Source organism: Peromyscus californicus, unplaced genomic scaffold (genome assembly GCF_007827085.1).
Source record: "Peromyscus californicus insignis strain IS unplaced genomic scaffold, ASM782708v3 Scaffold_7__1_contigs__length_154581171, whole genome shotgun sequence".
Taxonomy (NCBI): Eukaryota; Metazoa; Chordata; class Mammalia; order Rodentia; family Cricetidae; genus Peromyscus; species Peromyscus californicus.
In genome coordinates, this window is record NW_026294595.1 from 16,166,640 (window position 1) to 16,238,728 (window position 72,089).

Below are 72,089 nucleotides of genomic sequence, written 5' to 3' on the forward strand. Positions count from 1 at the left end.
CAGTCTTCTACATGACTACCAATATTTAGACTCTCCCAGTCTTTCCATCCGCACATACTTGGCAGACTTGCCTAGATAATCAGGCATAACCTCCCTATTCTGGGAATCTTGTTCTCTAACAGTTACGCTAATCTTTCAATTCCTTGAACATGCCAAGTTCTTTATAGCCTCAAGACCTTTCCATGTATGATGCTCTTTCACATCCCCACACCTGGATGGTTGGTTTATACTGCGCTGTCTCCTTTGAGTCATCTTCTAACCACCATGCCCTAAGCTCTCTTCTTCCATCACTTGCATTTTCTCTCTCCAGTCTTTCTTTACACAGCTTGTCTGTATTTTTCTGCCTTTGTCTTCCCTTTCTTTCCCCATTACTTTATAAGGAACCTGGTCACTGGGATGTTTGCCAATTAACCACTGTGTTACCAGTCCCCAGTGTAGAGTCTGTTACATCCTTAATAAATATCTTTTGATATTTATTTAAATATTTAAATATCTTTGATATGCACTAGTCAGTTAAATGAATCAAAACCTCCAGAAGTGTGAGCTCAAGCAAAACTTTCCTCTTTGTAAGTTGATTGTCTCAGATACTCAATATGCTAGTGAAAAACTAATGTGACTAGCTGTACTCAAAGTAAAATCCACCATCTTGCTCCTAACCTTTGACATCACAGAACAACAGAATCTCTATCTGTGCACAACTCCTTTGTAATCACTGACCCTATTCCTGTTTCTCTCAAACATATATATTATGTGAAACACATTGCATGGCCAGGCTGCTGTCTACCTACTTCCCACTAAGAATCAGATGATACGAAGAAAGCCTCCACATTATACTGCTCCTTCATTGTTTCCACTGTTATGAGGGCCATCCTCACAAGGCAGGGCACATGGCACTGAGAAGCTGCCCACAAATGGGTGTGACTGCTAGCCCCATAGTCTTTGTAGAATGAACTCACATTCTTCATCATAAATTAGTCTATAAAAAACTAGCCTTGGTCTTAATTCCCAATTGGTGCTTAACTCGATGATGGGGTGAAGGATTCCTACCCCTTCCCAAGAGACTAAAAATTAATATAGCAAAAGTCTAATCCTTGGTCCACTCCACAATGCACTGGTATTAATGGATGCTTCTTACTCAAGATAGGCCTAATATTTGGGTTCAGCTTTAAATACCAACTAGTCATAAGCATCTTAACAGTACTGGTGAAGGAGAATGGAATATTGGTTGGGACAGCAAATGTGGTTTAATTATTCAGATAAAATATCATGATGCATACTTGAGTTGCCACCAGGGTCCAGTTGTGATGGGCTCAGGCCTAATTATCACACTGTCCTAACTGTATGGGTCTAAAATCATCAGAGACACCTCTGAAGTCCAACAAAGTCCAACTTTTTGACTTACTCCTGGAAGACAGTCATCAGAGAACTTGAAGAAGAGTGGTATTTAGGTGGCATTTAGGTGAAACAATGTTTAAATACCAAAGCAGAAAGTGTGCTGTGGACAGGGTTTGCATCATGGTTAGGAATGTGAAGTTGACCCAGGGACTGTGTCTTCTCAAAGTATAAAGTTAAGACAGTCATAGAGTGCCTTTATCTGGTACTGTGGACCCAGGATGGACATAGTGGCTGTGGCGGTTTGAAAGAAAATGCACCCCCCCTACTTCAAAGTGACACTATTAGGAGGTGTGGCCTTGTTGGAGGGAGTGTGTCACTAGGTGGGCAGGCTTTGAGGTCTCTTTGCTCAAGCTTCTTTCAGTGTGATGTTCAGTTGACTTGCTGTTGCCTCTGAGTCAAGATGTAGGACTCTCAGCTCCAGCCTCCCTCAATTAAATGTTTTCATTTATAAGAGTTGACATTGTCATGGTGTCTCTTCACAACAATAAAAACCATAACTATGACTGTGGCTGTTTCTCTGTGACCACTGATTATTATCTCCAGCAAATTTGGGAAGAGATGCTTCATTCTTGGGGCTCCTAAGAATCCAAGCAGTCCTAGTTCTGACTGCCCACAGTGGGAAGAAATAAAATCTCTGTATGAATAAGGAAGTAACAGTCATTCATTGTGCTATTTTTTTTTTTTTTTTGTTTTTCGATACAGGGTTTCTCTGTGTAGCTTTGTGCCTTTCCTGGAACTCGCTTTGTAGCCCAGGCTGGCCTCAAACTCACAGAGATCCGCCTGGCTCTGCCTCCTGAGTGCTGGGATTAAAGGCGTGCGCCACCACCGCCCGGCTTCATCGTGCTATTTTACATGAATAATTAAATCATGTGTTCAATTTTTTTTTTGTGTGTGCCATTCTCCTCTACCAGTAAATCCTTGGAGGAAGAAATATGGTTCCTGATACTTTGCATCTAGCTTTGTCTGTGCCTTGTCAATACAGCCTCATGAGTAGTGTGCTGATTTTTCCTTTGTTGCTAGATGACGCAGGATCTTCAATCTTCCTCAGCCTTAGCCTTGATATGAGGAACAATGACTACGGTCCCATCAACTCTCTGCTCAATGAGAAACAGTAGTTCCCTTGAAGTCAAAGAGCCTTATCCATGGCTAAAGTTTATTTAATGGTGGGATTTGTAAGAACAGGTACCAGCTGCCTCCTGATGAGCAGTGCTTAGGGACCCATACACAGGTATCCATGTATTTTGGTCTTGGTGGCTTCTCTGACAACAAGCATGCTGTGTTCTGACTGCTGAGGCAGGGCTTCTGGCCTTTGGCTAAAAGGGCATGTGCAGGTTCATGTCTTTAGAAACTTATTCCTGGTGAGGCTTTGGAAGGGGACATGACAGAGCAGGTTGCAGACCAGGTCAGAGAATATCAAAGGAAGAAGATGAGGGAAATCCCCAGAATAGGAAAACAGGGAGTGAAATGGCAGAACCATTTGGCAGATTATACCAAGCCAGGTGCCTGGAAGTTTTTCTTTCTGAATGTGGGAGCTCCCTGCAGTCAGAGAAGACATTTTTCTAGGGTTGTGAAGTCCTGGTAAAATGGCTCCTTCCAGCAAGCTTCACTTCCTTAGAGCCTAGGGCAGGTCACCAATGGCCAACTTAGTGTCTGTTGATACACTCAAATCCCTTTTTCGAGAGTCCAGAAAGTTCTTCAAACTCTGGTTCCTAACTCTTCCCAGTGCTCTTTCTTTAAATACCATTGACTGGAAAGGAGAGTATTTCACTGGGATGTAGTCGTGTTATTAGCATTGTGTGGAGTATGGAATTGACATGAAGCAGCTGTGAAACTTCAAATCATGATGCTGCCCCTACAAGATGGGAGAATTCAGCCATGCCTTTTCACTCACTTGAACTCTAGACTTATCTGATTTTTTTCTCTGATTTTTAAAAAGCACCACAAGCCGGGCGGTGGTGGCGCACGCCTTTAATCCCAGCACTCGGGAGGCAGAGGCAGGTGGATCTCTGTGAGTTCGAGGCCAGCCTGGTCTACCAAGTGAGTTCCAGGAAAGGCGCAAAGCTACACAGAGAAACCCTGTCTTGAAAAAAAAAGAAAAAAAAGAAAAAAAAAAAAAAGCACCACAAATGTTGTTTTCAATGGAGACTGATTGGTTTTGGTATAATTTGGATAAAAAGAGTCAACACAAAATCTTTGATTTATCTCTAATAAGAGTTACTGGAGTCGAAGTTACTCCTATGTAGACAAAAGACTACAGGGTTTCCAGGAACCTTTCATTACTTGGCATTTAACATCTGGAATTTGAGTTCATTAATTAGAGATTTTATGTTTGGTAGGTATGATGAGTTCCTGTACTATGGGACATCTAGCCACATGTATAAGACAGACAGTCATCAGGATCAGTGATATGAAATAGATGTAACTCTGACAGATTGTGATGTCTATAAGTTTGTTGTATTTTGACATTTTAAATATCAATAGCAACATAGAAATTAAATTGGTTGGACCAGTTAAATCCCCCTTTTTATAGGAAGTGTTATTATTTGTGGGTCTAGGAGTTTGGCTCTAAAATAGAGGTGGCTTTAAAATGGAAGGTTCTGGGGAAAGGCTTACAATAAGTCTCTGTTCACCTAAAACCTGGATGTTTTATACAGTCTATATTGAATGATAATCATTTCAGTAACAAAAAGGTGAATATTTTTAAATGTCAAGTCTTGGTTTAAATACAGTAGACTGTTGTGGAATATTAGTTTACACTGTGAAGGTGTGTCACTGTGATTGGTTTAATAAAGAGCTGAATGACCAATAGCTAGGCAGGAGAAGTAAGGTGGGACTTCTGGGCAGAGAGAGGAATTTGTGATGAATCTAGGCATGCAAGAGAGATGCCAACAAGACACGGAGGGGGTCAGACATACAGAATGGAGGAGAGGTAAAAAAGCCACATGGTAGAACACAGATTAATAGAAACAGGTTAATTTATGTTATCAGAGCTAGTTGGGAACAAGCCTAAGCTAAAGGCCAAGCTTTCATAATTCATAATAAGTCTCTGTGTCATTATTTGGGGGCTGGCAGTCCCAAAAGAAAGAAAGTCAGACAAGAAAGACCTGTTACAGTAGACAGTCAAGGTAGGCAAGCAGTCACAGAAAAATCTTGACGAAGAGATCATACTTGTTGGACTGGCTCAGATATTTGGCCCAAGAGGGAGTCACCTAAGACACAAGACGGGTGACCCGTGTGGGATCCAGCCCTTTCAGGGCAATGGAAATGGAACAATGTACACTTCTCAGAGGTCTGATGACCCCTTGTCTCAGCAGAGCAGCTTGACCACAGCCTCCAGATCCCCCCAGCTTCCATAAGATTTTGCTTATTGCAGTCTCCTTTGCCCTTAATACTCTCCTGCCTTTCTCCCACCCAACTAAAAACACCCTATAAATCCAAAACTCCTCTTTGGTGGTTCTGCATTCCCTTTTCTTGGGGACAGCCTGACAGTCATACCCCGAGTAAAGCTTTGCCTTTTGGCCTCAGCCCGGCTCTTGTGGTCTGGTTCTCTCGTTAAGTCACACAGTAATACCATTCTCAGTTGTAGTTTTATAAAACCAAGATCATTGTTATTTCTATTGTTTAGAAAATGAACCAAGGAAAAGATGTCAGATAACTTTTAAGAGACCTAACTAGAAAATGGTTTAAAAACATATAGAAGAGCTGTCTAGCAGAAATGTGCAAGGGGGGTTCTGAGTTCTGTTTCTTGTAGTACTCAGTTGTCACTGTGGCGGAAGATGAGTAACACCTAGTTCTTCTGAAGTCTACCTGGATATGTTCTCAGAAGGATTTGGCACAAATTTTAGGTAAAAAATATATGGCTCTAACAGTTTCTCTCTTGAAGTTTGGTAGCACTGGATGAGAGAACCTGATATGGCCCTTTTCACTGAAGGTAAAGGGGGCTCTGACTTACTGTCTTTTCCAGCAGGACTGAAGAGATTATTTTATCAACCACCACACTGCAAAGAACGAAACTTCGTGTGTGTGTGTGTGTGTGTGTGTGTGTGTGTGTGTGTGTGTGTGTGTACATAATAAAAAGAAAGGCATCTGCCTCCTGCTATGCAGCAAAAACTCAATGGGTTTAAAAATAAACAAACAAAAATGAGGACACAAAGTTGGGTGGGTAGGGAAAGAGGGGTGCATCTGGGAGGAGTTTGGGGATGGAGTGAATGTGATCAAAACATATTGTAGGAAATTCTCAAGGAATTACTAAAAATATTTTTAAAGAAACTTTAAAAGAATATAGGAAAGGATAAACCTTCAAAAACGAATATGCTCACCACACATGAAAACCAAGTCAGTTAATGGTTGATGAGTTCAAAGGAAAAACTCAGAAGATATTCACAGAAACACAGTCCAGGGTGGGGCAGGAGATTTTCATTCAACTGTGTGTCTGCATTGTGCACTGACATATCGAATACAATTTTTATTAATGGAGCCCTGTTTGTCCTAGCCATCCATATTTGGGCCTTGAGGAACCTGCTTCTGGAAGAGACCACCTTCCTTAGAAATCTCGCTAGTTCTAAAAACTAAGAGACTTGGGACGGAGGAGATGGAATGGAGGGTAAAGTAGTTGCTGCTCAAGTGTGAGAATTAGAGTTCAAATCCCCAGTACCCATGTAAGTGCTGGGCAGGCATGGTGGCTGTGGTAGTCAGCTTTCTACTGCTTTTATAAAGATTATGACCAAAAGTAATTTGGAGAGGAAACGATTTATGTGGCTTACACATTCTGGTCATGGCCTATCACCAAGGGAAACTGTTTTGGTTACTGTTCCATTACTGTGAAAAGACATCATGACCAAAGTGACACTTATAAAGAAAATTGTTTAATTGGGTGTTGGCTTACAGTTTCAGAGGTTTCATCCATTATTATCACGGTGGGAAACAGACAGAAATGACTCTAGAGCCATAGCTGAGAGCTTCATATTCTCTCAGATTCTCAGGCAGCAGGTAGAATGAGCCGACACTGGGCCTGGTGTGGGTATTTGAAATCTCAAAGCCCACCCCTAGCAACACACCTCCTCCAACAAGGCCACACCTCCTGATCCTTCCAAACAGTTCACCAGCTAGGGACTAAGCATGCAAATATATGGGTCTATGGGGCATTCTTATTCAAACCACCACAGAAGCCAAGGCAAGAACTCAAACAGGTCAGGAACCTGGAGGCAGAAACTGAAGCAGACACCAAGGAAGAATGCTCCTTATTGGCTTGCTCCTCATGACTTTCTTAGCCTGCTTTCTTATACAACACAGGATCACCAGCACAGAGGTGACACTTCCCAGAGTGGATTGGACCCTCCTACATGGTCATTAACCAAGAAAATGCTTTATAGACCTACCAATCTCTTGGGGGTATTTTCTCAACTGAAGTTCCCTCTTCTCAGATGACCCTTGCTGTGTCAAGTTGACAAAAAAAAAGCTTAACTAGCACAGTGTCCCATTTGTAATCCCAGTCCTCTGAAAGTAGAGACAGGAAGTTCTCATGAACAAGCTGGCTAGCTGCTCCCTAGCTGAATTGGTAAGCTCTGAGCCCAATGAAAGACCCTGCTTCAATATAAAAGGTGGGGGGTGATTAGGGAAGACACCCGGCATCATCAGCTTCTGGCTTTCACATGCACATACATGCACACACACACACACACACACACACACACACACACACACACACACGAGAAAGAGAGACAGAGACAGAAACAGAGTCAGAGAGAGACACACAGAGAGACCAAGAGGAACTTCATGTGAATCTGCTTTTCAAGCTGTAGCTCCTTATAAATGCAAAAATAATACAGCTATTTTATTCCACTAAAATCACTGTAGTCAATAAAGCAAGTGAGATAAACGATTTTATTCCACAAAGTTTACTCCTTATAAAAACTAGCAGTAAAGCTTTGGATGAAAATGTGGTAAGATGTTCTGCATCTGATCCAGCCGACACAGAGAGGGAAGCCAGCCACAGGAGGGTTCAGCTTTCCTTTCAGTCTTCTGCTTTGTTGGGGTGTATATGGTTGCTTCTTCTTGTCAGGATCTGAGAGATCTTGAGTGCCACAGAGCAATGTGTCTGAAAACCCCTAAGTGTGGACACAGATGGTTACATTTACATTTCTTAATTTATGTATTAACAGCTATATAATATATATTATACATAGTATATAGCTAGAGCTCTTTGTTAGTTTTGTGATGGTGTCATGATTTAACTATACAACTGTGCCAAAGATACCCGATATTTTACCACTATTTCCCCAACAGCCTACACCAGCATTTAGATCTTTGCATGAATATATTGGAAGACATCAATCATCTTTGAGTGAAAGACCCAACAACAGATTCTTTCTTCCTATTCTAGGCTCAGACTTTATTACCCTTTAACCTGCACTTGGATGTATGTGTTAGTTTCCTTCTTTATTGTTGTGATAAAACATTTATCAAAAACAACTTGGCAAAGAAAAGGTTTACTTCATTTTACACTTCCGGGTACCAGAAAAGTCAGAGCAAGAACTTAGGACAGGAACCCAGAGACTGGAACTGAAGCAGAGACCACAGAGGAATGCTGCTTTCTCTACACGGCTTGCTCAGCTTGCTTTCTTATACACCCTAGGACCCCCACCCCCACCTAGGTGTGGCACCAACCACAGTGGTCTGAGACCCTCCCACATCAATCACTAATCAAGAAATGCCCTGCAGACTTGCCTACAAACCAATATAATGGAGGCATTTTTCTCAATGGATTTTTTTTTTTTCTTCCCAGATGAGCCTGGCTTGTTGTAGGCTGACAAAAACTAACCAGCATAGCATGAGCAAACCTGCTTCCCAGTAAAGGATGGGCCAGGACAACAATGCTCATGTAAGAAGGAAGAGCCTTGAGGGCTAGGATGGTGGAGGCAAAGGCAAGGTTCTCTTGGCAGAAAACACCCATTTCAAGACTGACCTTAGTGCACCACAATCATCTCAAAGTCAGTGATGTGGGTTTTCCCCAGATCTTGGGTCAGAAAGAGCGGACAGCTTCCTTTGGAGCAGACAGCGATGAACCAACCAGGGAAGGCTGCGGACTCGAATGTTGAGGTGGTGCCACTCTTGTTTTGGTAGAAGAGGGAAGCTTTTACAGGTTCCCTTTGGTGGTACAGTTCCATTATGTCCCCATCCTGGTGGGTGAGAAGGAGATCTCAGGAAGAAACATCACCACCTCAGCTGTGTACTTGTCTGTAACCCAGTCCCCACCTATTAAAGCAGGCCTGGAGACTTGGGGTTCTTTCTAGAGTATTAAGAATCACACACCCCAAATACATGTTAAGAGTAGGGTAGCTACATTAGGACACGAGTTTCAAATTTGCTTGTCTGGAGTTTGATATTTCTAGTGTTTTAAGATGAAGTCTCTCTGTGTACCTCCAGTGCTAAGATGAGAGGCAGGTGCCACCATGTCCAGCTGTTTCAGTTATCCCTGCACCCCCCCCCCCCCCCCGCAGCCAGCCTAGCCTAGTTGGTGAGCTCCAGACTTAGTGAGAGATTCTGTCTTAAAAATAATGTAGGGAGGGTGGCAGCGGTGGCAGCGGCGGCGGCGGCAGCAGCGCACACCTTTAATCCCAGCACTTGGAAGGCAGAGGCAGGTGGATCTCTGTGTTTGGGGCCTGGTCTGAAAAGTGAGTTCCTGGACAGCCAGGACTGTTACACAGAGAAACCTTGTCTCAAAAAACCAATAATAATAATAATAATAATAATAATAATAATAATAATAATATGGGGAGAGATGAAGGAAGACACCCAGTGTCAACCTCTGACCTATACCCACATGTGCACACGCATGCACATAGACACATGATCATATGAACACACACACACACACACACACACACACACACACGAGTAACTCTAAAAACCTTCTTCCTTGACAAAACTTACTTTTGTAAAATAAAACAAAAACTTACTTTGGAAAGCTACTTTCAAATACCCTATAACTTTTTCTTGTTCTTTGGTGATGCATGTACCCTCAGGAGAACAATGAATTGGTGTGAGGATAGCCTGTGAATTGCCTTTTAAAAGATTTGGGAATCAGGGTTTCTGTCAAGTGGGAGCTTTATGGGACAGATGGGCTCCTCACCCCTGGCCAAACAAGAGCAGATCCTTCTTTTCTAAACTCACCTTGAGCCGCAGCACGGGCTGCTCCCCTTCCTTTGTGCAGAACAGGCAGCGTTCAGGCTTGCTCAGTCCCAGATACATGGGATCCCCCCTGCCTTTCTCAAGAGTCTCCAGATATTGGCATGGGAGTAAGGTGACTGTGACTGGGAATGCAAGAACAGAAATCGGGGTTCAGTCTATGCTTCCAAAGCACCGCTCTAAACTAGAGACAAAGAAACAGGGCCTTGCCAACCTTCATGTCCCCTGCCATTCACCACCTGGCTCACACAGGCATCCCATTTGGGTAACTCTTTCCATTAGAGAAAATCAGCATCTCATAGACTCAAAGATTAATCTCATAGATCTTTCTCTGCTATTTGGTTCTTTGAAATGTCACAGAAAACAAGACTTCCACCATTTCCTCAACCTTCCACTCCTGGGATTACCTCTCTCTCTCTTGACTCATCCTATAGCTGTCCAAGCCTGTGACTGCCCTCTATACTACACTGCCCTGCAGTGCTCCTCCAGGTAAGGATAGCCAACACATGTGCAGGAAAATGAAAGGCTGAGGACAGACCCACAACATTAGCCAGAGGGGCTGCCACAAAGGGCCTGGGCTACTCACCCGGAACCGTTTGTTCTTTCCTAGGGACTGCAGTGAGGATATCATTATGAAGAACCCACACACGACTACTAAGGTCCTGAATATGTCTTAGCCAAGGTATCTCTCTGCTTAGTTCTGTAAAGAAAGGGAAAATGCAGAGATGTAAGGACAAAGGCACAGAACAGCCCCTCTCCCCCCGCCCCGCCCCCATTTTCCAATCTTTCCCACTTTACGTTTTCCTTGATTTATGACCAACATTAAGGTGATGTTGTTTCAGAACTGCCAACCTAGCTCCAGTGATACGTATGTGCAGATTGACCCTAAGGGAGGAACAGAGTTAGAACTAAGTCCCAGTTTGACCCTGGATCAGAGGAGCTGGTGATCAGCCTAATAGCCAGTCAGACTCTCTAACCCAAGTCTCACCAAGATCCCTCTACATCCTTAGACTCAGCTTATTGCCCCAAAGAAACAGCTCCCCTATAACTCCCATGCAGGCAGTCCTGAGGTCCAGGAGGACAGAGAGTACCAAGCCAGAGCCAAACAGCAAGAGATCAGAGACCAGGGACTGAAAACCACAGGCTGCGTCTCCAACCTGGTTACAGAGAAACTGTGTCTGCACACTACAGAACAACGGCTGCCTGCTGCTGTACCTGTGCCCGGTAACTGCGGAACTAGAGCTCCTGCTGTGCTCAGCTTCTCTGACAGACTCTACTGGGGCCCTTGCCTTTTTATCCAGAACATGAAGGAAGGAAGTGCTGCCTCAGAGGATCTGGGACTGCCTGGCACCCTAGATAATTACTAGTTCCTTGTGCTAGAGGACTCGCTAAGTCTTTGTTGGAATGAACGTCAACGGTAGCATGGCTGTGACTTATCAGAGTGCCGTGGAATGGGAGGGCATGCTAAGCCTGTGAGAGCAGCAAGCAGGAAATACAGTTACAGACTCTGACTGACTGAGGAAAGAAACATTATGGGATTTCCCCAGGGTGGGTGCCTGGGCTAGGTGATGTAAGATGAGGTACTAGAATATTGCTCATTCGGAAGGAGCCTGTAGCCAGTGCTAGGGTCAATGTGGAGAAGACCCTGTCCTGAGTCCTATGAAGCTTTTAACCTGGTACTGGTCACCTTAGGCTGACTGGAGGGGATGCTCCTCTTTCTCCCAGCCCACGAGCCTGCTGCTTCTCCACCAACAAACTTGACCCAAAGCAGTGCCAATTCCTGGACTGCCTGCTCATACCTCAGCGGACTTAAGTCATTATCTTGTTATAGGATAAGGAAGCCTGAAGGAAACTGCACACCCCGGGGTGCTCCCTTCTGAACCCCATTTAGGCACAGAACACACCCAAACGCCGATTTCCAACACAAAGAGATTCTTTATTAAGCAAGATGAAGAGACAAGGTGGCTGAATTGGACAGAATCAGCAGCAAACGGCTCTGCAGGAGTGATGGGTAAAGGGAGGAAGGGGAGGTTGGTGTTAGGATGAGCCAGGGTGAGTTGGTAGGTTCTTAGTGAACATGTTACTCGGTGTTGTCAAATGGGAAATTTTGATAGCTGGACCTTGGTGGTTAGCCTCAGGAAGGAATCAGGCATAAGGAAGTGGCTAAATAAGGGAATGGACCTTGATAGCCAGCTTTAGGAATGTGGAAATGCCTAAGAATCTACTGGTTTAGCAAGAGAGAGGGAAGTGGGGAGGGGTGGGGAGGCAGGGCCTGACTATGCCATGTTTGTCTTGTTTGGGCCTGTTAGGGCTCTTCAAAGCCTAGTTGTCAGATGGTCTGAGACAAGAGTGCCTATCATTAGATAAATCCGAAAGGAAACCAAGGCAAAGATTTTGATGCTTTATCCCATATCTGAGTTCACAGTCTGCCTCCAATAGATCCCAGAACATGTCACCTTCATACCTTATTGGCTTCCATCTCAGGGACACATGCTACCAACGAATTAAGAGACTAGTGGATAAAGTCCCAGACTTCCTGTCCTCTGGTGGGACAATGTTCAGGCTTCTCAGAGGGCCCCTAGCTGCTCCCAGCCATAGTTACCTATAAAAGTGACTAGTATTCATGGTGTCATTCTTGAGTCATCTCCTAATCAAGTTCCCTGCTATAAGGACAACCCCAACTAAGACAGTAGTTCAGTGTTCAAAAGGAAGATACTTGTGTTCAAATGATAGGTATTCAAAATAAACCTTTCCATATTCCTAATTGCGCACACACTTGATTCTAAAGCATAGACTGTGAATGATGTTTTGGCATCATCTGGCACCTTGTCAGAAATACAGAAACTTGGGCTTTACTCCAACCTATAGAATCAAGATCTGAAAGAAAAGAACATTAAAATTGCTATATCATCAGGAGTGGTGGCACATGCCTTTAATTCCAGTACTCATGAGGCAGAGGCAGGTAGATCTCTGTGAGTTTGAGCTCAGCCTGGTCTACATGGTGAGTTCCAGGACAGCCAGGACTGTATAGAGAGACCGCCATGCCTTCTGTAGTTTATAGCACACATCCATGCTCAGAACATAATCAAATCAACACAAAATAAAGAAGTGTGGGCTCTGGGCATGCTTGGGGCTGGGAGGTCCAAAGCCCTGAACAGGTCCAAAGCCCTGAAGCCATTTTTTCCTTTAATCTCTGAAAATTATGCAAATGGGCTTTGTTGGTACCAGACAGAAGGAGAGAAAGATGAAAAGAAGCCATTTCTGGAGAGTCATGGGACCAGGTACAAGGATCTTGGATTATATAAAAGAAATGCACTCATAACTTCACCGGGATGAGATTTCATAAAATTAAAGACAAAAGTCAAATAGTAAAACTAACAAATAATAAAAATGCATTTCCTCCACGGAAACCAAAGATTGACAATAATGGGAGCGAGAAGACAGTAGAATAATATCCCAAATGCTGAATTCAGTTGGACTTTTGGGTAAGGAGGCTGAGAACAGGCTGACGGTTTGAGGCAGGAAGGAGTCACAATTTAAAATAATAGACTTTATCTTAGAAAAAGAAACAGAGGAAGAGCCTTGGGAATCCAAGAAGGAAGTGAAAGGATCCTGAAAAAGCCAAAAAGAGAGAGAGAGAGAGAGAGAGAGAGAGAGAGAGAGAGAGAGAGAGAGAGAGAGGAGAGGGAGAAAGAGAGAGAACATGGAGAAGTAACTTGAGTACAACCTCAGCCATAGAGTTCCATGGGTGGGAAGGGGAAATAGAAGCACCTTCCAAAAAGGTAAATGATCCTCTCCTGGGGACAAATCACAGCCCTCATAAGCTTCAAGTGCAGTTGCAGGTTTTAGTGAGAAGGGCAGACAGCAGTGGAGAGAAAGCCTAGGATGTCAAACTGTATTACTTAGGGGACTGCAGGCAGGCAATATCTTGAGAATCTGGTGGTCAAAGCTGAGCTACCCTAGCGTCCTAATTAAGGAGCACCCACAGGTCAGAGACTCAGTTAGGTCTGACCCAGCCCCTGAGTGAGGAAAGGCACATGTAGGCAGGTGTGCAAAGCAGGAGGACCAGGCACTGGAAAGACAAAGGATACAGACAGCAAAAGGCCTAGCTCAGGCTGGAAGTGCACAGGAAGAGACAGCCCACCTTGGATGGTCAGACACTGACCTCATCAACCAAAACTAACTCCAAGAGTTTGGTGGCTTTGAGCCCAAGGCCAGTATGTAGATCTAATTTGGGAGTCTCCTTTGTTCACTGCTACAGAGTCTGGGAACTCTGAAGTTCTAGGATTGTACAAGTGTCTTAGGGTTTCTATTACTGTGAAGAGACACCATGACCACAGCAACTCTTAATAAGGAAAACATTTAATTGGAGCTGGAATGTAGTTCAAAGGTTGAGTCCATTGGCATCACAGCAGGAAGCATGACAAGGCACAGGCAGACCTGGTGCTGGAGAAGGAGCTGAGGGTTCTACATTCAGATTGGCAGACAGCAAGAAGAGAGTGAGATACTGAGCCTGGCTTGAGCATCTGAGACCTCAAAGCCTACCCCCACTGACACACTTCCTCCAACATGACCACACCTACTCTGACAAGGCCACACCTCTTAATAGTGCCACTCCTCATGAGTCTATGGGTGGCATTTTCATTCAAACCAAAACAACAAGACACCCACAACTGTATTTCTCCATCAGGGCAATTAATACCCAGCATGTCTTGAAAGTATGAAGACTTCTGTGCTGCTTGCTTCTCATACTCTTAATGCACTTGGGAGACATGCTAGTTAAAATATTAGCCAGACCCTCCAATCTGGGGAGCCTCAGGAGAAGATAATATGGGGGACCGTACAATGTAAAGCTGAGCACTGCCAGCAAAGGCCCCTGTTATATGGAGAAAGAACGCTACCACTGTAATGACAGCTCTGGTGGACACCAAACACTTGTCCAGACTCAGTCCAGACTCAGCAACAGCATAAACCATTGAAAAAACATGCATTCATCAATGCAATGGACCCTTGGCCCACTCTTTGGATACAACGAGCAGTTTCAATTTTTGAGGACCCAGAAAGAAGCTAATCTGACACCCCATTTTCCTCCTTTTACTTTTTATAATTCTTCTCTCCACCCTCACTTTCATGTTGAGCAAGATTTTAACGTCGCTGTATTTCTCAGTTTTCTGGTTTGTTATTCTTCTGCATACATCCATCCAATTTTATTTATTAATTTTTTCCCATTTGGGCCAAATATTTTTCTTTTCCTTAATTTCTTTAAAAAATTTTTTTTTTTTTAGTTTTAACATTTTCCCTTTTTGCCCCATCTGTGTATTTGATAGTACTCTAACTTTATCTTATTAAGGGGATTAAGGATTAATTTTGGTATTCAGATTTTTATTTTTAGTAACTTATTTGTGTTTTTGAACTTGGTCATCATTGGTAAATTTTTTAATTTCTGTTTCTGAATTTGTTTCTTTTCTAGACCTTTCCTCCTTTTTCTATCCTTCCATATTCATTTATCCTAGCTTCTCTATTTCTTTTCCACCCATCCCTTTCTTTATGCCATTAATTTTCTATGCCGTTGTTACCCTAAATGATTCCTCACTTCACAGCACACTTTCCAGTAATTCTTCCTGTCTCATTTCTGTTATCACTGATGATGTACTCTGACGTGCTGGTGGAATACAGTGTGTTTTAAGTGTATTTCTATATCCTGTATAGTATGATGCTTCTGCTGCAGGAGTTTGCTTTCTCTTTACTGAGTGGTACTGGGGACTGAGACTTGCAGAGTAGGCTGCTCAATAAAAAGATAACCCCCACCCATCCATAGAATATGCAAACCAGCAGATGTACAAATTGCAACACAGAGTTGGCAAGAAACATGAAAAAGCAAAGCAACATGGCTTCTCCAAAAGGTCCTAACTATTGAACATAAAATAAGTAAAACTCTAGATGAAGATTTCCAAAGTTTACTGGTAAAAATGATCAAGGACTTGAGAGTGCACATAAACAAAGAGGTGAATTCAATCTGTGACTTTTATAGAGGAAAAAGTTTTTTTCATTTTTCATTCTGCAAAATGAAATTTAGAAACTCAGCAATGGGCTGGAGGGATAGCTCAGCTGGTAAAGGCTGGGCTCACAACCAAAAATATAGAAACTCAGCAATGTGTATGAAAAAGTTGACTACATTGAGGCAAAGTTCACCAAGAAAATTGACAATAATGAAATTAATTAAATGGAGACTAAAGAACAACGTATAATATCAATCAAAGAGATGGTTCTTCGAAAAGTTAGTAAGATTTACAAACCCTTAGCTAATCTGTCAAAAAGAGGGAGAACACTTAAATTAATAAAATTAGAGATAAAAAAATATGTCATGAGCAGATGAGATCTATAAGATCTATACTAAAGATAAATTTATGTATAACAAATATTTATATGCAATGTTTATAATACATAATTTAGAAAAAAGAGGGTGTCGTTATACTGGATCTGAAGAAATACAGAGTATCTTTAGAAGTTACTATGAAAATTTATATACTGAAAAGCTGGATAAGCCAGAAAAAACAGAAGAATTTCTATGTGCACATCATCTACCAAAACTAAGCCCTGAAGATATGAACAACTTAAACAGACTCATTACAAGCAATTAGATTGAAGCTGTTATTAAAAACCTCCTCCTTTTAAGGAAAATTCCAGAACCAGACAAGATTCAGGGGAAAAATAAAAATATTGAAAATGAAAAATTCAATGAACCACATAAAGGACATATTAGATAGCATCACCAATGGTCTATCTAAGCAGTGAAAAAAAATCAGGGATGGAGGGGAATAATGAAATGCTGCATCCTAACAACAAAGAAAAAAAATGAGCAAGCATGACAACAATGTCCAAGAAATCTGAGGTACCATCGAAAGACCACACCTAATATCCACAGGGTAGAAGAAGCTGACACAAATACCAACATCATGAAGACTATGTTGGATAAAATAACAGCAGAAAATTTCTCAAATCTAGCAATATAAGCAGACATTCAAACGTAAGAGAATTTATAAGTCCAAATAGACTTGATCAGGGAAAAATCTCCCAGTAACCTATTATGTTGAGATGTCAAAAATACAAAGCAAAGAAACAATATTAAAAGCTGTGAGGGCAAAATGCCTCCTCATCTATGAAAGACAGAAACATGAGAATAACACTATATTTCTTTTCTTTTTTTTAATTTGTATTTTTATTTTGCAATACAATTCAGTTCTACATATCAGCCACGGATTCCCTTGTTCTCCCCCCTATGCCCCTCCTCACCTTCCCCCCAGCCCACCCCCCTCCATTCCCATCTCCTCCAGGGCAAAGCCTCCCCCAAGGACTGAGATCAACCTGGTAGACTCAGTCCAGGTAGGTCCAGTCCCCTCCTCCAAGGCTGAGCCAAGCGATCCTGCATAGGCCCCAGGTTTCAAACAGCCAACTCATGCAATGAGCACAGGACCTGGTCCCACTGTCTGGATGCCTCCCAAACAGATCAAGCCAATCAACTGTCTCACCCATTGAGAGGGCCTGATCCAGTGGGGACCCCTCAGCCATTGGTTCATAGTTCATGTGTTTCCATTTGTTTGGCTATTTGTCCCTGTGTTTTATCCAACCTTGGTCTCAACAATTCTCGCTCATATAAACCCTCCTCATTCTCGCTAATTGGACTCCCAGAGATCCACCCGGGGCCTAGCCATGGATCTCTGCATCCAGATACCTCAGTAGTTGGATGGGGTTTCTAGCACGACAATTAGGGGAATAACACTATATTTCTTATCAGCAAGCTTCAAAGACAGAAAATCATGGAATGATACACTTCAAACTCTGAAAGTAAATAACTGCCAACCAACAGTGCCATATTCAACAAAGATTCTCCCTTTTGTTGAAAATAGATTCTGTTCTCATATAATGTATCCTGATTACAGTTTTCCCTTCCTCTACTCCCCCCAGTTCCCCGCTCCTTTCCTCTCCTCCTCTCCTCCCATACAGATCCACTCCCTTTCTTTTCCTCATTAGAAAAGAACAGGCTTCTAAGAGATAACAACAAAACATAACCAAATAAAACATAGTAAGATAAAACAAAAGCCATCACACAAAGTTGGATGGGGCAAACCAAAAGTCAGAAAAGATCCCCAAGAGAAGGAGCAAGAATGAGAGACCCTCTTGCTGCCATACTCAGGAGTCCCATAAATACACAAAACTGAAAGGTATAGTATCTGCTGAGGGGACCTGTGCAGACCTGAGTAGGCCTCATGCTTGCTGCTTCAGTCTCTGAGTTCATATGATCTTTGCTCAGTTGATTTAGAGGGCCTTGTTCTCCTGGTGTCCTCCGTCCCCTCTGGCTCTTCCATTTTTTGTCTCCTATTCTGCAGAGTTTGGATGTGCTCTGTATTCATTTTCATCCAATTCTTGAAATTGTTTAATTTCTGTCTTGACCCATTTTTCATTCAGTAGAGCTGTTCAATTTCCATGAATTTGTAGGCTTTTTGTTATTTCTGTTGTTGCTGATATCCAACTTTAATGCATGGTGGTCTGATAGGATGCAGAGTTATTTCAATTTTCTTGTGTCTGTTAAGACTTGCTTTGTGTCTGGGTATATGGTCAATTTTGGAGAAAGTTCCATGAAGCAAAGAGAGGAAGGTATACTCTTTAGTGTTTGGGTGAAATGTTTTGTAAGTATCTTTTAGGTTCATTTTGTTTACAACATTAGTTAGCTCCAATATTTCTCTACTTAGTTTTTGTCTGGGTGACCTGTCTATTGGTGAGAGTAAAGTGTTGAAGTCTCCCACTATCAGTATGTGAGGGTCAATATGTGATTTAAGCTGTAGTAGTGTTTCTTTTACAAACTTGGGTGCCCCTGTGTTTGGACACAGATATTAAGAATTGCAATGTCCTCTTGGTGAATTTTTTTTCCTTTGATAAATGTGTGGGGTCCTTCCCTGTCTTCTGAATAGTTTCAGGTTGAAGTCTATTTTGTTAGATATTAAAAAGGCTACAGCAGTTTTCTTCTTAGGTTTATTTGCTTTACCCTGAGGCCGTGTCTATCCTTGATGTTGAGGTGTGTGTTTTGGATGCAGCAGAAAGATGGATCCTGTTTTTGCATCCATCCTGTTAGTCTGTGTCTTCTCACTATAAAATCGAATCTATTGATAATGAGAGATATCAATGATGAATGACTATTGATTCTTGTTATTTTGTTGTTGTTGTTGTTGTGTGTGTGTGTTTCCCTTCTTTTGATTTTGCTGGTCTGAGATTATTTATTCCCTGTATTTTCATTGTTGTAGTTAGCTTCCTTAGGTTGGAGTTTTCTTTCTAGCACCTTCTGTAGGGCTGGATTTGTAAACAAATATTCTTAAATTTGGCTTTGTCATGGCATGTATTATTTTTTTCTGTCTATGATGATTGAAAGTTTTGCTGGCTATAGTAGTCTGGGCTAGCAGCTGTGGTCTCTGAGAGTCTGCAGCACATCTGTTCAGGTCCTTCTGGCTTTTAGAATCTCCATTGAGAAGTCTGATGTAATTCTGAGAGGTCTGCCTTGATGTGTTACTTGGTATTCTTCCCTTGCAGATTCTAATATTCTTTTTTTCTTCCGTACATTTAGTGTTTTAATTATTAAATGCCATATGTCTTTTTTTAATTAATGCATTTATTTATGCGTGAGAGTTCTGTCTGCATGTACACTTACATGCTGGAAGAGGGAATCAGATCTCAGTATAGATGGTTGTGAGCCACCATGCACCATATGTTTGCTGGAAATTGAACTCAAGGACCCCTGGAAAAGCAATCAATGCTCTTAAACACTGAGCCACCTCTCCAGCCCCAAGGGGACTTTCTTTTCTGGTTCAATTTATTTTGTGTTCTGTATGCTTCTTGTACATTTACAAGCACCTCTTTTTTAGGTTAGGAAAATTTTCTTTTATGATTTTGTTGAAAATACTTTCTGGGCCCTTGACCTGTTTTTCTTTTCCTTCCTCCATTCCTGTTATTCTTGATTTAGTCTTTCCATAGTCTTCCAGCTTTCCTGGATGTTTTGTGTCATGAGTCTTTTTGATTTAACATTTTCTTTGACCAATGTATCCATTTCTTCTATCATGTGTTCACTGCCTGAGAGTCTCTTTTCTGTCTTGCATTCTATTGGTGAAGCTTATCTCTGTAGTTCCTGTTCCAATACCTAATTTTTTATTACCAGAATTCCCTCAGTTTGGGTTTTCTTTATTGATTCTATTTCTATTTTCAGGTCTTGAACAATTTTATTCAGTTCCTTCTACTGTTTGTGATTTCCTGGATTTCTTTAAGGGATTTATTCATTTCCTCTTTAAGGACCTCTATCATCATCATATGCTTCAGCTATGTTGGAAGGGCCTGCTGTGTTAGGGTTGCTGGGCTCTATGGAGACATAGTGGTTTTTTTTTTTTTTTTTTTTTTTTTTTTTTTTTTTTTGGTTTTTCGAGACAGGGTTTCTCTGTGTAGTTTTGGAGCCTTTCCTGGAACTCACTCTGTAGCCCAGGCTGGCCTCGAACTCACAGAGATCCGCCTGGCTCTGCCTCCCGAGTGCTGGGATTAAAGGCGTGCGCCACCACCGCCCGGCTGACATAGTGGTTTTTACACCAGTGTCCAGACATTTGGGATTGGGAAGATTTCAGTTCTAGCCACTGGTATCTAGTTTTGTCTTTGTTGGGTGGTTGTTTTGTTCTTTGGTTTCTGTTTCTGTAAGTGTGACAGCACTGAAGGAAAACACATCCTGGTAGGCAGAAGCCAAAGAATACCTCTACGTGTTACAGCTCTAAAGGGAACGGTATTCCAACAGAAGTGTTACAGCTCTGTCCTGATGGGAGGGGGGGGGGAGACACGGCTTACCCAGTGAAGTGTTACAGTCCTTGCTCCAGAAATGTTTCTCTAATGCAAGTGTAACAACTCTGCTCCTTTCTGTTCTGGAGAAGTGTTTCAGCTCTGCTCAGCTTCCCTAGAATGTAACAACTCTGCTCCAGCAAGGGATAGTTTTCTCAGCCAAAGTGTTACAGTTCTGCTCTGCTCTGCTCCAGTTCCACTTCATTCCTTTCTGGCAAGAGCCATTACAGATTTGCTCTGCTTTGGAGAAAGTTGTTAGAGCTCTCCTCTGCTTTTCTCCAGGGAAAGAAAGACATTATAACAAACCTCACTCAAGAGATTTATTGGGAGGGAAGAATCCAAGAGAGTGGCTGCCTCTGTCAGGGTGGAAAAAAGTAGCCCCAAATTGAACAGGTACAGGACTTATTATATAGGATTTCTTAGGGGTGGAGCTTTCTAGGGTAAAGATTTTTAGGGTAAGGACTGGTAGGATCTCAAGTCCTGAGCTTGGGACAAGCTCATTGATTGGTTGGATTTCATGCTCAGGGACTGTTTGGTTTTTGTGCTCAGGGATTGGTTGGATTTAAGTGCTGAATTGGTTAGGGGCAGGGTGTGTTTCCTTGGCTCGGGTTTTGGGGCCAGGGTGTTCTTTCACTGGCTCTTTTTATTCTATGTTTCCTCTCTGGATTTTAGGAGAGTGTAGTGGCTATATTGTCTTATAGGAAATATTCTGTGGACTTGACAGGTGTGACTACTGGGGGTTCCAGGTAAAATGTGTTTCTGGATATTGGGAGCTGGTATTTAGTAATGGAGATAGGCCAAGGGTCTGAAGGGGTTAACAGAATGGAGGAAGCAGAGTGTCTCATCAGATTCTGCTTATTTAGTCTCTTTGAAATAGCAGAGAGTGAAGAGAGAAGTCACTTTAGAAATTCTTCTACAGGGCTGGGGACGAGACTGGGGGAGTGGATCTAGAGGAACAGAAGGAGAAGGGAAGAACTACAGTCAGCCTACCTACTTTCCAGACAGGAGTGGCCTACTGGTTAGCAAGGCATGCCTATCAGATTGGGGGCTGGGATAAAGCCCCAAGTGGAGGAGGAGGGTTTGAAGGGGAAGACCTGTGGGATCTAATAGAGATGGAGTTTGGGGAGGCTGCCACAGGTGTTCTGCTGTAGAGTTGGGAATTAGACTGGAGGATCTCAGGGATCAGAGGGAGAGGGTAAAGATCTGCCTAATGATAAGTTTTTAAATTGACATGCTGAAAATATTTCAAGGCAAGTACACATTAAGGCAGCTTGTGACCATCAAGTCAGCACTGCAGAAGATACCTGGGGATATTATATACAGAAGAAGAAGAAAAACAGCTTCAATTATGAGAACACAGAAAAGAATAAATTTCCTGAGAGGAATGCTAAACAAATGAAATCTAAAAATGAATCCATTTTGTCAGACATAGTAAATTAGTAAACCCTTGATATTACTATGGAATAAAATAAAGAACAAACAATAATCCAACTCCCAAACCAACTAAATTGCATAAAGTAATGAATAGATCTCGATAATAATATTAAATGCAAATAACCTCAACTTACCAATTAAAATTAATGTAACCATCCCACTTGGTTAAAAATCTACATTCAAATGTCTGTTATCAGTAATGGACACACCCCTAACTTAGAGTCAAAGATAGAAAACTAGAAAATGAACAAACTGGCAGAACCATTCTGATACCTGATAAAGTAGACTTCAAACAAAAATTAATTAAAGGATATAAATAAGGGTACTATATATTACTAAAAGAAACACTTAATCAAGAAAATATAATAACCATAAAAACATATGCATCAAACATTAGCATTTTCAATTTTATAAAAACAAATACTTAAAAGACATAAAACATCCTGATACAATACTGATACAATAATAGGGCTGATTTTAACACCCTGCTCTCATCTCTATGTATCCAAAACTAAAAACCAGTAAGGCAATCCCAGAGTTAAAGTGTACCATAGAGCAAATAGATTTCACAGGTATCTACAGAACATTCCATCCAACAGAAATAGAACTAAGGAATCTTTTTTAAAATAGATCACATTCTAAGCAACAAATTAGCTCTTACTAAATACAGAAGAATCATAATCGTCCCTTGTATCTTTTCTGATCATAGTTCAATAAAACCAGAAGTTAACAGTAAGAAAAACTACACAAGTATATGAAGGCTAATATTGTACTTTCGAATGTTGAGTGAATCATTGAAGAAATCAGAGAGCACCTCGAAAGAACAATACTCAACTTCATATGGAAAAACAAAAAACTCAGTAGCCAAAACAATCCTGTACAATAAAGAAGATCATCACCATCCAGAGGCATCATCATCCCTGACTTCAAGCTATACTATAGATCTCTAGTAATAAAAACATCTTGGTATTGGCATAAAAACAGACACTTGGATCAATGGAATTGAATTGAAGACCGTGACACTAATCCACACCCCTATAAACATCTGAGCTTTGACAAAGAAGCCAAAACTGTACAATGGAAAAAAGAAAGCATCTTCAACAAGTGGTGCTGGCATAACTGGATGTCAACATGTAGAAGATTGCAAATAGATCCATATCTACCGTCCTGCATAAAACTCAAGTCCAAGTGACTCAAAGACCACAACACAAATCTAGTTACACTGAATCTGATAGAAGAGAAAGTGGTAAGTAGCTTTGAATTCATTAGGCACAGGAGATCACTTCCTAAATATAACACCAGTAGCACAGACACTGAGAGCAACAATTAATAAATGGGACCTCCTGAAAATGAGAAGCTTTTATAGGGCAAAGGACACTGTCAAAAGAACAAACAGCAGCCTACAAAATGGGAAAAGATCTTCACCAACCCTACATCTGACAAGAGGGCCAATCTCCAAAATATATAAAGAACTCAAGAAACTAGACATCAAAATACCAAACAATCCAATTTAAAAAATGGGGTACAGATCTAAACAGAGAATTCTCAGCAGAAGAATCTCAAATGGCCAAAATACACTTAAAGAATTACTCAAAATTCTTAGCCATCAGAGAAATGCAAATCAAAACAGCTCTGAGATACTATCTTATACCTGTCAGAATGGCTAAGATTAAAAAAAAAACACTGATGACAGCCTATGCTGGAAAGGATGTGGAGTAAGGGAAACACTCCTCCATTGCTGATGAGAGTGCAAACTTGTACAGCCACTTTGGAAATCAGTATGGCAGTTTCTTAGAAAATTGGGAATCAGTCTACTTCATGATCCAACAATATCACTCTTAGGCATATACCTAAATGATGCACATTCATGCCACAAGGACATTTGTTCAGCTATGTTCATAGCAGCATCATTCATAATAGCCCGAACCTGGAAACAACCTAGATGCCCCTCAACCAAAGAATGGATAAAGAAAATGTGGTTCATTTACACAATGGAGTATTACTCAGCAGTAAAAAACAATGACATCATGAAATTTTCAGTCAAATGGATAGAACTAGAAAAAAAAAAAATCCTGAGTGAGGTAACCCAAACCCAGAAAGACAAACACAGTATGTAACCACTCATAAGCGGATATTAGACATAAAGCAAAGGATAACCAGGCTACAATCCACAACCCCAGAGAAGCTAGGTAACAAGGAGGATCCTAAGAGAGACATGCATGGATCCCCCTAGGAAGGGGAAATAGATATAAGATCTTCTGAGTAAATTGGGAGTGTAGGGGAGGAGGGGGGAGGGGATAAGGAGAGGTGGAAAGAGAACATGAGAGAACAGGATGGTTGAGTTGGGGGAGGGACATTGAGGGAGAGCAAGGAAAGAGATATCTTGATAGAGGGAGCCATTATGAGGTTAGGGAGAAACCTAATTTTAGGGAAATTCCTGGGAATCCACAAGCTAAGATTCCAAGCAATAGTGGAGAGGGTGCCTGAACCAGCCTTCCCCTGTAATCAGATTGATGACTACCCTAATTGTCATCATAGAACCTTCATCTGACAGAAGCAGATACAGAGATCCACAGCTAAGCACTGGGTGGAGCTCCTGGAGTCTAGTTGAAGAGAGGGAGGAGGGATTACATAATCAAAGGGGTCAAGGTCACAATGAGGAAGCCCACAGAGACAGCTGACTCTAGCTAGTGGGAGCTCACTGACTCTGGACTGACTCCTGGGGAACCTGACTGGGACCGAACTAAGCCCTCTGAATGTGGGTGACAGTTGTGTGGCTTGGGCAGTTTGTAGAGCCCCTGGCAGTGGGACCAAAATTTATCCCAAAATTTATGAACTGGCTTTTTTGAGCCCATTCCTTGTGGAGGTATACCTTGATATGGGTGGTGGGGAGAAGGGGCTTGGTCCTGCCTCAACTTGATATGCCTGACTTTATGATTCCCCATAGGAGGCCTTACCCTCTCTGAGGAGTGGATAGGGTGTGGGGTTGAGGGAAGGTGAGGGGTGAGCAGGAGGAGGGGAGAGAGGGGGAACTGTGGTTGGTACGTCAAATGAAAAAATAAAACTTTTAAATAAAAATAAATAAATAAGTGAAAGTTTCCAGAACATAATTAAGGGAGGATGGGATGTTGTCCTTCAGGGTATAAAATATGAAAGAGCAACCTCTCACTGCCTACTCTTGACTACTATGACCTACACTTTTCTGAAGTATTTCTCCTATCAAGTCTCTTGGCATCTTCTCTGCAAAACACCTTAATTCACATAAATGAACACTGAGAGTGTATGGCTGTAGATGAATGCATACTCTATGATCTCATCTCCATAAAAATTTAAAACATATAAAGCGAAACAGTACATATTTGAGGGATAGTCATATACGTAGTAATAGTATAATGATGTGCAAAGGAATGATGGCCACCAAAGGGTGACAGTTACAGATGCCAGAAGTGGGGAAAGGAGATGGGAAAGAAGATAGACAAGTGAGGCTTCCAAAGGTCTGTTTCTTCAGCTAGGCGATGAGACCTTGGACTTATTTGTTGTAAGTAAACCTTCACACTCACTCAATGCTTATTTTGAACCACAGGGGCAAAAAGTGTGTTCTGAAGAGATTTCCTGAATGTTCTAGAAAGAATAGAAACACCACAACAATAACAATCATTTATTGTTTGCCACAACCTTTTTCCTTCATTAAAATCTTACAACTTTGTTAAAACCATAAATAAATCAAAATAAAATAAAATGTTATTTAAAGGGTAGATCTGTATCAAATAGTGTAAATACAATAGACCTGTCTCATACAGTAATCTTACTAATCTTTTTCTTCTAGATAACTTTCTTGCTGGAATAAAGAATTGCCTTATCTTGTCTTTTTTTTTTTTTTCAACTTCTATTGATTCTTTGTGGATTTCACATCATGCATTCTGATCCCACTTATTTCCCTGTCCCCTCGAATCTGCCCTCTGCCCTTGCAACCTGCCCTCAAAATCAAAACCAAATTTAAAAGAAAAACCAAAACCCAAACCAAACAAACAACAAAACAGAACAGCAAAACATAAGTAGGAGAATCTTGTTGTGGAAGCTGTAGCGTGATGGGTGAGTCACACAGTTTACCCTTTACGCTTGCAAGTGTTCATTGCTGAGTCATTGGTCTGGCTCAAGGCCCCTAGTTTCTGCTACACCACTGATAACGGGCTCTCACTGGGCTCCTCTTGGATATCCTGTTGTCGTCCTGTGTGGTGGAGATCCTGCTGTTTTGGATCTATAGGTCTGTCCCCTTCACATGCTCCAACAGTTCATAGATGAGGTGGATGTTGGGGTGGGCCAACAGAGCCCTGGTTCTGGACCTGGATGGTAGCTGGATTGGTCAGCTCCATAGCTTTCCTCGTTTTCACTACCTAGGCGAGCTCTCCAGCACTGCCTTGCCTAGCTCACCCAATGCAGCCTGCAGCAAGGAATAGGACCAGTTCTGCTCTCAGGTCCTCAGATCTGGGTCACCCACACTCACATCACCAGGGCCAGCTTTACTCTTTGCCTAGGCAAGGTGCAAGGTCCTCTCTTCCGATTGCTGTAGGAAACACAGGAGAGGATGGGATGGGTCTGCTCTCCGGTCCTCACACCCTCAGGGCTGTTTCACCTGCTCTAGTGTGCTGCCCAGGTGCGGTTGCAGGCCCCCCCCCCCTGCTCTCCTGTGTGCTGCAGCTGGTGAGGGGCAGGGCTAGTACTCTTGCTCTTGTGACCCTGGTGCCAACTTTCTCACCTGACACAGGTAGCAAAGGGTGGAGGGGGGAGACCATCTTTCCCTCATCACTGCCACCGCATGGCAGACAGGAGGGAGGCAGGGTCACTTCATCCCTAACATCAGGGTCAGCTCTAGTGTGCTCCTCTGGCCTTCTTTAGCCTCCCTGTTTCTCTGCTTTGTCTCTCTCTGTCTGTCTGTCTTCCTCCTTTTTTTCGTCATATTTTCTTTTTTTTCACCCAGATCTGGCCTCATACTCAATATCCTCCTGCCTCAACTTTCTGAGTACTAAGGTTATAGGCATGCACTGCCATGCAAAATTTTTGCATAGAGTTCATTATTCCCCCACAAATTTTCCCCACCATCAAAATCTCTTAATTCATTTACACATACTGAGCTCTCTGTCTACACGGCTTGCTTATTGCTGCTGAGCCTGTAACAGCTCCACTCTGCCTGGTTATCTTCTTTCTTTACCATTATCAGGCAGACTCACCTCCCTGTTCTCTGGTGAAGATACCCTACATTAAGGAGGCCACATTTTCTCTTGTTTGGAGAGACACATTCTTTAGCAGTTTTTCAAGCAAAACATATGGAAACAAATTACTTTTAAGCATTTAAAATGTATTTATTGCACTGTGTGTGTGTATGTGTGTGTGTGCGCGCGCGCGCGCGCGCGTGCACCATGGCATATGTATGAAGGTCAGAGGACAACTTTTGTGGATCAGTCTTTACTTCCACTGTCCCACTGTGGGTTCCAGAGATGGAACTTGGGTCATCAGGTTTGGACAGCAACAATTTTACCCACTATGCTCTCTTGCCATTTTAAGATAACTTGATTTCTACAGAAGCACACATATAGTCCTAACTATAATTAATCTGACTATATCTACATGGAAAATTACACTGAGAAGATCCAGGAAAGCATTAGTCAATCAGTAAATCCTAGGGAACATATTGCAATGTCTAAGAAGAGATTTTAATTTACTGGGTGTGGGGTTTCTGAAGGTTTAGTACATGCCCCTGGTAATGCTGATGCTGTTTTGAGAAATGCTATGAAATAAATACATTCCAATCCTTCTGTCATTACATAATCATATTTGGGTGGCCAGAGGTATTGCATCAGGGTGAGTCATCTGCTGATACCTTGCAAGGTAAGGCCAGCCTTAAGGAGGGGAGTGAGGGGGACCTGAGTTTGCCATATATTATGCAACAGTTTCTGCCAACATTGAAACATTCTATCCTCCAGGCAAGCTCCTTAAGCAGGAAAGTAAACAACTCAAAATAGCTTCAGGAAGTCCTTGAAACTGACCAGATTCACTAGGCCCCTCCCTGCCAGAGTAAACAGAAAAGCTGAAGAGTTCTCTTTAGAGGAGCTGAGCTGCTAAGAAGCCCAAGACCAGACCACCTGTGTGAAAGAGCAGAAACCAGCGGAGCCGGCTGGAAGAGGTTTAAGATCAACTGAGGCACCTGGAAAGGACACTCTTCAACTTGCTGGGCCACCTGCAGGCTGTGCAGGGGGCTCCAGGCTTCCCAGCTTTTGTTCATTGTCCCTCATGCTGGGGTGGGTTTTGGTGATGCAGCTGTCTCTCAGTCATTTCTGCTCCTGTAAGTAACCCCTCACCCATAACTCCATAAGTAACCCCAATAAAACTCACTGATTTACCAAGTTGGACTTTGGTGGTATCTGTACTTTGGTCTGTCATGGGATCCCTCTCTGAGATGAGGAGATGTGTGTGTGTATGTGTGTGTGTGTGTGTGTCTCCCCAGAAAGTTCTGTTACATACATCATGCCATCATGAAATAACTAAGGTAACACCATCCTATCCCAACATTATTTTGTGCCTGCCTGGTCACTTCTCAGTCTTCCACTCCCAACAACCACATTCACCTTGGCAATACTTCTGGGACAGTCCATCTATGGCCTTGACCATGGTCCAAACATACTGTGTAGTGTTTGGAAGATACTGCTGAGCCTTGTAAAGAAAGCAGATGTCACTAGGCAACTCCCAATCCCTCACTAATGTAACACCTCCCCCCAGCACTGATGTAACTATGGTTTTATCTTTTAAAATGCTGTACCCTTGAGCTTGGGCAACAAGAGACTTTGCAGAGATGTGAGTCCACCCATTGTCTGGCCATTCATAAAGAACTCAAAACCTTTAATTGGCTTCATCAGCATGGTTGTCATTAACTATCTCATGTGGGTTATTCCAGTCAAATCAAGGGTGTTTCTCTTGATTTCTTGCACTGTGCTTCATAATGACTCAACTCCAGCAGACAGACATTTAAAGTCTCCAGACCAAGAATGTCATTTACAGTTATAGTAGTCAATGTCAGTGCCGTCCGCAGCATTTCTTGTCCACTCCACATGCCTTCCTGTCCTCATTCATAAAATAAAAAGGCAGGAGGAAATGATGCCATTTAAAAATTTATCCATGGACTGAAGAGCATGTACAGCTCTGGCAGAGGACCTGAGTTAGTTCCCCAGTACCAGTATCAGGCAGCTCACAACCTCCTGTAATGCCCAACTCCAGGGAGTTCAACAGCCTCATCTGGCCTCCACAAATACCTGTATTCACGCACACACACACACACACACACACACACACACACACACACACACACACACTTAAAAATAATCAAATAAATTATTCAAATCCTAAAAACAGGCAAAAAGATCATCCTAGGCCACTGTGTAGCAGGCTTTCCTAGTCTCACAGTTGGTAGCTACAATTCCGCGTGACTCAGTGCTTACTCCCATGTGTCCCTGGGTGCCTGGGAGCGAGCTGTAGGGGAAAAAAGAACTGAAAAAGAGGAGGTGCCTTACAGAGACAGGACTAGGGTGGGATACTAATGCTGTTAACCACAGATGTGCATTATAATGCAAAGAATATTAAAACATTTATGGAAGTCTAAAATAATAAAAGTTAGTGTTTTATTGACCTGTACTATTACTCATATACATTGTTCTCAGTATTCATCTCCATCAGGATGATTCAGGAAATGGTTGTTCAAGCCAAGTTAATTGATCTAGCTATTTATGAGTCACCAGGAAGCATTCTCACTCTTCAAGGAGCAACCACTGTACCCCAACATAGTTTGCATAGCTCTAGTCATTTTTAAAAATGTTCATTCACCCAGGAACCTAAACCCTTTCCTAGTGGGTCCAGCTCCACACAGAGGTCAGTTGCTAAAGGATCAAAGCAACTGGATGTTGCAGTGAATGTTATTGTGAAGTTTCTGCTATCCAAATGCAAGGATTTGATATTATAAGAGTGTGAAAATGGGGTATGAATTAGTCCAAAGGCTTGGAAACAAGGATATCACCACTCATAGGGCATTCCAGGTTTTATACACTGTGGCACGATTTCTCAGGCATGATGCCTTGTGGGTTGGACCACTTCAGCCTCAGAGGACAGCCTTTCACCGCTCCCATCCCACCTATTTTGGAGTACACATTCTGCTTTATCGCTCCTTCATCTATGAAATGAGGTAATGCTGGTCCTGCTCACCTCTCAGTATGAAAACACCACAGATCAAATAAAAAATTTAAGACAATGATTTCTAACCAACCCTCTACCTCTATGCTGAGTTTAAGGCCCTAAAACTAAATTGAAGTTAATGTTGTGATATTTCCCCTGTTCTGATGTGAGGAAGATGGGCTGGCCATTCTTGGAGGAGGCGATGAAACTGCCAGGGAAAGCCACGGACTCAAAGGTGGATGTTGTTCCGGTCTGGGTGTGGTAAAACAGAAAGGGTTTCACGGGCTCAGGATTGTTGTACAGATCCAAAATGTTCTCCTCCTGCATGTGAGAGAGAACACTCATGAGCAAAACCAGAAGTGGCTTCTGATAGGAAACGTTATTTTTACACAACCAATAAATATTCCAGAGTTCAAGGAAGCCTCTCTTAGAACAGGACAAGAAAAGGACATTTAAGGGCTTAGGAATTTAGTTCAGTGGTAGAGTATGCCTAGCAAGTGCAAGGCCCTGGGTTCAATTTCCACTACCGTCCCCCCCCCCGAAAAAAAATAAATGAAAAAGAAAGAAAAGAAGCTGAAAGAAAAGGGAGGGGAAGGGAGGGGAGGGGAGGAGGCAGGGAAAGGAGGGGAGGGGAGGGAAGGAGGCAGGCAAGCAGGCAGGCTTCAAATCTCACTGCCTATCACTCTCTCTGTCCTGGTTTTTTCCTTCACTAGCAAACACCCTCTACATTTAGCATTTTTACCCACTCACCACCAACACGTGTCAGACTTGCTCACTACTGTCCTACGTTCTGCTCAGCAGAGCTTTGCTGACTCGTCCAACAGTGAAGACCTGCCTTCTTATTTCTCACTCACCACCCCCTTCCATCATCTTCACTCTCTGTTTCCAGCTCCCCGAGGAAGCTGAAGTGACTGGATGAGAACGTCTCCCAACTACCCACGGACCAGGCACATCTCATCGATACCTGTGCCTCCCTACCTGAAAAGGACTAGACAACGGCTTCTCTTCACTCATTCATCTAAGGACATTCTTCTAGCCATCCTGCCTGCTCTCTCCTGCAGCATCCATTTTTGCTTTCTTTGCTCAGTCATTCTTATCTGTGCATTTACTTTCATCTTAAAAAAACATAGGTATGTCACTAAATGATGAACACACCCCGAGAGAGTAATCATTGGTGATTTCACTACTGAGTCAACGTTGCAAATGTACTTACACAATCTAAAGCAGTTACAATGTCATTGGATGACATGGCCTTAGGAGACCACTGTTTATGAAGTCCATTGTTGGCCGAAACACTGTCATGTGTCACATCACTGTATTTTAATGACCAAACACCTCTGTCAGCTCTTGCTTTACAGCAAAACCTTTGCAATAGCTGCCAATATTTGCTGTCTGATTTACCTTTTCAAACTCACTCCATGTAAGCGAGATTTAACCCCCAACATTATCTCATTAAGATCCCCTCAAATCTATACCTTATCAATGACCAATTTCTGAGGCCAAAAGTCCAACAGAAGAGTGACTTAGCAAAGACAGGACCAAGCTCAGAATGTAATCACATTATTCTGTCCATGATCTTGTTGATGACAAACTAGTTTCAGAATCTATCCCTACCCACTCCACTGCCATCCCAGAGCCATCAACTCACACCTAGGTCACCATAAAGCCTCCCAAGTCCTTCCACCCTTCCCCTGCAATGTCTGATCAACCTGAAGTCAGAGAGACCCATTTTAGACCTAAGGTATTTGGGGTCACTCTGTTCAAAGCATCCCAGGTTTCTCCTTTCACTTGGGTGGAGTGACTAAGTCCTGGCTGAGATCTGGTCTCAGTTCACTGCTGCACATCTGTCTTCACTGGCTCACCCTCACCTGCTGACTAACTTCTCCGTCTCCTGTTCTCTCCTAGAATTCCTCCTACACAAAGACGCTTGACACCTGCCATGCAATTTACTCTTGGGCCTGACTCCACTCCTGTTTCTGCTACTCCCAGGCTCTGCCCTGATCTGATTGGCTGATTGTTGTTTTTTTTTTTCTTTTCTGAACTTGTTTTGTTTTGCCTTGCTTTGTTTCCTAGGACATGTGATACTTTTTGGCATATCACAAATGTACTACTATATTTATCATTTGCATGTCTCTCCTCCTTCTAAAATCCAGGCTGTACAAAGCTCAGGGCTCTTTGCCATTCTGTTCAAAGATATCCCATGTACTCATATGGTGCAATTAAGCTCCTGCACATTTTGCTAAGTTAAACTGGATAGACTTGAATTAAGCTAATTAAAGTGAAGTTTGTATAAACTTACGTACAAATGAAATTATATTTATGTGTATACATTTCTATGTGTATACATATTCACAACCACTTTGAGAGCTTAGGAATTGGAATAGCAAAGAAAAGGTTAAGGAAGGGTCTTTTAGAAGGTAAGACAAGACAAAAGCATACTTACAAACTGGGCTAGTGTACCAAGAAATTCTCTTAGAATGCAAGGCTAATAAATAAATAACTAAACAGTGGAAGGACAGAAAGCATGGTCGTTACGTAGGATAGTATAAAATACCAAGGTGAGGCCTCTGACTGGTGACTAGGAGTTCTAAAATGACATATAGGAGAATGAGGGAGAGGACACACATGAAGCCACAGTGACTGAGGATGTCTTAAAACTAGGAGAGATCAAAATCCTCAACTAAAGAAGGACAAGATAAATTAATGTCTCTTACGTATCTCTTTTAATTTTACTCTGGGGGAGAAAGAGTTTATTTGGCTTATAAAACCAAGCTAATGTCCATCACTTTTGGTAAGTTAAGGCAGGACCTTGAGGCATCTGGTTACATCACATCCAAGAGCATGCCTACTAGCATGTAAAGCATTAGGTTACATGTGACATTTTTTTTAAAGCAAAGCATGTTTTAGTAGGTTCTCAACACTCCATCTCCCTCCTTTTCCCTAACATCTAACTCTCTGCCAGTCTCCCTTCTGTTACGGGTCACACATGTCTTTTTTACCACTCCGTTGCCACCCCCTACCTGCCCCACCTGCCTTAACTTAGATATCAAGCCATGAACTTACTTGTATGTAAGTTCATGGCTAGATATTTCCATCCATCTACAGTTCAGGACCCCCTGTCTGGGGAGTGGTACTGTCCACAGTGGGCTTGGTCTTCCCACATCAATTGACTTAATTAAGGTAATCTTCTACAGAACATGTCTATATTTTAAAAGGGGCTAAAAATAAACATGCTTAGGAAAATAAAATTCTTTGTTAATTCTAAAATTTGATCTCTTGCCAAATAAACCATGCTAGGATACATGGGCTTTTCTTAAAGACCAGAAAAGCAGCCAAGAGAGTGGGGTGGGGGTGGGGCGGGTAGGGGGTGGCAATGGAGTGGGAAAAAGGACATGTGTGACCCGTAACAGAAGGGAGACTGGCGGAGAGTTAGATGTTAGGGAAAAGGAGGGAGATGGAGTGTTGAGAACCTACTAAAACATGCTTTGCTTAAAAAAAAAAGCCATATGTAACCTAATGCTTTACATGCTAACTTAAAAGTGAAAAGTATAAGAAAACAAGTGCAGGCTTTTTACTTTTATGTTATTTTTCTCGGTCACTGACCTTGAGCTGCAAAGTGGGCTGTCCATCAACTTCCTCACAAAACAGGCACTTGTCTGGATTCTGGATTCCTAGGTAAATAGGAATCCCTTTGCCCTGCTCAAGAGACTCTGGATACTTGCACGGGAGGACAGCGATGGTGGCTATAAGGATAAGAAGATAATTTTCTTCTGAGGCTGGGAAGACAGACTGGTCTAAGAGTTCTGACTGAGCAGAACAGCAAATGCCAAGCAAGGCCCGAAGACACTTGACGAGTGTATCCCCTGCGACCCAGACCAACCAAATGGTCTTCTACCCACTCACCTGTCCATCCTGATAGGCAAGCACTGACCTAGCTATTGAGGCAGGCACAGAGCTAAGCTGATTTAGATTTTCCTACCTGTGCTTTTCACACCTGGAGGCCGGAGCTCCTACCCTAAGCCATTCCTCTGAGCCTTGGAGAGCCTTGACCATTAGCCAAGTTTGCCTAATGGCATGCTGAGGCTTATCTCTCTGTGTTTTTCACTCATTTAATCCTTTTAGCATGCCTTGATGTCATATAGACATACATCTTCCCCTTCCACAAGACAGATCTGCTGGCGACTACTTTTCCCTAGTCTGGGACAAACCTGTCCCTGACTTCTTTTTCCAGATAGGTGTAAAATTCTGCCCCTTCCAGGTGGCCCCCATGGAAAGTTAAGCTTGAATTTGACACATAATTAGACATATTTTGGAGGTGCAAAGTATTGATTTGATACAGGTCTATGCCATACAACAATGAGGAAACCAGAGGGATTGGTATATCCTTCATCTCAGATAGTTAACATTTATTTGTGGTCAAACACTCAAGAAGCTTTCTTCTAACTACTGTTAACTGTGGCCATCCTGCTGCAAATAGGGTACTGACACTTTCTTTAACAAAGTCTATGTAAGGATCAAAGCAGTGGCAGATGACCACTGACCTGGGGCTATGTTGCTGTTCTGTGGAACTGCCACAAGGCTCTGACCACGAAGGATCCACACCTGCTGGTTCAAGTCAGACACCTTCCCGGTCTGAGCACTGCTTCTTACTGTTTGAATGAAAACAAATGATAGACATGAAGATGAAGTCTCAAAACTAGGAGAAAGATGACCTAATCCAGGCCCTTTCTGTAATGAAGGCTTGTATCCAGGGGTTTGCATCCCCAAACTGGCAGCCTTCATGCAACCCATCAACCTGGACTTTATTTGCAGTAAATCCATGGTAAGCAAAGGCTACTAAGAATAACTGTTCTAAGAGGACAAACCATCAAGACAAAGTGACAAGCAGTTCCGCAGTCCCTATGTGTTGAGACCCAGCTGCTCTTGTTTGTGCTCGCTCTGTGCTTGGCCTGGTGCTGAGAACCATACATAGCTAGAGCATTGTGGTCTCCACTCTCCGGATAGTGAAGGCCTGGTGGCATATGGGCACCTTGCTAGGTGCGAAGAGCCCTATCTGAGGGGTAGGATGAAATTCTTGGATGTCCAGAGGACATAGCTGAGGAGACAAATAACCCAGCTCTCTAGTGTCCCATCCCAACATCACCTCCAAATCTGGTGTCTCTTGGATAGTTCTCCATAGTGGGTTTGTCCTGGTACCTGAGGGAGGAGACATCAGGAAGAAAGATAAACCTCAGGAGACATTTCCAAGACTTTCCAAACCCTGGATCCCCAGGCTCTCATTCAGGACAGAACAGAAATGCATAACCAGACATGATGCCCTAGTCAGAAGAGCTAAGTTACCTCCTAGGACCAAACCTCAAGGCTCTGGAGACAGAAGAGCAGGCAGAATTTTCCTCTACCCAGAAATCTCAGTAACATCATCTCCCTACAAATTTCAAGGCCATAAATAACATTCAGTCTTAAACATTCCCCCAGTGCCCAAGTCATTGTACATACTTTCTCCAGAGGTCCTTCCCTGTCGCTACCTTCTCTTTCTTTCTAAGGGAAGGGAGGTCTCCATGTTGGGCAGTTTGGCCAGAATCCCAGCAATTCAGAAGTAGAAGACAGAGGCTCACACACAGAGCAGGGCCCAGAATCATGGCAAGATGGCCTTTCCCATTCACTGAGTACAGAAAGCTCTGGAGGGTTTTGTAGGTATGGGCTATACCTGGCAAGAAGAGTCTTTATGGAAAGTCCAGGAGATCGAATCACAGCTGGGGCAGCTCCCGGGTGCAGGGACAGGCTTTGACCCAGCCTAGGTCATTTATCTGGATGAGTGCAGGAGACTCCAGCTGCTTGTGTGGGGTGTGGCAAATGTAGAAGGTGGAAGATGGCCAGTTGCTCCTGCTGGTTGCTCCTGGGAGGCTCAGGTGAAGAAATCTCAGAACCAGCATGAGTGTGACTTGTCTGAGTTCCTCTAGAAACGTGAGGAGCCCAGCCCCATAGGTTAGCCACCAGGAAACAGAGTTCATGACAAACCTTAGATTTCTCAAAAGGGAGAGACTATGGGGTTTTCCCAGAGCTCAGCTGACCTGACCTGTCAGTTTGGGGTTAGACTCCAAATTCAAGGAACACAAACGATAGGGTTGGCTCCTAAACCTGAACCTCCGAAATTCTGCTCTGGAATCTCAACAGTCTTCCTAGACAATCTTTCTTACTTTCCACCTGGATCTCTTTCGGGCCTTGGAGGAATGTGCTCCAATGTTATCTTGGGAAAACGTGTAAAAATGAATTGAGAATCACTCTTATCCAAAATCAGGTTTGGTGCCTGTCACCCCTCGAGCCCTGTCCATTATTTATCAGTCAAAATGTCTCTTCCTTGGGATGCTCACCACAAAACAGTATTGAAAAGGTACCATCTGTCACCCAAATCCCTTAGTACTCTGTTTCAGTCAGAACCCCATCTGGAAAACAGAAACCACTCTAGGATTTTAAATGGAGGAAACCAAAGACAAGAAATTGGGCTCACCTCTACAGAAAGGTTCAGGGAGGCTAAGGAACAAAAGGAATTGTGGTATTGGAGATAGTAGCAATTGTGGTAATGAAAAAAAAACCACAGGGGCTCAAATGAAGGATCTTGGGACTGATGCCTCAGGAAATGGGGAATCCTGCACCAAACTGATGGCCCATAAGAAGAGCATTCAGAGAGCACACCAACTGGTTGCCCAGTGCCAAATGGTCAGCCCTAAGAACATGCATACAAGTAACATTATATGGTTATAACTGAACAGGTTATAGTTAGAATATATATATATATATATATATACACACACACACATATAAAATATATATTTAGCATATATATGCATTATACATAGGATAGATATTTAGCATATATATATATATATATATATATATATATATATATATATATATATATATATATATATATATATATATGCATGCAATAACAATTGTGAAAAAAGAGGCCAAGAATTTTAAGAGCAGGGAGGGATAGATGGGAAGGTTTGGAGAGAGGAAAGGGAAGGGAGAAATGTTGTAATTATAATCTCTAAAAAACCTAAAAAGAATATGCCATCTGGTGGACACATGGATCATGGAAATGGAGGGGCAGGGTCAGCTAGCAGATGCTCAGAGGGCTTCAGAACACAACTCATTGGGAAACGTTCTCATGCCTTTAAAAGCCTCTGGATAGATCCTGAATTCGCCATGGCCAGAAGAAGATTGTAAAACCCTAGGCAGTCTGGCGATGTGTCTCTTTAATTACAGCCTTTTGCTCCTCTTGTTTCCCGCTGTCCACAGCTTCCTCGCATTTAGAGAATACAGCACTTCCCCAGATTGCCATCCTCGAGTCACTGGTTTAAGCTCTGGTGTGGATCTCAAAGGACAGAGAAATTAGAGGAAATGTGAGTGTGTAAACCTGTTTCTGGTGCTATAAAAATATTTCAGGCTGGGGAGAGGATGAGTAGAAAAAGAACAAATCAGCTGGGTGGCAGTGGCGCACACCTTTAATCCCAGCACTCGGGAGGCAGAGCCAGGCAGATCTCTGTGAGTTCGAGGCCAGCCTGGGCTACAGAGTGAGATCCAGGACAGGCACCAAAACTACACAGAGAAACCCTGTCTCGAAAAACCAAAAAAAGAAAAGGAGCAAATCAGCAGTGAGGCTGATCATATGGTGAGAGAGGAAGCCAAAAGGAGGGAGGAGTTGATCTGACTCTTTTATAACAACTGTTTCTCAGGTGAACTAACTGGGGTCCCACAAGAACTATGTTAATCTATGTTAAATTAACGTACTATTACGTTACTATAATAAGATATTATATTAACTATGTTAATCTCCTGTGAGGTTGGGATCCCCAGTGACATAATCCTTTCTCGATAGGCTCACCTCATATGGTCTAATTACCTCTCAGTATGACAATACTGGGGACCAGTCTTCCAATGCATGAGTGCTTGTGGGCCATACTCAAGCCATATCTGAACCATAGCAGGAGTGGTGATGATTAAGAGGAGATGGAGGTTGGTCTTTAAAGAGCAGCTACTGAGGAAGTTGTCCGGAATTCTTATCTCAAAATGAAATGGATAGATATTATGAGTATAAGGTCCCCTAGCTTCACTTGAGATGATTACCAATATCGACACTAGCTGTCAGGCCATGAACATGTTACTTTAAAATGAGGCCACTTTAAGAGATGTGGCAGCCTGGGAGGGGTCTGGTCATATCTCCCTGAAGCCCTGGTCCCAGTCCCTCTATAGGTACAAGTAGCAACGTCAATAGCAAGGGTCCCTCTCCCATCTCTGCTGCAGGCAAGCCCAGCTCTACTGTCCAGCCCAAGACAGAAGTGCCTTAACTTAACGCTAGAATGTTAGATCATGGGTCCTCTAGTTGACAAGCTGTCCTCTCTCCCCTAAAACTCAAGCCACACCTTCCTCAGTTTCCTCTCCCCTATCTCTCTCTCCCTGCCTCTTTCCAGAGAACTGGTAAGCAAAGTTTACTATGGCCTTGCACTCTCCCTCCTCATTGCCCATTGCAACTGTGAGAAAAGTCAAGTTAACCTGGAATGATAACTTTACTTTTATCTAGTACCTTCCAGTCTGTGACTCCTGGCATGTTGGCTAGATCAGTCTGGGTCACATGGTGTGGATTCTTCCCTCCCATGCTTGGAAACCTAAAAGACAGAAACATTCTCTTTGTGTTATGGAATTGAAGGGTTGGTCTGCTTCTCCCTTCAGGGCCTCCTCAGGGCTACCTATGGCAATAGTGCTGTGAAGAAGATCCCCATCAGGACCCATGTCAGGCTGTCCTTCCAAATGCAGATCTTCCTTAGACTGAAGTCTTACTTTCCCACTTTGAACCATGGTGATGTAACTCCTCCTCTGAAGAGTGGCTCCCTCCTCTCAGCTTCCTTTCGATGAGCCCTTAGAACATCCTTGATCACTTCTAACAGCTGAAAAGTAGAGCAGAACTTTGCCGTTAAAATAATCCAGTTGCCAGTGCTTCCTATTAATGTTTTAGCATCACAGAGAATTGTGACAACAGTGGACACTAAGTGTGGTTTGAGCTGAATCCTGGTAAGTACACACAAGGCTAAATGACTTAGATATGGAAATAATTTCAAGATAATTATTAGTCCAGATCCTAATTTTCAGACTCTAAGATGCTACTATTCATTTTTTTTTTTTGGTGGAGAGAGGGGGAGTTAGAGAAGGTGGTAATTAGTCCTACAGATTCATTCACTTAACAGGTCTATGACCTTATTAGATTAAGGAAAGGTCAAAGGAAACTGGGTAGCATGAGAGAACTTCAGTATCATGAGAGTCTCTAGAACTACTTCACAGGTACCTGTTACATAATCTGTATGCAGGTAATCAGGTGGATAATCAAAACTAAAACATCAGGGATCATTGGACAATAAAGGCCATTGACTCTCCCACAATACTTATCAACTATTCAGAAATGCTAGTGTAGCACTAGACTAGAGTCTCAAAGTCAAGTATAGAATTCTCCACTGACACACTCATCAGAGGACCAAATCCAGTGTTGCTTGTAATCTTTCAAGGATGATCTACAAACATGGCTAGCATTCCAGGGGATGCCACTGGAAAGGAACTGGCATGTAGCCCTGATAGGGTATCAGGGGTATACCATGAATCACAGAGACCACCATGGGTTCACTTATACTCTAATAGACTTGAGGAAGTGTCAAGGAAATTTCTGGGGCAACCTCTGGCGTAGCCTCTGTAGATAGAATAATAGGATGCACATGTTAAAGGCTTCTGCTCTGTTGAGCAGCACAGCTCTGTGGTCTGAGACCTGCCTCTACCATATTCTTCTGAAGCTGGTCTCCATGAAACCCACATTCTATGATGTGAGCCAACATGCTGTTTAACTTCAACCCTCCCTTGGATGAAAGCGAAGGGAAAATTTACAAAAGTAACCCCTAAACTACACAACAAAATGGCAGAAATAAACAGAAGCACTAAAAGACTTCTTAGAAAAGAATGGAACCATGTAGGATCATCATGAAGATGTTTCTCATAATTTACAGCAGCTGTGGGTCATTGTGCAATTCCGTGCAAGTGGAAAGCTAAAACATCAAAAGGCACTGATTTGAGCAGAGCACACACAACCACTTAAAAATGGTTAAGTGTCTAACATTGAAAGTTTCTGGATAAGGAGCCAATGGCAGAGAATTCTTAGTCATTACCCAATAACCTACATCCTACAAACTGCAAAAGAAAAGCTGAGACGTAAGGTGCCATCAAAATGTTCAAATCTGGGAGAAAATGTGGACCAAAGACACCATGAAAGAAAATAAAAAAGACAAGCTACCCAGGAAAAATTATTTGTAACTCACTGAAAAAAGAAGCACTTCATTTTGGTGGGAGTGCAAACTTGTACAGACACTTTGGAAATCAGTATGGTGGTTTCTTAGAAAATTGGGAATCAATCTACCTCAAGACCCAGCTATACCACTCTTGGGCATATACCCAAGGAATGCTCAATCATACCACAAGGACACATACTCAACTATGTTCATATCAGCATTATTCGTAATAGCCAGAACCTGGAAACAACTTAGATGCCCCTCAACTGAAGAATGGATTAAGAAAATGTGGCACATATACACAATGGAGTACTACTCAGCAGAGAAAAACAATGACATCATGAAATTTGCAGGCACATGGATGGAACTAGAAAATATCATCCTTAGTGAGGTAACCCAAACTCGGAAGGACCAACATGGTTTGTACTCACTCATAAGTGGATACTAGATGTAAAGCAAAGGATAACCAGACAAACAATCCACAACTCCAGAGAAGCTAGCTAACAAGGAAGACCCAAAGAGGGATGCATGGAACACCCTGGGAAGGGGAAATAGATGAGATAGATCTCCATGAGTATACTGGGATGAAGGGGGGGGAGGGACAGAAGGGGATGAGGGATGACAGCATAAGGGAATGGGATGGTCGAGCTGAGACAGGGATGGAGTGGGAGAGTAAGGAAAGAGATACCATGATAGAGGGAGACATCATGGGAATAGGGAGAAACAGGGTTCTAGGGAAGTTCCCAGGAATCCACAAGGATGACCCCACCTCAGACTACTAGCAATAGTGGAGAAGGTGCCTGAACTGGCTTACTCCAGTAATCAGATCGAAGAATACCCTAACTGTCATCATAGAGCCTTCATCCAGTAACTGATGGAAGCAGATGCAGAGATCCACAGCCAAACACCAGGCTAAGCTCTAGGAGCCCAGTTGAAGAGAGATTCTATGAGCAAGAGGCATCAAGATCATGATGGGGAAACGTACAGAGACAACCAAACCAAACGAGTAGGAACTCATGAACTGTGGCTCAATAGCTGTGGAGCCTCCATGGGACTGGACTAGGCCTTCTGCATAGGCAAGACAGTTGTTTAGCTTGACCTGCTTAAGGGGTGCCCTGGTAGTGGAATCAGAATCAATCCTTGGTGCATGAGCTGGCTTTTGGAGTCCATTACCTATGGTGGGACACCTTACTTAACTTTGGAGGGGCATGGACCTGCCTCAACTAAGTGTACCAGGCTCTGCTGACTCCCATGGGAGGCCTTGCCTTGGGGGAGGTGGGAATGGGGGGTGGGTTGAGGGGGAAGGCTGGGGGGCAGGAGGAGGGAGGAGGGGGGGATCTGTGGTTGGTGTGTAAAATGAATAGAAAATTTCTTAATAATTAAAAAAAAAGAAGTAATTCATACCCATAGTTTTTAGTTACTACCTACTAACTGATAGGAAAAGACAGATTTAATAACATTTTGTCTCATATGAAATATAAATATTCAATAAATATAAGTAATTATAATTACCTACAATAATATTCAATAAATATAAGTAATTATAATTACCTATAATAGTTATTAGTAATGTGCAAATCAAAGCAATAAATGATGTTCCCTTTCTGCCTACCAGGAAGTCACTAATTAAAAAGACAATACACAATGGTGTGAGGAAACAGATTCTGCCTCTCTCCATGCATAATGTGTGAATCAGCATAAGCATTTTTGGGAAACAAACTACAGAAGGTATTAAAATTTTAATGTGTGTGTCCTTGACTTGGTAATTCCGCTTACAAGAACTTATCATTTTGGTGACATCTAGCTCCAACAGCTGAAAAGCCACACTGAAGAACCTGACATCATCAACACATTTTTTTTGGGGGGGGGGGTGCGGTTTGAGACACATTTTTAAACTTTAGTGAAAAACTGGAGCTTGCTTCTACAGCACATTTCAAAACAGGTTCCATGTTTGAAATGACTACTAGAAATTCCTGACCCAACACTTTTAGCAACGATCTTTCCTTCTACATTCTTGGCTGCCACCATCAATAAAAACGGTTCATACAAGGGACACAGCAGTGGTGTTGATCATTTTTTAGGTACTTATAAGGACTCTCCTTGCTCTTATTTTTCATGGAAAAATTCTATAATGCACTTTCCACTATTGCAGCCATATCACCAGTACACAGGCTCCCACAAGGCTTCAACATTTTATTGATATCGAAGTGTTGCCTGTACTGGTTAATTTTTTGCCAACTTAAAACAAATGAGTTAGCTGGGAAGAGGGAACCACAGCTGAGGAATTGTCTCCATCAGATTGGCCTGTGGGCAAGGCTGAAGGGACATTTGCTTGCTTAATGATTGATGAGGAAAGGCTCAGCCCACTGGGTGCTCTACCACTCCTGGGTGGGTAGTCCTGGGTTGTATAAGAAAGTGACCTGAACAAGCCATGGGAAGGAATCTAGTAAAGCGGCATTCCTTCCTGGTCTCTGCTTCAGTTCCTGCCCCCATCTCCTAACAGAAGGCATGGTGCAAGAGCTGGTTTTCTGTGGGTAGTGTAGAGAAGATGAAAACCAAGCTGCTCACATGTGTTCATTAACAATCGGCACCGAGGCTAATTAACAGGAATTTTAGGGTTTAAACAGCCAAGCCAGGATGAGAAACAAAGAGCTCCCAGCTGTGCATAAGACAACCAAACTGATAGGTAAGAGGAAAGGTAGAGCTCTTTGCCAGGGTCAGCAGGCCCAGTGGCCTCTGGCTTCTAATTCAGCTAATCGTAAAGATGGGCTCTAAGAAAGTCTTTGCCTATTCTGGAAAAGGGGCCTCAGACCACCTTGTAGAAAGGCATTAACTAAGAACCCCTACAACTACTTCTTGGTAGCTGTGAGAACAAGGGGGAGTATAATTACTGAGACACCTGCAAGATCAGAAGGAACAATCCCAGCAAATGACTCACAAAGTCAGGTACAGACGAAGGCCAGAGGGTCTAGCCACTCTTGCAGTGCTTGGTCATCTCCAGGTCCAGTTGAACATGCATAGAGTGTGTGCATCCTCCATTGGCTCAACCCATCACACTCCAGAGAACTAGTCAATGGGACAGAAATTGCCTCAGCCGTTGTCTAGTTTCTGCCATAGCCAAAACCCCTAGACAAGGAAGTTCAATGCTTTTTATTTTTTTCTCTGTTGAGTACCTACCCTCCTAACACTTGGGTGTTGCCTTTTTCCTTAATTTCTTAGTTTTCCTTAATATCTCTTAATAAAGTTTGCTTCTGCTTTGCCTGCTCACAGGAGTACCTGTGTCTTTATCACTGGCATCAACAAATGAACTCTGGGGTCACTGTCCCAGATCAGTCTTTGGTGACTGAGTGTCTGGCACCCTAGGTCCTTGGGTTAAGCACAGTAAAGCCAAGAACCTATTATGCTAAACAAACAAACAAACCAAAACCCCAAACTTGCAGCAAGCAGTTCTATTGATGCTGTCAATATTTTTTTTCATGTAAGTAAGGCATTTGGGCTAAAGAATAAAGTAATGAATGGGGTAGTCAAATAGAAACTGAGGTATTCTGTGATATAGCCCTGATTGGTGATTTTTAAATTTTTTCTTGTTTCACCTGAAAGTAAATATGGTTGCCTTGGGAATCTGAGACTTTCTAGCTTTAATCAAAAGTTATGCATGATAACGACTGTAAAATAAGTATCTATAATATAGTAAAATATGTTTACAGGCAAAACTCACAGAAAACTTTATGGCTTCAGAGAATTAACTCTTTTCTTTTGTTGTTGTTTTTTGATTTTTTTTTTTTTTTTTTTTTGATAGGCTTTCACTGTGTAGCTCTGGCTGTCCTGGAACTTACTCTGTAGACCAAGCTGGCCTTGAACTCACAGAGATCCACCTGCCTGTGCCTCCCACTGAGACTAAAAGCATAGACCACCACGCCTGGCAGAGAATTAATTTTTAAACAGTTGTTATCTTTAAAAATATTTTACTACAAGTCCCACAAAATAATTGATAGACCCAAAATTTGTTAACAAATTAACTTTATTCCAGGATATTGCCAAGATATTAGAAAAACAAGGACTTAGGCCTAGCTTAGTGGCAGAGAGCTTGGCTAGAGTGGGCCACCACACCTAGATTTCTCAGTTCTTATCCCAAAGTATTACCCAGGTACTGAATTGCACTACTGAATGGGCTCTGTTGTCTTACTACTGATTTTAAAGAGAATTGACACATAGGTTAAAGAAACACTCTCCCACTATTCCTAATTTGTAAAGTTTTTTTTTTAAGTTGGAAATAAATGTGGAAAGCTATCAAATGCCTTTTTGTGTCAAGTGAGATAACATAATTTTAGCTATATTTATGTAACCATTTTCCTAATGAGCTTTTTTGTGTTTGTAGGATAAACCTTAATACAGGTAGATTTGAAGAACTATTGGTATTTTGTTCATTTATTTGCCGTTTTTAGAACTTTTTCATTAGCAACCAAACGGTGTGATACCACATTGCCTACTAACATCACCACCATTCTTTTCCGGTTCTAAAGTAAAAAAATACACTATCCTCATGAATCTGAATAACCTTTCATTTTCTGCCTAGAATAACTTGGATACAGCAGGAATTAATTGCTCCTCAAAAGTTTGGTAGGATCAGTCTATAAAATTAGCCTTATCCGGGGCTTTTGGGGAAAAGAGACCCTGACTGTCCTTCCATTTGTCTGCCGTGTTGACTGGCCTCTTGTGTTCAGGACATCCAAACTCTGGAGTAGTTTCCGTGTGGCTCCTGGTTTCTAATTTCTCTGTTGTTTCTGTGGTATTGTCACCGCCCTAGTCTAAAACGCAGTATGTTGACAAGCAGTTCTTGCTAATGACACTTACCTTTCCGCCACTCAGGGCTGACACTGGCATGGGCCCAACAAGAGTTGGTCCAGTGACATTTTAAACCAACAAACGACAGGTGTTAAAAATCCTTCTTTTTTGCTTAAAAAAATAATGGTACTGTGGCTGAGCCGAGCCTAGTCTGCAGGTGTAGCTAAAGGGTAGATTAGCTGCTGTCTATCACACCAAGACTTGTTCAAAACACTAGAAAAGAGCAAAATAACCAAAAAGGGAAATGAAAATGGAGAAAACCAAAGAAAGTTTAAAAATAACAAACATTAACTCTTTTTAGCTTTGTGTAACACCTAAATGAAATAAGTAATTTTCTATGGAAGGATAATGTATCAAACTGTATCAGACTCTTTGTGGGGTTTCTTTTGTTGTTTGTTTGTTTTTTAGAGATGGAGTTTCTCTGAGTCGCTCTGACTGTTCTGGAACTTACTTTGTAGACCAGGCTGGCCTTGAATCAGAGACTCGCCTGCCTCTGCCTCCTGAGTGATGGGATTAAAGGTGTGCCCCACCAAGCCTGACTGATCTTTGTGGGTTTTAACAAAACATGATTCACCTGCAGAGGTGTGGGAAAGGCTGCACACTTCAGAAAGTCTCTTAGTCATTATGATAGGAGTTTAGGTGCTGTGTTGGGAGGGCAAGGTACCCTTGCTAACTGAGTCATGCATCCCCCTGAGGGATGGAGCCAAGGCTTACTCGGAGTGTGTCACCTACTCCACATCATTGCTGATCTCACTGTATTACCTCCCAACATTCCACTTCAGGAAACAAGGATAGACAGGCCAGAAACAAGAATCCATCCTTCAGTTCTGGTTCTGCTGTTGCATGACATAAAGTGCTCTAGAAATTGCTGTCTTTTTCTGTGACTTGGTTTAAATAGGATTTGCTCGTCTCTAATTACATAAACCTCCAATTGTCAATTGACTCCAAAATGCAGAGACTCGACTCTTAGTAAGGTTGCTTTGGTTTTAGTGTTTATCAACAGAGATAAAGGATCATGATGGAAATTGCTGTCTACATGATTGGGGAGGTAGTGCAGTCAGTAAAGTGTTGTGCAAGCCTGTGGACCTGAATTCCTATCCATAACATCCACATGAAAAAAATCTAGGCAGTTACTGTAGTGGGTAGCCATTCCAGCTTTGATCTGGAAGTTCCAACCCCCATTGAGACTTCGGCAACTGTCACGCCTACAAGGCGGGGCCAAGGGAGGCGCGGGGGGGGGGGGGGGGGGGGGGGGGGGGGACACGAGATCTGGATCGGCGGGCGCGCTCTGTTGCAGGACCCTGGACTGGAGAGGTGGACTGAGCAGAGCTCCAGAGAACACCGCTGGACTGTGATACACCTTCCCCAGACTCCGCGACCTACCTATTCCTTAATTTGTAAGTTACGCCATTAAATAAATCTCCTTTTAACTACGTGGAGTGGCCTTAATAATTTCACCAATAAGTTACCCTCTATGAGGAGGGGATGGGGATGGGATAGGAGTAGGTGTGGGGGGGAGTGGGAGAAGAGGAGGGAGGGGGAAGAGGGGTTGGTATGTAAAAGGATTAGTGAGCTCTGGGTTCAGTGAGAGACCCTGTCTCAAAAAAATAAGGTTGAAAAGTGATGAAGAAAGACACTTAAAGACCTATGACTTCCCTCTGCACACAAAGAACAAACATGTCCAATGAACTTGAAAAGAATATGAATAAATGCTATAATGGAGAAGGCAAAGAACTGCATTGGAATTTAAACATTTAAATGAAATAAAGAAAAAAGTATAAGACATGAAAAATAATTTAATAAAGAAAAAGAATTTCATAAGAAAAGCCAAACTGAAATAAAACTTGAAGTGGAAAATTTAGTCAGAAAAATAAAAAACTCAATAGAAAACCTCACCAATAGAATGGATCAAGTAGAAGAAAACACATTGCTTTCTATGTTACAGTTGTGTAGCTTAGTGTTCTTGTGGGACTCCTACCAGTGGGGGTAGGGTATCTCTGGATATTTTGCCTGTTCTTGGGACCCTTTTCCTCTTACTGGGTTGCCTCATCCAGCCTCGATATGAGGGTTTGTGCCTAGTCTTACTTCATCTTCTTCGGCCATGATCAGTTGATATCCTTGGGAGGCCTGCTCTTTTCTGAAGGGAAACAGAAGAGATGTGGATCTGGGGGAGAGGGGAGGTGTGTGTGTGTGAGGAGTGGAGAGAGAGGAAACTGCTGTCAGGATATAATATATGAGGGAAGAATAAATAAAAATAAAAACAAAACAAAAATGAAGCAATAAATTAAAAAATAATACATTGCTTTAAGAGCAACAACAAAATGTTTCAAGAAAGTAACTGAAGAAACAATCCATTCACAACAGCATAAAAATAATATCTTGGAATAAATCTAACCAAGGAAGTTAAAGACTTGACAACAAAAATGTAAAGACACTGAAGAAAGAAATTGAAGAAGATACCAAAAAAAGGACAGACCTCCATGTTCATGGGTATTATTAATATTGTGAAAATTGCCATCCTACCAAAAAGCATCTGCATTAAAATTCCAATGCAGTTCTTCACAGAACTGAAAAAAAATCTTGAATTCCATGTGGAAAGTCAAAAGACTCAGGATAGCAAAAATAAGCTCAAACAATAAAATAGTGTTGGACTTGTCATTGCTCCTGATTTCAAGTTATATTACAAAGCTGTAGTAATAAAACCATCATAAAAAAAACCCAGATGTGTTGATCAATGAACTAGAATTGAGGACACAGATATAAGTCCATACACAGCAATCCAATTTTTGATAAAAAGGTAAAAAATACCCATTATAGAAAAAAAGAGAATCATCAACACATGGCTCCAGTCAAACTGGGAATCTACTTGTGCAGAAGAGTGAAACTTCATCCTTATCTCACCCTGCACAAAACTCAACTCCAAATAGATCAAGGTCTTCAACATGAGACCCGATACCCTGAATCTGGCAGAGAAGAAAGCAGGGACTGTGTTTGAACTCATTGGCATAGGAATGAACTTTCTGAACAGTACTTGATAGCACAGACATTAAGGTCAACGACTGATAAATATGACCTCATGGAAACCAAAAAGTTTCTGTACAGCAAAAGACTCAATCATTCAACTACCAAATAGGGAAAAAAATCTTTACCAGCTATACTTCTGTGAGAAGTATATCTATATCTAGAATATACAAAGAATTTGAAAAGCAAACACCAAGTAAACAAACAACTCAATTAAAAAGTGGGGAATGGGCTGGGCGGTGGTGGCACACGCCTTTAATCCCAGCACTCGGGAGGCAGAGCCAGGCGGATCTCTGTGAGTTCGAGGCCAGCCTGGGCTACCAAGTGAGTCCCAGGAAAGGCGCAAAGCTACACAGGGAAACCCTGTCTCGAAAAACCAAAAAAAAAAAAAAAAAAAAGTGGGGAATGGAACTAGACCAGTGGTTTTCAAACTGTGGGTTGGGACCTCGTGGGGGCTGAACGACCCTTTCACAGGGATCTCCTAAGACCATCAGAAAACACAGATATTTACATTAGATTAATAACAGTAGCAAAATTACAGTTACAAAGTAGCAATGAAAATAATTTTGTGGTTGGGGGGTTACCATATCATGAAAAACTATATTAAAGGATTGCAGCATTAGGAAGGCTGAGGACCACTAAACTAGACAGAGAGTTCTCAAAAAATAAAATAAAAATGGCTGAGAAACACTTTTGTAAAATATTCAACATCCTTAGCCACCAGGGAAACGCAAATCAAAACTACTTGGAGATTTTACCTTATCCCAGTCAGAGCGTCAAAGATTAAAAAAAGAAAAAAGAAAAGAAAGAAAACAAATGCTGGTGAGGATGTGGGGGAAAAGGGGAACACCTGTTCACTAGTAGTGGGCATGAAAACTGGTACAGCCACTATGAAAATCAGTGTGGACTTTTCTCCAAAAGCTAGAAATATATCTACCATATGATTCAGTGATACTACTCTTGGGCATAAACACAAAGGACCTTATATCTTACTCTAGGGATACCTGCTTACCCATGTTCATGGCTGCTCTGTTCACAATAGCTAGAAAGTGGAAACCACCTAGCTGTCTACAAACAGATGAATGGACAATGAAAATGTAGTACATTTACATAATGGAAGATTATTCAGCTGTTAGGAAAATGAAATTATGAAAATTTCAGGGAAGTGGAAATAATCATTTTAATGGAGGTAATCCAGACCCAGGAAGACAAGATTCACATGTTATTGTAGCACAAATCTTAAAGGGTCTTATTAATAAAAACCTCAGAGCCAGGTATTGGGGTGAACACTGAAAGATCAGAGAAACAACCAGCCACAGCTAACTTCACCTGGCCAATTCCTCAGCTGATCTTGTTTCCTCAGACTGAAATCCTCTGAGTCCTCATCCGAAATGAATCTCAGCTTAACTGCTTCTAAAAGCCTAAAAGCTTAACCAGGCTCTAGTTCCTGGTCCTCACGCCTTATATACCTTTCTGCTTCCTGCCATCACTTCCTGGGATTAAAGGCATGTGTCACCATGCCTGGCTGTTTCCAGTGTGGCTTTGAACTCACAGAGAACCAGATGGATCTCTGCCTTCAGAATGCTAGGATTAAAGGTGTGTGTGCCACCATTTTCTGGCCTCTATATCTAGTGGCTGTTCTGTTCTCTGACCCCAGATAAATTTATTAGGGTGCATAATATATTGGGGAACACAATATCACCACATGTTATTGAGCATATGTGGATACTAGCTTTGAGTTTAGATATGTGTGATTAACTGGAATACCCATGGAGCCCAAGGAACTACCAAGGAGTCATTGGGGAGGATCCTTAAAGAAAGGGTAGACAAGATGCAGGTGGTGTAAATAAAGCCAAATGTGGAATAATGGAACAAGAAGGATTAAGTGGGTTTAGGGATGTGAGTTCAGGGTAGAGAAGGAAAAGGGAGAAAGATAACTATCACTAAAGACCTTTTTAAAAGCTGTGTTAGAACCTACCACTGTAGAAGCTTCCTAAAATATATTCAAATACACATGTAAAAGGAGTTTAAGTGAAGTTACTCTAACGTGGGGACAATGCCCCTCCTAGACATCATAGGCTAACCAAAATCCCAGTACCAGGAATGGGTTACTGATTTTGGAGTTGTTGGTCAGTGAGATATTGACACTGCTCTTGGTTACTATGGTGATTGAATGAGAAATGTCCCCCATAGGTTCAAGTATTTGAACACTGGGTCCCCAGAGAGTAAAGACTCAGGAGTCCAGCTTAGAGAGTGTCAATTATTCTCTTTTCCTTTAACATTCTTACAACAAATTGCTGGTCATTCAGCATTAAACACTGCCAAGATCTGAATGTTTGTAACTTACCAAAATCTGTTCTGTAAGTTAATTCTCAGTATAATAGTATTAAGCAGTAGTGCCTTTGGGAGCTAATTGGGTGAATGGGATTAGTGTCCTGATAAAAGGGCTTGAAGACACAGCAATTTTCCCATTTGCAAACCATCTGTCACATGAAGCAGAGAGTAAGCACTCACCAGACACTGACTCTGATGGACTTTCCAGCCTCTAGAATTATGGGAAATTTCTATTAGATATAAATTACCCAGCTACGGCATTTTTTATAACAGTAAACTGACTAAGACAAACACCCAGAGTAATCACCTCATATGATAGATACTCAAAGTTTATTCTTTGAGCCACTGCATTTTGTTAGGCATAGTCAAAACACATTGTGTCCGAGAAACAGGGAAGTGTGGGTCAGGGGAAAGTGCACTCAACTCAGGTATTCTTCTGATCCAATTTACAAATGACAGTCAACTGGAAAATCAAAGTTATCACTAGGAACTGGAAACATTGTAGGCATTCCAGTCCACTGTATCCAGATACCCAACCTAAGAAACTACTGCCACAAGGTGGTGCCTAACTACAGCAGGGGAGAAGATGAATGTGTTTCACACACACAGGAGAGACAGACAGACAGACACAGAGAGACAGAGACAGGGACAGACAGACAGACACAGAGACAGAGGAACACAGAGAGAGACAGAGAGAGACAGAGAAAAGAGAAGAGAAGAGAAGAGAAGAGAAGGGAAGAGAAGGGAAGAGAAGAGAAGGGAAGAGAAGGGAAGAGAAGGGAAGAGGAGAGAGGTACTCACAGGCTAGCTGGAGACATTCCCTAGGTCTTTTTTATTAATGTCTAAGAACACACTCTGCTTTTTTTAGTTGTTTCTGTTCACATATGTGCATTACTATGCTAGCACTTTTTTCTTTTACTTTTATTGATTCTTTGTAGATTTCAGATGACGAATTCTGATCTCACTTATCTTCCTGTCCCCTCAAGTCCACTCTTTGCCCTTGCAACCTCCCCCACAAAAAACCAAATTTAAAAGAAAAACAAAACAAAACAAAAAAACCAAAGCAAAACAAAGAACTGAAACAAAAATAAAAACAAAAGAAAAAAAGAAAAGAATCTTGTTATGGGAGCTGCAATGGCTCAGTGAGTCACACAGTTACCCCTTAGTCCATACATCTTTACTTGTAAGTGTTCATTGCTGAGTCACTGGTCTGGCTCAAGGTCTTTGGTTTCTGCTATACCACAGATAATGGGCTCTCCTTGGGGCTCCTCTTGGATATTCTATTGTCCTGTGTCATGGAGATCCTGCTGTTTATTTTTAATTTTTTTGGATTTGTAGGTTCTTCCCCTTCACATGCTCCATCAGTTCATAGATGAAGTGGATGTTGGGGTGGGCCAACTTATAGCCCTGGTTCTGGGCCTGGGTAGTAGCTGAATTGGTCAGTTCCTCAGCTTTCCCTCAGGGTCACTACCCAGAGGAGCTCTCCAGCATTGACTTGGCACGCTCACCAAATGCAGCCTACAGCAAGGGGAAGGGCCAGTCCTCCTGCTCTTAGGTTCTCAGAGCTGGGTCCTCCTCACTCACATTACCAGGGACAGCTCTACTATTTTGCCCTGGCAAGGTGCAGGGTCCTCTCTCCTGATTGCTGTAGGGGACTTTTTGGGATGGGTCAGCTCTCTTGCTCTCATGCCCTCAGGGCTGGCTCACCTGCATTGCCAACAACAGGGTCAGCTCTAGTGTGCTTCCCAGAAGGGAAGCAGAAGCTGCTTTCTCCACTCCCTGCATTTTGTACAAAGTGCATTTGAGACCTAATTTATTACCGAATGCAGGATTCTACTAAGGTAAAACCATAAAGCCTACAAAAAAAAAAAAAAAAGAAAAAAAGAAAAAAAAAAGGATGGATACAGATAAAGGAAAGAGAATGCCAAAGGCTAATATTTTAATCAGGATTTCTATAGTAGACATTTGACCTTTGGGACTAAATAATCCTTTGTTATGAGGACTGACCTGATCTTTATCAGTATTTCTGGCCTCTATCCACTAGTTGCCAGCAGCAACACTAGGAATCATGGTTGCCAAATGTATCCAGGTGAAGAAAATCATTTTGGTTGAGGAGCAAAGCTTTATAGATTAGAGAGTGAGACAGAATCAGAAAGGAATTAAAATGATCAGCTAGAGGAGGATGAAACCAGGGCAGCATGGATTGCAGAGCAAAGTGAGACAATCATCCCAGAGGTTGCTCTTTCAGATGAGTCTTAGGAGAGTACCAGACTACCAGAGGTACCAGGTTATGCCTTTTGTACAGATAGGAATATTATTATTTTCGTTCCTTAGAGGTGTTCCAGCTTGGATCATTTATCAAATAACATGTGTGGTAGATCAAATGAGAGAAGAAAGTCACAAAAAGATACAAGAGGAAGCTAGTGACAAACTTGGCAAGATTGGTTTAAGTGCAGTGATGAACACAAAAGTCACCTTGGGGTGGATCTGGGTATGAGTTTAAAGGGACTAAGAGAGATCACAGAAAGCATCTACAGCACTTGAGGAGTTTTCTGAGCTTAAGAGCAGTGTGGAGGAGGGATGGAGGAGAAAGAGGATGTGAGTGTGCAGGTGGATCTGACCCACAGGTCAGGTCAGAAAATTGTGAGGATGTAGGGTAATACGTGGACCTGATGGAGCCTTTCTTGAGCAGATGAGAGAGGTTGGGATACCTGCACAGTGCAAAGAATAAGCTTAGGTGACAGCATGGGCAACTTACCCTGAGCAATAAAAGGAAGAACCGGGTGTGGGGACATTGTAATGGACAGCAGGTACACATGTGGAATTTATATTCTGGTTGCTTATGTGCTCTGAGTGAAGCAGAAAATGAGGTCATAGCTAAAAGTGAGGAGGAGGTGTTGGAGTTTAGAGAGGAAAGGGAAGAAGCATAAAATAGCCACCAAGGAATCTAGAAGACCAAACAAAAACAGTGTGTGATGGCCGCAGAAGTATAGTGACACATCAAAGCCCGTCCATGCATATGTATGCATATATAATTTTTCAGTCTTCATCAGGGCTCATCTTAGCCAGGGCTGTATTTTTTCTACATTTGGACAATGAAGTAAAGAGACTAGAAAAGGAAGAGGTGTTGAGAATGACAGTGATGCAAGGCAATGAGTGTGGTGATGGGTCTTGGAAATTAAGCTGGACAGGAAAGGAACTGAGAGCCTGAATAGTGTAACAAAAGGTCAAAGGGTAAAAGATTAAATCAATTTTGGAGTTTGTGGGTCAAAGGACATTCTAACTTAAGAGATAAAAAGTGAAGGATCTGAAATGTGAGGACACAGAGGTTGAATTCTGAAACCTATGAAGGGCTGGAGTCACCTGACAGGAAGTGGCTAAGCTAGGCAGAATCTTACAAAGCCATTCCAAGAAAGGAAATAAAAGACCTGAGAAGTTAATCTAATAAAACAATGTCCATGTGTATATGTAGGTAGAAGTTTCTGTCCCTCAAGCTGCTCCCAAGTAACTGACATGGTAACTTAATATTAATTGTAAATGCTCGGCCAATGGCTCAGGCTTGTTACTAGCTAACTCGTACATTTAAACTAATCCATATTTCTTATCTATGTTTGCCACATGGCTTATGGCTTGTTACCTCATTTTCTACATCTTCTGCTTTCTCTGCATCTTCTGACATCTGTCCTTTCTCTGCTCTTCTTCTTCCCAGCATTCTCAGTTTGGCTCTCCCACCTAACTTTATCCTGCTCAGCAATTGGCCAGTCAACTTCCTTGTTAAAACAATCGCAGTGACAAATCTTCACAGTGTATAAAAGGATTGTTCCATGGAATGTATATTGAAAGCATTCAAGAGTGTAGGGTTCTGTTGGGAAAAATGGCAGGAAACACCACTGGAAAAATGGCAGGTTTCTGCAGCATCAGAGAATGCCAGAAGGTGGCAGGAACTGGAACTACAGCTACAGAGAAGGGAAGAGTAAAATCAGGGAGAAGCAATGTCCTTACTCCAAATGTGACCCTATGGTATGAAAGCTGTGGAAAAAAGACAAAACAGAAGGCAGGAATGTGATGTCACAGGGTCCAGGAGGGGATAGGTCAGGGTCTACTAGGGGAGGCAATGCAACCTCCTGGAGATGATAAGTATGATCTAATTACATTTGCCAATAAGGACACCTCTTCAAGGCAGCAGGTTTCATATTTCCTTTTAACAGGGCTAAACTAATCTAATTGCCATTTGCAGTGCCGATACCCCAGGCTGAGCTAGTCAGGGCCAAAGCCTTGTCTACCTGCCTTCAGACACTCACTGCCTGGTCAGTGTTAGAAGGCTCTTAGCTGAAGAGCTAAAGACTTAGGGTAAGTTGTTTTACTTGAACAGCTTCACCCCTGCAAATTGGAGTGCATTATGGCTCTGTGACATTACAACAGGTGTAAGGGCCCTGTGAATTCTAAAACACAGAATTCTAAAACATTCCCAAGTATGGTTCATCAACCAGCGCATCAGCATCACTGGGAGCTTGTTTGAAATACAAATCCTTAGTGTCCCTCAGACCTACATACAAATAAATGGTAAGAATGAGACCCTGTCTTGTGTTAAACAGCTTCTTTTGGTCATTCAGATGAAAGTTAAAGATGGAGAACATCTACCTTGTGCAGATGGAGTTCCTCACACACCTGATGAATGTGGTTTGATTTATTCATTCATTCATTTTCTTCTGTGAATTCAGGAGGAAGGACTGTTATTTTTGAGGCTCCTCATGTGGTTTTGAACTGAGGAGAAAGAGCGCTACTGGATATGGAAGACTGTTAGAGAGGAGATAAACGTAACTGTAGAGAGACTCATCTGGGGTGTTTCAAAGGCAGAGATCCCAGGATGTTGCTTTAGATAGCTCAATCAGACTCAGCAACAAGGGGCTGGGCAGGTGGGCAGACCAACCAGATGGCTCTGACATCTGGTTTATCTTCTAGTGAATTGCTCAAGGCTCTGAGTTTCATGCCAGATATTCTGGTTTCCTTTTGTGGCTAGCTCCCCTCCTCCTTCACCCTATATAGAAGCAATCCGTTGGAACACCACTCTAGGCCTCTGCTTGCCTAGGAATATTAGGTGGAAAGTGTGGCAATATGTATGAGGAACTTCCTGCCATCTCCCAAACTCCCAAGACCAGTGAAAGCCTAGAAAAAAAAAAAAAACCAGATAGCTAAGATTTAACTCAGTAATGACATTTTGGGGCTGTAGCCAAAATAGTGAGGTGTTTGAAAACTACCCAAGGCAGTGGTGTAAAAGGGCCTCAACATCATGAAGAGTGAACAGTTGTTTAGTTACTACTGCTTTTGAGCCTGACACCAGACTAGCTATGTTTTCAGGCATTAGACCATGTGTTTACTGGCATGATCCTACGAGGGACTGGGATTCACTGCTGTGGATTAAGAAGAGATTACACACATAAGAAAGAGTGAGATTAGGCTTGACAATCAATCAGGTGTCAGAACATGGTCCAGGAATGGAGCTGTGTGAGGAGAATTCTGTGAGAGAACACACTAAGAAAGCAAGACAAGATTCTTCAGACCTCAGTTCCTTCAAAACATGGGTTTGCTCTTGGGATGCATTTTGTGTCCCTCCCAAGTATAGCAGATAGATGTCTGAGATGAAGAATGGCTCATTTTCTGGATTGGACTTCCTCAAAAGACCTTCATGGTCCATACTTCCTCTGGAGGCCATATTGGTATCCATGGTCCATGCTGCTGCCCCAGGCTGTGATGAAGCCCGAGGTCCATGCGCATATTTGTAGTCTGTGCCACCACTAAATCATGCTGATGTCTGTAGTTCATGCTGCTGCTGAAGGCCATGTCTGAGGCCATGGCCATATAGCAGCCAGGGCCTGTGTTGACATCTAAGGCCCATGTTACCACGGAGGGCTGTGTAGATGTCTGTGGTCTATGCCACTGCCTGAAGCCATGTTGATGTCTGTGGGCCATGCTGCCACTGAGGGTCACATTGATGTGGGTGGCCTGTGCAGCTACCTGAGGCCATGTTGATGTCTGTGGTCCATGTTGTTGCTGGAGCCCATGCTTGGGTCTGTGGTCCTATTGCAGCCAAGGGCCGTGTTGAAGTCCATGGCCAGTGTTGCCACCTAAGGTAGTGGGGGATGTCAGTGGTCTGTGCCACTGCCTGAAGCCATGTCAAAGTCCATGGGCTGTGCTGCCACATGGGGCCATGTTGATGTGGGTGGCCTGTGCAGCAACCTGGGGCCATGTTGATGTCTATGGTCTGTCTGTGGTCTATGCTGCCACCCGAGGCCATGTTGATGTCCATGGGCCAGGCTGTTACAAGGCTGTGGGCCATGTTTCACCAGAGGCCATGTTGTTGTCCTCTGCTGTTGATGGCCTGTGCTGCTGCTGGAAGGCTATGATGGTGCCCATGGTCCATGCTTCAGCAGAGGGCTTTGTTGATGTCCATGACCTGTACTGCCACCAGAGAGCAAACAGAGGTCCTTGGCACTTGCTGGTGCTGGTGACCATGTGGATGTTCATGGTCTGTGCTGTCACCAGAAACCATGTAGAAGCCCATGATCCGTGCTCCCACTGACTGTAAAGGGCAAGGAAGCTACTTTTGCAGTGGTATCAATGATTGCAGACTCACAGTTGAGAAGGAGGGACATAGAAGGCTTCTGTGACAACCCCTACCTCCCAACCCCCAACCCAAAAGTAACAACCTAAAAAGGAAGCCATCAAAGAGAACTCTTAGAAATTGTAATAAGGATGCTGAAGTGTAGCTCTCCACAACTGATGGCTTCTGTAGGGGGTGGAGAAGGACTCTGTTTTCTTTAAGGGGCTGGGAGTTTGACCATGCTCCAGTGAGTATATGGACAACACAATTGGGCTTGATTTCCTGCCCCCCTTCTCTTCCTCCCCCTCCTCCTTCTCCTCTTCCTCCTTTTTTTGTCGGGAGAGGTTAAAAGGGTGGGGGATAGATGTGGGAGGACTGGGAGGTGAGTGTGACTGGGGTGCATGATGTGAAATTCCCAAATGATCAATACAAATACTATGTTGAAAAAAATCTGATTGTTAGTTAAGGGTAATAAAACATAGCAAGGATCAATCCAAATAATTGACGTTGGGTCCTCCTCTGATTTACCAATTGAGCAAGAAGAGTAAGATAAACAGTTAGTATTTTTTGGCCCTTATGGATTCAAATACCTGTAGTTCTTCCTTTGCCTCTCAGGATAATATAAAAGGACTGTCCAATGTTGCCTCTCCTTCTAGAGTTTTAAATAGATTGGTTAATGCATAAGTAGGTATTCCAAAAGTAGGATGTAGCAAATTAATACCTCCTAATAATTTCTGAAAGTTGTTCACTGTTTTTAAATTGTCTCCTCTAATGGAAATTGTGTGTGTGTGTGTGTGTGTGTGTGTGTGTGTGTGTGTGTGTGTGTGTATGTGTGTGTGTGTGGTTTAACAGTTATTTTAGCAACTAGTTGTCCCAAATATTTCACAGTGTTGACCATTGTACTTTTTCAGGTGCAACAATAATGTCATTTTTATGTAGCATATCCTGAGTCATGTCATACATAGATTGTAGCTCTTTCCCTTTGAAGGTGACTAACACGTTGTCATCCATATAATGAATAATATAAGCCTGAAGGAAGACCTGCTTCACAGGCTCTAAAACCTTTCCTACATAGTATTGACACATAGCAGGGGAGTTTGTCATAACTTAAGGTAATGTAGGCCATTGATATTAAAGCTGAGGTTCTTTATGATTGAGTGAGGGAACAGGAAAGGTGAGATGCACCTTATTGTCAGGATGAATATGTATCATATAGAAGCAATCCTTTAAATCTAAAACGATTAAAGGCCTAACTTTAGGAATAGCTGTGGGCATAGGGAAACCAGGCTGTACAGCTCCTATTTGCCACATGGTGGCATTAGCATTCTGTAAGGCAATCAACAGTCTCCATTTACCAGATTTTAATTACAAAAACAGGAGAATTCCAGGGAGAAAAAGAGGGTTCTATGTGCCCATTCTCCAACTGTTCTCTGACTTACTGGTGAAGAGCCTGTGACTTTTCTTTAGAGAGGGACCATTGAGGTGTCCAGACAGCCTCACTGGATTTCCATGTAATTTTTATAGGTGGTATTTTTTTCAGTGACCCCTCCTGTGAAAAACTCAGTCCATATTTGTGATTTTGTCCGTGTGGGAATATAGGTTCCGGAGTCCCTTGTAACTCTTCCTAGTCCTTTTCCTTTTTGAACCCCATTCTTGTCATCAGCCTCATGCTTGTGAAGAATAGGCAGCATTAGAGGTGGGAATATAGATTTCTGCATTAGTTTGTTGTAGAAAGTCTCTTCCCCAAAGAGTAATTGGAACATGAATAACCTAAGTCTGTAAGACTGCCATTATGCCTTCTGGACTTACACGGTGTAATTCTGTAGCACTTTGTTTAACCTCCTTAGAGCTTATAGCTCCCAACCCTCTTAAGGTTGAATTTACCTCCGTAATAGGCCGATGTGGGGGCAGTCTTCCAATTTATACTCTGAGGGTTAAGAAGGGTCACCTGAGTAAAGTTCTCATGAGTTCAAGCTGTATACAATCACAAGGAAAAAACACATGTAGCAAAAGCATGTTTTTCCTCAGGGGCATATAAAGGATAGTTTAAACATTTAATTGATTAACGACAGCAAGCATTAGTGAATAATCTAAAGTAAACTCACTCTTCACTCTTATCTGCTACACATGGGAAGAACATGAAAACACATTCTAAAAACAATTCTGTATTTTGAAGAAACAGGTCATAAGAATCTTGTCTTATTTTCTTGGAGTTTTCTCACAAGCACTCAGAATTGTCCTCACATGACCCCATTCCTGGACGATGTTCTGAGATGCCACTCTGATGAAGATTCCTGGAAAGAATGGAATTAACCATCTGTTATGATCTGAATATGAAATGTCCCCTACAGGTTCATATATTGAGGGCTTGGTTACAAGCCGATGGGCTTTGAGAAAGTGAGTGAATCCTAATGGCTCTGATATAGACAGTGGCCTAATCCCTTCTAGATTTATCATATCATGCATTATTTGAATGTGGTGGAAGCTATGAGGTAGGGCCTATATAGAGGAAATAGGTCACTAAAAAAAAACGTATCTTGTCCTGGCCACTTCCCTTTCTCCGCTTCCTGCCTTTCAGGTGAGTAATCTACGAAATGCTCCCACTGCTGTGCTGCTTGGCTTCACCAGAGCCCCGGCTCAACAGTGAATTCTTTGAGACTATAAGCTAAATTAAATTTTAACTCCTTTAAATCATGTCAGGATTCTGTTACAGTTAGAACAAGTTAACCAACATTCCAGCTGACCTAACAGAAATATAACCTCTTCTAGAAATAGATCCAAAGAAAAGAATATCAGCATGTCAAAGAAATAGTCCTCATTTTCATTGCAAAAAATTTCACAATCGTGGAAATACTCACAGTGTCACAATATTCCCCGGTGTCAGAGTTGACTTCCTGTCGCCTGCTTATCAAGATGTAGCCAGCACCATGCATATCTGCCTGCATGCCACCATATTGCACCATGATGATAATGGACTACACCTCTGAAAATGTAAGCCACACCAACTAAATGCTTTCTTTATAAGAATTGCCATGGCCATGGTGTCTCTTCACAGCAATAAAAACCCTAAGACAGAAGTTGGCACCAGAGACTGGAGTGTTGCTGTGATAGGCCGGACCATGCGTTTGTTTGGAGGAATTTGGACTTTGGTCCTTTGGGTTTGGAAAGCAGTGGGATGCTTTAAGTACTGCTTCATGGGCCGTACTCATACTAGTAGGAACATGGAAGACAGTAGTGCTAAGAGTTATTTGAACTATGAGGGGCTCACTCAAGAGGTTTCAGAGGAGAAGAGCTTTAGTATGTTGCCTACAATCATTCTTGTGGTATTTTGGTGAAAAAAGTGGCTGCTTTTTGCCCTTTTCCAAGGAGTCTGCCTGAGGCTAAAGTAAAGAGTTTTGGATTAATTCCCTTGGCAGAGGAAATCTCAAAACAGCCTAGTATAGACTCTGTTTTGTAGTTATTAGTGTTAACTCTAAGATATATAATGAACAGTATCAAGCTGATTGAGTGGAAAAATAGCACCAAAAAGTGGAAGGGAACTAAATCCTGTGTTCAAGGAGATAAACAGATTAAGAAATGGAATAAAGGGAGTGGTGACCTCAGGGCAAGATTCCACCCAGCTAGATTTTCAACTTGTGAAAAGGAATTAAAGAAAAACTTAGAGCTGTGTGTGGTAGTGTATGCCTTTAATCCCAATACTGGGAAGGCAGAGGCTGGCAGATCTCTGAGTTTGAGGCCAGTCTGATCTACAGAGAAAGTTTCAGGACAGCCAAGTTTAGACAGTGGAAGACAGAAAGCTGGTGAAGATGTAATTGAACAGGGGTCACATTCCAGCCCAAGCAAGCAGCAGAACTTGGCAGCTTCAGCCACACGGTTCTGGCTTTAGAGTTAAGGCTAGAAGAAAGAAGTTACAGAATAAAGCCACTGAGGCCAGGCATATGTCAGGGGTGTCCCTGAATGGAGGCCCAGAGAGAACATTGTGTGAAGCTGTGAAGTTGAAGCCTGGATTGCCTTGGAGACCCCAAGATGTCTCTTCACAGCAATAAAAACCCTAACTAAGACAATAGTCATGGTTGATAATGGATATGTTAATTGATTGGATTGTGCCAATCATTACACACAGTATACATGTATCAAATCATCATGAAAGGGAAAATTCAGTAGCCATCTTGAGAGACGCTTCCCCCCACAAAGGTATTTGCTGACCAGCAGTTTTAGAACTGACCAGAAGTTGAACTCATGGGAAGATAAGGCTGGAACAATAAATCTATATATCCCGGACTTGGTAAAACAGGATATGGGGAGTAATGGACTCAACTGACCAGAAATTGAACTTATGGGAGAATAGGACTGGAACAATAAATCTGAATGTATCTATGCTGGGTTCAGCAAAAGCAGGACATAGGGAGTAAAAAACTTATGTCTCTGTAGATACCCTAAATCCTGTTAGCCATCAGTAATCTCATGCTTATAGTTCAGCCAGTAACTTCAAAGAACTACCTCACCCCTAGCCCCCTTGTCCAATCCCAAGATATGTAATTCCCTGCATGTAAATTTTTCCTATATAAACCCCCTTCAAGTGAGTGCTGGGGCCGTCCTCCTCCACCCGCTATGTCGAGTGTTTGGAATACGGACCAAGCCCCGGGCTTGCTCTGTTATTAACAAACCTCTGTGTGTTTACATCAGATATTGGCTCTGTGGTGGTCTTGCTTGGGGGTCTTGCAACCTGGGCATAACAATCACACCATAGATCTTGGGCATATATGATTTAATTTATTTTCAAATTTAAAAATAACTAACACAAAAATGTAAAATGTTTTCAATGTATAAACTACAACTCGGATTGGTAATATTCTGAATTTTTAACTGATAAGTTTTGAATCCCTGGTTACTGGATATCCACCACTGCCTATGTAATAAGCCAATCAAATCAAATTGATTAAATCCAGGTTTAATGAACAGAGTAAAGCAACTCCTGGGTGACCCTCAGGAGGGCCTGAGAGGAATCACATGGCAAATATGGCTACCAGGTCTTATATAGCCTGTAGGCATTGTAAGGATTATGTCCTTAATTACGCCACCAGCCTGCAGCGGCATCCCAGCCTAAAAAGCGGACGTCCTCTCTCTGTGTCCTCTCTTTCCATATTTCCTTCCGTATTCCCTCTCCTCTGCATGGTCTTTCTCTTTCTTTTTCCTCTCTCTCTCTCTCTCTCTCTCTCTCTCTCTCTCTCTCTCTCTCTTTCTCTCTCTCCCAGTGATTCTTCCGCCACTGCAAAATCTGTCGGCATGGCCGGTCCCCCCCCCCCTTCACCACTCCCCCACCCCCGAGGCAGCCAGCCACGAGCATGGCTGCTTAACCAACGTCTGGTGCCGTTCAGACTCCGATAGACCACCCAGGACCTTCTGTGACTGCTGCCGCTTGCTGCTGCCTCCTCCCCCATCCAACAGCTACCACTACTGCTACCGTATTGGTGAAATTATTAAGGCCACTCCACGTAGTTAAAAGGAGATTTATTTAATGGCATAACTTACAAATGAAGGGATAGGTAGGTTGAGGGTTCTGGGAAAGACGCAGCAGTAGTCTGGCGTTGTTCTCTGGAGAACATCCATCCACCTCGGGCTCCCTGCAGCAAGAGAGCACCGCACGTCCTGATCTTGGGTCTTCAGGCCCTCCCTTGGCCCCGCCTTGTGGGCGTGATAGTTACCAAAGTCTCAGTGGGGGTTGGAACTTCCAGACCAAAGCTGGAATGGCTACCCACTACGCTGCCGCCATGATTCTTCACCACAGTGAGTGAGGCTAACTTGAGCTGATTCTTAGATCTCTCTTCACTCCTTGGGGATGCCCCAGATTGGAGTCTGATCCCGGTTTGTTATTTTAATTTTTTATTTTTCTCTCGGCTATAGCCATGGGACAAAGGGGCGGATACATTTACCACTTACACTGGCAGATAGGGGTGGGTACCCATAAATCTGGCCACATAACAGCTTCGTGGAAACTTCTGCCAGTGAATGGGCAAATAAAAGAGTTACTTTATCCCCAAGCTTTCTGCTAAAGCTCTAAACCCCTCTCTTCCCCATTTCTGCCTCTGCCTTATGCAACCTTTTCTGTCTGACTTCTGCTGGCAGTGGGTGGGCTCAAATGGGTGGGCTTGGGCTTCTGAGGACTCTTGCCCTAACTCACCTTAACTCCACCCACTCACTCTCAGACTGCCTTGAGAAACACAGACAGGTCTGGTAGTGGCTAAGATCCATAAAATACGTTTAAAGTAGTTAGGATAGCTCTTAAGCCAAAAATCAGCTTATATCCTCAAACAAGTCTTCCAAAAGGATAAGTTTATAGTCTGCTGCCCGGTAGATCTTCCAAAAGCTGTCCTTAAACCATCAATCATCAGGAAAAAAAATTCAGGACATGGAGTAAAATCCATTTCTTGTTCCCCAGACCTCCCCAACTAAAACTTAAGCACCTGGAGAGCAAGGCTCCTGACCCCACAGGCAAAAGAGTCATCTGTGGCATTTAAGGTGTGCCAGGGAAGAGATAAAAGCCCGAAAACAAAATTGCCAAGTGCTGGCACTTGCTGACTCCCAAAAGCTGTTGGGTCCCTGTTGTAAGTGAGGAAAAGGCCACGGGCTAGCAAATGCCCTGCCTGGCCATCAACAGCCTTGTTAAAAGTGCTGCCTAGAAAGACAACAAGTCAGCTGACTGCCCCCAGGTGCCAAGACGCATGGGTACATCGAGCTAAGATCTCCAACAGACCTAGGCTTGGCTACAGACATGGCAGGGAATTCGTTTCTATCCTTCTGGACACCAGAGCCACTGACTCAGTCCTGGGAGTTTTGGGATGCCACCTCTCCTTTATTGTTGGGTACAGAGGACAGCCTTACCCACCTCACCAGATTTAATTGCACTTTCAGAGTTACTTAATGGAAAAAGATGTCCAGCTAAGATAAGAGCTCATTGTCTCACTCCAGATCTACTGCCTGTGTTTCTCACATGCATACAGATAGGGCCCTGATCTTTGCCTTGTCCCTAATTCCAAAAAAAAATAAATTCTCATACACCACAAGCTTTTCCCTTCCCAGTTCCCTGTTCTAACTCACTGTTCAGCTAATGGTACAGGACCGCCACAGAGCTGGAGTCCACAGATCATCAACTTTTTTCTATGTCACCAACATCTTGTCAGACAGAAAGTTCCCAGCCACAGCCAAGAGGGATACATGTCTCCAGAACAATGGATGGCAGACAGCATCCCACGCCTGTCCACCTAGGAAGACTCCTCTTCCCCATTCCTCCAAGAGCCAACCGATGTCCAATAGTCAGCTGGAAGCAGCTTTTGAGAGAAACGATGCCCCTATTCCCATCTACCTGCTTTTTTTAAAAATAATAAGCGAAAATCTGGGATGTAAGGACTATGTCCTTAATTACTTCACCAGCCTGCGACGGCATCCCAGCCTAAAAAGCAGGTGTGCTCTCTCTGTGTCCTCTCTTTCCATATTGCCTCTCCTTCCATATTCTCTCTCCTCCACGTGGTCTTTCTCTTTCTCCCCCCACCTCCTTCTCTCTCCCAGTAATTCTTCCACCACTGCAACATCTGTTTGCTTAACTCAAACTCAGACTATCCAACTCTTTTATACCTGACACTCCTCTTCAGGAAACACATCAGCTCTCAACACTGAATGATCTAAAGTCCTTTGATATCCCACTCACCATTCTCTGAAGAATAAACTTCAGCCCCCTAGCACGACCTAGGTCCTGACAATGGACAGAGCATAAACTCAAGAGGTACGTGGAAGGGACTACAAAGTTGAGAGTATTTGTGATAATGACAGTGGGCTATAATAAGGAAGCGCAGGTGACTGCTGACAGTTGAAATCCACCATCCTCTCTAGAGGAGAAGAAGCAGGGGACTGAGCAGTAGCTGATTGTGCTGGCTAATTTTGTATCAACTTGACACAAGCTAGAGTCATATGAAAGGAGGGAACTTCAGTTGAGAAAATGCCTCCATAAGACTGGGCTGTAGGCAGGCCTGTAGAGCATTTTCTGAATTAGTAATTGAAGTGGGAGGACTCAGCTCCTTTGGGGTGGGGCCATCCTTGTGCAGGTGGTCCTGGATTCTGTAAGAAAGAAAGCTGAGAAAGCCAGTAAGCAGCACTCCTCCATGGTCTCTGCATCAGTCCCTGTGTCCAGGTTCCCTTATGGTTTGAATTCCTACCTTGACTTGCCCCAGTGGATTATGGTTCAGGCTATCAGCCAAACAAACCTTTTCCTCCCCAAGTTTCTTTTGGTCATGGTATTTCATCAAATCAATAGTAACCCTAACTAGGACACTGGTATACTACATGACCTAGAATTTAGAAGCTGTGGCCATCTGTAGTAGAATGTAGTCCTTGCTAACTTGTAAGAACAGAGAACTCCACTTGAACTCCCCTCTCTTTCTGTACTTCCATTTCTAGAGCCCAACTGAGAGAGAGAGAGAGAGAGAGAGAGAGAGAGACAGAGACAGAGACAGAGACAGAGACAGAGAGAGAAAGATTGAAACAGCCAGTAGGTAAGTCTCCTGGGCACAGAGCGGGTGGAGATATATGGGCCACCCACCTGAGGTCAAAGGATGGCATTTGTCACATGGACCTGATCCAATGCATAACTATCCACCCACCTCAAACTGCTACCTCTCTAGGTTGCCTGCGAAATCCTCCTACAATGCAGACTTCATCACATCACACCCTGCGTAAAACCCTTCAGTGGCCCTGTTTGGTCTGAAGAGAAGAAGTCTAGAACTACAAGACCCTTTATCACCTCACTGCTCAACAGCTTACTTACCACAGATTTTTAAATCAATACATTTGACTCACCACAAACTCCTTAAAGAGACATCCTTACCTCTTACCTCCTGGGTCCTACTACTGAGAGGGCCTGTTTGCCAGACAGAGTCTACCTTTCAGTCACCATCAGAAAAAATTCAAGTCTTCTGTCCTATCAGAGCTGCGATCAGAACTGAGGCTCCCAAGATCAGCAGAAGACACCATGAGGACACTAAAGAACATGCACTGGAGTCCACAGCATAGACATGTGGCTGGTGGAATCTGGATAAGACTTTAATCATAGCCATAGAACTGTTCCTAACATTTCATTCACTGGGACCATGTTGGAAATACATTTTACATTGGGGCCCAGTTCACCCCTCTAAAAATATTGCTAGCCTTCAATATTAACTTGATAGTCTAATTGTATAATTTCATAATAAAAGTATAAAAGCAAAGAACAGTTGAAGTAACTTAAATCAATTCATTAAATCAAATTGTTGGCCTTTGTATCTTCTGAAGGTTTATTTTAATTTAATATGTGTGAGTGTTTGCCTTCATGTGTGTATGCACACTACATGCATGCCTGGTGTCCATGGAGGTTGGAAGAGGTGTGCTTAGGAACTGAATGCAGGTCCTCTGTAAGGGCAGCCAATGCTCTTAGCTGCTGAGCCATCTTTCCTAAAATCAGACTTTAAAATGGTTTTGTTTCTAAGAGCTTGTTTAAAACACTCATATTTTTGGTTGTTGAATTTGTGGAAACTATTTAGATATTTAATTACTACATACTTGTTTGAATTTTTAATTTTTCTTTTCTTTTTGAGATTATAGTATAATTATATCATTTCTAACTCCCCTCCCCTCAACCCTTCTATATCCCTCCTTGCTCTCTTTCAAATTCACATCCTGTGTTTTTATTAATCATTGTTACATACATTTATGTATATGTATATATTCCTAAATACAACCTGATCAGTCTATATAACGATACTCGTAGTTTGCCTACGGCTGCTGAACGAGTCCAACTCCTTTCCATAGGGCTTCTTGGCTTCCTTTATGGGGTTGTGGCTGGATGCTAAGAGCAAGCATCCCAGACTACGGAAATGTGGAGGAAGGGCAGAAGTTATCCATCTGTAGAGATTGGGACCCATTTTATCATAGTCTCTTGATCAGTCACAAAGCCTGGACTGATACAATAGGAGGCCACAGGCAACATCTCTCAGGAGAAGTGTCAAGGAATTGGCATTTACTCCTACCCTATTATAGTCTTCTAGGTACAAACTATATTCCTCTCCTATAAAAATAGCTTCTTTCCTTCACATCGCCTCCTCCAAATCCCATTCAATAATAATGAAAATTATTATGAAATGCATATATAATAGTGTATCAAGTCATCTTTTGTGTCTTTGTTCCTTTCAGCCTAAGCAAGCACAATTATTAGAAGCAATTTACATTATTACTGGGGAATACAATATACATTTATATTTCTTTTCCAGGTAGCTTTTGAGTGACCTCTGTGCACAGGCACTAGCATTTCTTGGAGGACATGTTCTTACATCTCCCTGGGGTCTTAGAGTTTTGCTAAACCTTGTACCACTTTGTAATATACATTATTTTTTCTTTAGCTTTTGTAGAATTTTTTTTACTCTTCAGTCAGTCCTACCAGCTTTCCTGTGGTCTTCTATCTTCTACCCATCATGTAGAACCAAAGCCAATATTTATTCATCAGCTACTGGAACATTCTATCCTGGTACCAAATTCTTTTCTGGTCATCTGGGACAAACTAACCTAAAAATTAGTACCTTATTCCACTCAAAATTCTGCTAATTCCATTAGGCAGAGTGTAAGGTTCAGTTGAGGTGGTTTATTATGTTCCATGCAGCTCACCAGGATTATTGGGCTGACCAGTTGATGCTGATTGTCTGATAAGAATCAGACATTAGGGAACTGTCAATAATGTGGGCCTTGTCATGCAGTGGGGCAGCTTCAGACTTCTTACACCCACACAACTGTGTTGTAAGAAGTATTCCAAGGGACTAGAAGCAAAAGACATCATTTTCATTGCCAAGAAGAGGCTAAAAATGGGTCCAACATTCCCATGGCTTATTGTTGATGATCAGTAATCACAGAGCCAGAGGACCTCAACTGGCAAGCAGAAAACATCAAGGACTTTGCAGTCATCTCCAATGTGACAAGCCAGCAAAACAATTGGATGATAGTTATTATTATAACGTCATATCTATCCACTCCCATTCTACTACTCCAAGTGAAGCAATAGTCTCTGGGATCATCGTGTCCAAAGATACTCCACAGCTTCCAGCATCTGCTCAGAGCTACCGAAATACACATCCGTGACCTAGGTATGTAGTCCTGGCGTATCCTCTGGGCTGTGGTACCTGTGACTTTAATCCTTACTATCTCTGACCCAAACCTAAATCTTATTATTCCTTAGCTGTAGGTTTGCATCGCCGGGGGAAATGGAATGGCACTAATTAAGTTGGCCTGACTTATTTTCGTCTGTGGCTCTTCTCTCCTTTCAAAGTCTACCTCTAAGGTGTATGCTAAGCAACTTGCGCAGGTGCAAGAAGAGATGTTTTACCCAGTAGAACTTGTACCAGAAATTCATAGTCTCTTAGAAGTCTGAGCAGAGGTAGAGGATGGAGTTTGAGGACATAATTCCTTGGTGCACTGTGGCAGAGTGTTGCTGACATCACTTGGTCTTCCCCTAGTGATGGGGATGGCTTCTAAAGGTAAATAGCAAATTTGTCTTAGGAAAGTGCTTTTGGAGCCCACCTTTTGGGGCTGTCTTTAATAGGTGGACATTGATCCCTGATAGCTAAATATAGCATTTCCTTAAATGAATGGCTATGTGGTTGTCATCTGAGTAGATACCAATTAAAGGTCTGATATGAATGTTGTCAGCCTTGTGGCCAGTGATGTTTGTGTATTTATCAGCTTACTGTTGCTATAATGAACCACCAGCTTATAAGGAAATAAGGTTTATTTAGCTCATGGTTTTAGAGACTGAAAACCCAAACAGTAAGATGCATGCTGCTTATTGTAAGGACTCTTCTGGTTACATCACCTTAGCTCTTGCTGCTTGTGAGAGGGAATCAGTCATGGCAGGAAAGGGAGGGACTAGTAATGACCTGAATCTGGGCCCCACCTGATGAAGACCCTACCTGTTAACATCGCTAAACTGGGAACCCATTTTCCAACACTTGAACTCCAAAGAGTTAAACCACACCCAATCCATAGCAGTCTGTAACTTGATCCCTGATGCCCTCAAGTCCTCAAAGACATTGGAATTATCCTGTTTGCAAAGTTGAAGTAAAGACTGACTCAAACCCTATCCCTGTTTCCTTACCCAGTTTCCTAACATTTCACAGATGGCTCTTGTGTGTGTGGGGTGTCACTGATTTCTCATATTTGCTGATTTTTGTTCCCAAGGTGCAAAAATTTAAGTTACTTTCCCTTTGGTGCTAAATTAATTCAAAACTTTGGTCTTCTCCACCTCAAATAAAATAAGCACTCTCACAAAGCATATGTATTAGTCCAATATTTCTTCAACCACTGTTGAGTCTGCCTTCTAGATCTATTCAATAAGAGTCTCTAGAGAGTGGCACCTCATCTTCAGTGTGCTCATAAATTTCTTTGGGTATTCCTATGTCAGCCATAATGGATAAAATGCCACGCAGCACAGTGCACCTCATGATATAAGTGTGAGTAGGAATCAGCCAGGGATCTTGTTAAAATCCAAGTTCTGATTCTGAGTGGGCCACAGGTTCTACATTTCTGATGATCTGTAGACCATGCTTGTTTTGCAGATCCACAGAGTACACTAGGAGCTAGCGGGCACAGGCTGCCAGGGGCTCACACTGAACAGCAGACACACTCCTTGCAAGCAAGAGTCAGTGTCAGGTGCCCCTCAGAGCCTTCATGCATGGTTAATCTTAGCTCCCTGCCCTCCTTATCTTCACACTTACCTCAGTTTCTCTATGCTTGTACCACTTGCTCCTTCTTCATTTGGCAGATCAGTCTTGTCCTGTCCCCAAGCACACCCCATCACACTGTAAGAGCATTCCTCTAACCCCTGAATGTACTGTCAAAAGGCAGTACTTCTAAACCATAGTGTCCTAAACCTTCCTATTTCTAACTGACATTTGGGGATTTTTTTTTCAAAGTACCTTTAAGTCCAAAGAGATATTTGATGATACTCCTTAGTAAGGGTTGAATTGAAACAACTTAGTAGTATGTTTCGCCTGGGTCTATATTCCATATTTCATCCAAGAACTTTATCTCAGAGCCTTCATGTGAGTGTGTTGAGGTGCCCTACAGTTCTATACTTAAGGGACTGTGTTTCTAAGCTAATAATTGATAGAAATGTGATGTGTAACCTCCATAGCAAGGTAAGAAAACATTATCAGGTATGTCCAACTTTTTGACCATATAACACATCATTGTCATCTATGAAGGTTCATGCCTGAAAACCATGAAATTGATTACTTTTTTCTTAAAGCACAGTTTTGTAAGTTTACAATTGCGCATTGGACTGCATAGTTATCCTCAATCACATGTACATACTAGCTGCAGGCTGGACATGCCTGTGGCTAAGCTGGTGCTTGTATCTGATCCAAAATGAGACTGAATGTGACAGGAGAGGCGATTTCAGGGTTGTGTGTCCCACTGCCCACAGCAGATTCAGTCTGGTGCAAATGGGCCAGAACTCTGCTCTGGCCAAAATGTCTAGATCTCTTGAGTTACTTCCCTGTGGAATTTCCAAGGAGTTCAGCAGTTAAAATGGTATAAGATATAAAGTGTGAGATAACAATGGCTCATCTATTATCAGAAAATCTAGGTGGAGAGCTGAGTAATTGTCTGAAAGCTAGGTCATCCAAAAGCCCAACTGGTTTCCGGTTAAGAGCCCAACCCTGCATCACACTGAGTCTCAACTCTGCCTCTTGGAGAGCTTTTAAAACTTGTCAATGTCAGAACAGCTGTGTCCAGCTTCTAAGATGGAACCAGAGATCTAGAATTTTGAAAGCTCCTCAACAGAGTTGAGTGTGTGGCCCAGGGGTCTACTGCACCTCAATTCACTGGGAACTTGTTAGTACTGCTGCTTTGGCCCCCACTTCAAACATACTAAACCAGATCCTGCATTTTAACAAGGGTCCCAGTTAATAATATGCACTTTAAAGTTTAGGAAGATCTAGACCTTTGTCCTAGATTGAATCACAGGATGTCATGCTTCCCAACATGACACCAGTGTGTGTGGGATGTCTCTGTGACCACCACAGCCGGCAGAGTAAGGCAAACGTGAGGCAAGAAGGAAGTCCAGTTCAACATGACTTCGTAGCCAGTGTTGGTTCAAACTTCTAGAGTCTGAAACCAGGTAGTTTATTAGGCGTATTTAAGTACAGTAGAATTTAGAAAAAGTTTCCTGTTGTAACATAATCCCATGTGCACAATAAAGCTTAAGGCATAATTACATGGAAACTCTTTTCAAAGTACATGTCACCTCTTCCACTAAGATGGGTTCTACAGATAGACTACATGTGACATCTTAAGGGCTTCGGGGAGGGTCTGGTATGGTCTTGGTCATACAGATACCACAAAGGTCACTAAGCTATTAAACACCTCCATTCTTGTTTATTAGGGTCTGGAGGGTCAGGTGTGGCCTGGCCCTACAGATAGTGTGGAGGTCACCTAGACTGTTAACCACCTCCATTCCCAGCCTCTGGACAGAAAACAGGCTATACATTTCCTTTGAAGAGACAACCCTGTGTGTTTAACATTTCTGCTTTTCCTAGTGCTTATCTGTGAGCTCAAGGATAACTGTGTCCCCAATAGTCACCAACACCCTTGTGTCCTTAGGAAACCAGGGAACTTTGATAGTTTAATTGTGTGAACATTTCTATCTGGTGACCAGCAGGAGTTGTTGTATTGTGGGAAAAGCATTAAGGGCCTGGATTTGAATGTCTCAGCCATGTGATTCTAGCTCTGAAATTAGGGACAGTTCTCAATTCCAGTTCCTTTATCTATAAAAGTACAATAAAAACTCTCCA

The 72,089-nt window shown here is 42.5% G+C and overlaps 2 protein-coding genes across 2 annotated transcripts; both read right to left on the bottom strand.

Annotated features, from left to right (window-relative positions):
* Positions 1–8,360: 8,360 nt before the first annotated feature.
* On the bottom strand, positions 8,361–28,545 carry LOC128100378 (interleukin-36 alpha-like). The gene is made up of 4 exons (XM_052722470.1): positions 28,503–28,545; positions 10,169–10,282; positions 9,568–9,707; positions 8,361–8,573 (listed from the first exon to the last, which is right to left on the bottom strand). The coding sequence occupies exons 1-4, from the start codon at positions 28,543–28,545 to the stop codon at positions 8,361–8,363; spliced, it is 510 nt and encodes a 169-aa protein (XP_052578430.1).
* Positions 28,546–30,207: 1,662 nt separating this feature from the next.
* LOC128100385 (interleukin-36 gamma-like) lies at positions 30,208–35,273 on the bottom strand. Its single transcript, XM_052722491.1, is given in 4 exon segments — positions 30,208–30,417; positions 33,700–33,839; positions 34,638–34,733; positions 35,138–35,273. Coding segments are annotated over 4 exon segments (582 nt in total).
* Positions 35,274–72,089: the final 36,816 nt, after the last annotated feature.

Excerpts from the sequence above, each read along its gene's own strand:
- LOC128100378 (XM_052722470.1), bottom strand. The coding sequence starts at position 28,545 with ATGGTCAAGGCCATAGATGGACTGTCCCAGAAGTATTGCCAAG. Across the intron at positions 10,283-28,502 it reads GTCCCAGAAGTATTGCCAAG|AACTAAGCAGAGAGATACCT; the intron begins GTGAATGTGGTT and ends CTTTCTTTACAG. Across the intron at positions 9,708-10,168 it reads GAAAGAACAAACGGTTCCGG|TCACAGTCACCTTACTCCCA; the intron begins GTGAGTAGCCCA and ends TTGCATTCCCAG.